We start from the raw sequence: 72,089 nt of genomic DNA on the forward strand, positions 1-72,089 counted from the left end.
TATCAACAATATTTTATCCAAAACACAAAGTGATAAGATAAAATAAAATTTTTCTATTCTAAAGACTGTAGCACTAGCCATAGTGGAAGTGGCAGGATCTTTAGAATCCTTTAAATTTGTTAAAGCTGCCCTCAAGGCATCATAAAGTTGAAAAAAATTTACAATAGCTTTATACGATAGCCAGCTTCTAAATGAAAAAAACATTTAAAATTTAAATAAATAAGGAACTATTACCGAGTGGTATTCTTAACGCGTAGAAATCGTTGCGATTTTTTCAAATCATTACACTGAGATTTTTTGAGTACCTCATATCTTTTTACACCATTAAAATAGACATAAATCTCATCTAATATTCCTAGAACATTTCGAAGTTTTTTAATTGATTGGCATAATTGAACAACGATTAAATATAATCGATGACAATAACACCAAATAAAAGCTGCCTTTGGCGCCTCTGCTCTAATCAAGGCTTGCACACCATTGATTCTTCCACTCATGTTTGAGGCGCTATCATAACTTTGCCCAACTAGATATTCAATGGGTAAATTCATCGAGCCAAGTTTGGATATTATATTATGCTTTATATCGAGACTGTGGTAATTCCCGTACAATATATGTCAATCAGTCTTTCAACAGGCTTCGGCGTCTCACTATTTTCAACATATCTTACTATCAAAGCTATTGCTTCTGATTTCGAAACATCGTATGTGCCATCAACTATGATTGAAAAGCACCTGTTAAATGTAATCTCATTTTGAATTTTTTTTATAACCATATTTTTCATGGTTTCAATGAGAATGTTTATGTTATTATATGATAATAGGTTTAAATATAATTTTGTTTTTAATCCCTTATTTTTTTTATCTTTTTTTCTTTCTTCATTTTGCTGTATATACATTTTTAGTATAGGTTCAGAATCTGCAATAAGCTTAATAAGGGCCATCATATTGCCTTCTTGTTGCCTGTTCCCCCAGAAGGCTTGGTTATGAGATATTAAATAAAATTTACTAAACATCGACCAAAATTTCCGTCAAAATATTAAATTAAATATTAAGTGGTGGGGGGGGGGTATTACATTTATAAACCAGAAAAAAATAAAATAAAAAAATTTAAAAAAAAAAGTACCCCCACTCAAATTTACTGAAGAAGTTGCTTAGGACCCCCCCCCGTTGTAGGGGCCCCTGCCAATCACTATAGTTTTCTGTAAATGATGTTTATTTTTACCCCTATCCCATAACCTGTCCCCTATCATTTTCAAAGATTTGGAAACAAATGACTCAAATCTGCTTCCCTCATGTAGCCGCCGAACTGTCCATAAATTGTTTTTAGACAGTTCCAACAAAAAATAAAAAATAACTAAAATATTGATATTTTTCATTTTTAAATAATATTTTTTTAAAATTATAAAAATTATTTATAAATTTGACATGAATGCTGAATTCTTAATTATTACAAAATATATAAGGTACCTTCCATCCTATGTTTTTTTTCCTCGAAAAGGTATCAAATAATAATCACAGCTTAATATTATAAGTTTCAGAAAATGTAGGCTACATCTGTATTTTTCTGTTTTGGCTAAGCGTCATGTTTAGAAAAGGCCTTGGATAATTTTATAATTTTTTTTTGTTTTTCGTGTATAATTATGAAAATAAAAATGGCAGAATTAAAATATTAGTAATGTTAAATTTAAACTGAAATAAATTCGGAAAAGGTGTTAAAAATATTAACATGCTTTGAAAAGTATAGAAAAAAAAAATTAATGCTATCTAATTCAAGGTTTGATCTTTAATGAGCAAACAAGAAGGGCTAAAGACAGAGGCGTCGCTAGCCTTTACAATCTCAGGGGACTCAACTAAAAAATTTTTATGGGGCTCTTTTTTAGTGGTAAGCGTGAATGGGCATGAATATTTTTATTGCCACCATGAGCGAAAAAATTAGGCCCCGCCCACCTCTAATAGAACTATAAATGTAGGTTTTTTTTTGGTATAAAATACAAGGATATGATAAATGGGATAAAGGCATGATCATACACAAAGATGGTGACATGATTTTCCAAGTAAAGACAGATAAGGGTATAGTAAGGAGTCACTTTTAAGAAAAAGAATATGTTATAATAGGTTTTTAAATCATGATATTAACTCTAAGAATTTTTTAAGGAGGGAAATGTGGACACGGATAAAAATATTGTAAACAAAAACATATTAACATCAATTTGTAGACCTATAAGAATCCCGCTTCTTAAAAGATTATGTAATTTAAAATATAAAAAAAAAATATTTAACACTAAAATGTTAATTAAGCATTAAAATATGATATATAATAATCTTATTGATTTATCATTCCAACATTCGATTATTCAATTTATTCAATTCAATTTTATTCCATATATTATTCCGATAATTCATATATTCTAATATCCAATTCGATCAATTCTTATTATTCATATTTATTCATAAAGGTGAGATGATGATAATAATTTTTAAAAATTGAACAAAGGAGTACGACAAGCAAGCTAACATGAAGAAATTAGGATTGATGAAAACAACTTACGATAAGGATAACAAGCTAACGATTGGACAAGCCTACGTACAAACTCAAGAACGACTTGTACCAGTGGCGTAACAAAAGGGCTGTGCAGGGGCTCGAAAAATTTGAATATGAAGCAAAAAAATTTTTTTTATTGTTCCTTAATAACCCCTTGACCTAAAATTAAATTTTTTTAATTGCCCTTTTAACGATTTCTTTTATAATTCTATTGAGTAAAATATAGATATAATTTTATTATGTAAAAATTAATAAGACCCTCTAAATATTTATTAAATGAATACCATTTTAATTATTAGATTAGATTAATACATATAAATTATATTTTCGCAATGTTAGCTTGCAATCAAATTCTGTGTTAAAAATATATCGATATCACTCACTAAATATTAATTTAACATTAACAGTTGAAGTTTAATTGACTTATTATTTAATATTAAATAACCCTAATTAAATAAATATAATCATTTATTAATTGAAAATTAACAAATTTAATATTGTATTTAGCAGAGTACAAAATTACCAATCAACTATATTATTGATTTTTAAATTTAATTATCTTGTCTCTTCCTAAAATTATCTTCAAGGTCCAAATCCAAATAAGTATAAGAGATTTATTTATAAAAAGTTAGTAGACATATAGTTTATAATCCTCTATAATATATAATTATTTATAAATATTAGGTAAAATGTCACTTTTACAGCCGTATTTGACAGTTATATAATGTATTACAGTTAATAGTTTTAAAATTTTACTAATAAATGCTTTTGATAATAAATTTAAAACAATTTGCATTCATTTCTTATAAATATTATTAAAATTAAACATATTATTCATCCCACAAAGGATGCAATAAATTAGAGAATTTTTCTTCTCTTTTTCTACGTGTTTTAGGAAAGCTATTTTTTTATTCTTTGAAAAACTGTTTTGAGTTAAATTTTTAATACGAATATATTTTTGATATTATTACAAACTACTATTATTTTAAGATATAATATACCAACTAGAGGTGGTGCGACAATGATATATAAAATCTTAATTACTTTCATGATATCACTCTGGTTCTTATTTTATAGTTACAAAATGTTTCATTTGTACAAGGCTTCAATATAGTTGCATAATTTCTTCTAAAGATTTTTAGTGTTTTTGTTTTATCAATTTATCTAACATAATAAATTCATATAGGTTATTATTGTGAGTGTCGTGGCTATAACTGCAAATTAACCAGCATCTATTATTCGTGTTTATCTTATTTAAGATTATTACTACAGCTGTTGAGTGCTTATAATTGCATAAACAATAATAGTCAACTGTGTAGTCGTTTATATATCATTAAAAATGGAAGATAATCTTTTAGAAATTTAATATCTCACAATAATTTTCTCGATTACTTATCTAGCTTCCATCATGTCATTTAAGAGAATTATTGATTTAATTATTACGATTGAATTTCTTGGCATATGACTCTTATTATTATTTGAATTTATTACCGTTATTATGACTATTATTCCTAAAACACGTGTGTTAGGAATCTCTCGTCGGCTTATGCTTAGTGAATTTGTGAACTTCTACCTGGGTTTCCTTTTCCAAGAAAGCGCGATCGCTAAATGTACGGTATCTTCAAAAGCGATATTGTCGTCGGGCAATTTTTGAGATAAAAATGTCCCTTAAAAGTTTATCAAGCGATTTAAAATTACATGTAAGCAGATACTTAATTTGATCGAAAAATTTAGTTTTTCTGCCTCTTATATAAAAAATTATTTCGATGCAGGAAAATACTAAAGATATCTTTAAATATTTCCTCCAAACTATCAAGTAAAGTTATGTAATTAAATGCTCTCTAAATTATTCGGATAATGAAGGTTCTTAATATTAATTAGATTCTCGGTGCCTATGTACGCTAATAAATCTTCTTTCAAAAAAAAAATATGATCCAAATATTATTTTTTTTTACTTTTAAAGATGAGTTATAAATTATATACAATGTTAACTTTCGATTTAAAGATTTCCAAAATATGGAATTGACTTTATGTTTCTTCCCTTTTTTTTAAGAACTATCTTCGAGTCTTCGTTAGGCATAGTTCAGTATCCTTCGTCTTAGTGTTGTTAAACGGCTCAATTTAGGCAAGATTTTATCCAAAATGATATTTATTATGTAGGCCTCGATAATTTCGTTAATAGATGTCCAAACCTTTCTGGTATCTATGAGCAGAATTTTCGGGCTGGCATAATGTTTTTTGGCTAAAATGTTGGGTTAAGCGTATTTAAAAATCTAGCCGTTTAACAACACTACTTCGTCTCTTTACCTTTAAATTAATTACGAATGACATACATGTCATTGCTTTAAACTTAATTCGTGGCCAATTGTAGCGTTTTAAGATTTTAATAAAAGGTTTTATATAAAAATAAAATATGAATTAACAACATATCATTCAATAAATTATATCCTAAAACTAAAATACAATTTGTTTATACATTAGAATAAAATTTATAAGTATTTTTTTATAATAAATCTTTTACAAATAGTGAATTAAAAATAAAAAAATATTTGATTAAGATTTATTTTAGTTAATATTAACAAATATTACATAAACATAAATATACAATTTATAACAATTATTTTTCCTTTAATTTAATATTAGATACGGTATTAAATCATTTAACGTGATTATACTAAAAATCTTTAACCCAAGTTAATATAATTCTATAATATTTAATCCGCAAGGAGGCGTCATCGTTTTTTTATTATTATGATTATTGGTGTGCGCAATTAGAAGGGGGAGGGTTAAGCACGGATATAACCACCACCTCCACCTCACAAAAAAATGCAGATGCCAGCTAAAATATTTTTTTTAAATATTACTTATTCCTTCATCCTATGGCAATGTTGTTAAACGCTACTTTTAAAAGTAACGGCATATCGCTACCGCTATTTTACAAAAAAAGTAGCTCGGTTATAGCTACTTAAGATTTTTTTTATAAAATATTACTTGCGTATCTCTATTTCTATAAATAAATAATCTTGACATAAAAATTTGCAATAATATCCCCAAGTCTAGAGCGAGCATCAGAAAGTTTAACCTTTGTCATATACTAAATAATCGTTCAATACTAGAACTCGAGAATGCGGAATTAAATTTAATATACAAATTTTTTATATAAGATAAACATCGAAAATATTCAATTAAGTATTTTTAGATTTAATAAAAATGTGTCTAAATAGGATTTTCAATAGTATTATTATTTTTGCCCCCCCAAAAAAATTCTATAGTAAGTTTCTTTTTTTGATCTGGCGAAGGTATCCTGGTTTGGTATGGTATTGTTACCATTAGCCTATTAAGGCTCCTTTAGAATTCAGTCAAATTATAAGACCAATTCTAGAGAATTTGTGTCTATTTTTGATTAAGGTTTTAGCCTAAATAATATTATCTGAGGCTGGAGATTTTGCTGATAGAGTGACATAAAGGTTTGGATCTCTATTTACCTCATTATTTTGGCTAACATCTTAATCTACCCAAATCGGGCCTTTTAACAACACGATACTACTTCCAAATCTATTTTTTAAAATCAAAAACAAAAATTAAATATTTCGCAGATTTTTATTGCGAGATTGTTAAAGGGTCCCATGGTGGATATCTAGCGGAATTCCACTTTATGGTACATAAAAATTTCCGATTAGATGCCTTTCTCATAATTTCTAACACATTTTTTGACTACTTCTTTAACAAGAATGAAAAAACTGAGCTAGGATTAACTTTAACATTTTTGCCAGAAAAATGTTTCCCATCTCGAGATTTTCCTAACATATACCCAAATTCTCATGGTAGCTATGATTAAAGGCTTCCAGGTTCCACGTAATATTTATTTATTGATAAAATAGTGAATTAGTCTATTTTAAAAAAATCGTTTTTCAAATCGAAAATGTTTAACAACAATAATCGAAAGTAGTGATCTGCATCGGGCCTAATTTTTCAAACCCGGCCCGGCCCGAAATTCTTTTTAAAAAAAGTTATGCCGGAGGGCCCGAACCGGATTTTTTTTAAAAAAGTTAACCGACCCGGCCCGAATTTATTTAAATGTAGAATTGCAGATCTCTACTTGAAAGCTACCTCTGAAAATAGAATAAATGGGGTGTTAGTTATCCCTTCTTAATATGCATAGGGAGTTCACGTCAAGCACGGAAAAAGTCACCGAAAAATCAGCTCGAATCCCAAAGAAGACCCAATTTTATATTATAAAAAATTAAATATGTTTCTTAAAATTATAAAAAAAAATTTCCATTCCTTAATTCACCAATTGTATTTTTTTCAAATGTAAGTTTATATACGAGTAATTAGGAATATTTTTAACATTAATCTATATTTCTATAACATTTTTCATTTTTTATTTAAGAAAAATATAATTTAGAATTATAAATTTTTTAAACGGCTTTAAAAAAAATTTATGCTTTTTTTTTCAGTTACAAAATTCTTATTTCATAATGCATAACACCGTTACTTTTCCTATTAACTTTTGAATGCCTATTTGGTCATATAAATTAAAGTCATGGAGGAAGAATTCGTTTAACTGAACAAATCACTTCAAATACCGCAAAAAAAGCGGCGATATATATATATACTAAATTAAAATTTTCTCTAAGAAACTGAGATTAGTGATTTGCATAGGGCATAATTTTTCAAGCCCGGCTTTAGCTTAGAAATTATTATTTTTTAAAAAAAATTGTCAGGATTGATCCCTATTAGATTTTTCCCGAAAAGCTCTAATCCTAAACATATGAATAATATTTTCCGTCAAGCCAGACCCGAATTTATTTTAAGTATAGAAACTAATTTCATTTTCCAATATAATTTTACCACTTTTACAACATCAAGATTTTGATGATTCTGTTATAAAAAAAAAAAAAAATGGCGCCTTGTTTCTTGCGAAAAAGTCAATTTTTTAAAAATTAGTACCATGCCTACTATTTCAGATCTTTAACCGATAAAATGAAATATGGCACAGATACAGAGTGACAGAGAACAAGATATGGTAGAATGGATCCGTTAAAGTAGAAGTCCACAGGCGTAACCAGAATTTTGTTAGAGAAGAGAAAGTACTACTGGGTAGGTTTTTGCCGTTAGCGTCCACTTTATTGCCAGTCTTTGGCTATGTTACATTTTTCTAAAAAATAAATTTAGTCCTTCAACACTTCCCTATTTTTTTTTCCCGCAAATATTATGAATTATTTTTAAGTCATTGTTTTTTTTTTTTAAATTATCAAATTTTTATTATTGCTATAAAATTGATTTCCTCTACTTTGCCTTGCGTATCATAATTTTTTTTAAAAAATTTATATTATACGTTGCTTTTAAACTTAATCTTATTCCTAAAAAAAACAGATGGGAATTGGAAAAGAATAAACAGTTCCATTTTCAAAGTGGAACGAAGGAATCATAAAGTAGATATAAGATTTGAGAGTAGTAATTACGTTACAATTAGAGATCCACATCGTGACTAAATGTCATTAGAGCCCCGGCCAGAAAAAAGGGCTGCTCAAAATTTTTGCCATAGCCCTAACCAAAATGATTTTCAAAAATTAGGCTCACCCAAGACCAAAGTAAATTCGGACCCGGGTAGCTGGGATCGGATCGGGCCTTGCATACCACCAATCACAATATCAATTACTTGTATTATATTTAAAAAAAACCCTTCTTTGCAGATCATCTTCCCCAGTCAATTTTCTACTCCAGAAATGATAGTTTTGTTCCAATTAAGGCTGTTTTGTTCAAAATATCAAAAAAAAAATTTTTATTAAGGAATTTTAACCAAAATAAATAAATAAGCTATTTTTAAATGAATAAAACATATCCGAAACATAATTCAAGAAAATATTTATAAATTTCGAAAATTTTAAAAATTGAAAAGTTTTGAAACTTTTCACATTTTTTGGAAATAGCATAAAGTAAAAAAAAAATTTTTAATTACGATAAATGTGTAAATATTTTCCAAAGTTTATAAAAAAATAAATAAATAATGTAATTGTAAAAAAAAATGAAATACTGTCACCGGTTATAATTTAATACTAATGAACAAGGAAGCGATATCAACGTATCAAAAAATAAGTAATACATATCAAAAAATAAGTAATACGTATCTAATTTAATAATAAAACATAAAAAATATTAAATTTCTCTTTAAAAAAAAAAGTAAATTTTTGTTTGGTGTCAAAAGAAAAAGACGGAAAGAAAATCAATATATTTATATGCGTAGCCTTGAAATAAAACAATTTTCTCAGCAAGAAAAGGAATGCACGTTGGCACAATCCTCCAGGGGTGCACCGGAGTTAGCTTTGAGCAATTAGAAAAAACTTTTATCATTGTCAACGTTTTGGCTATATGCGCATGATCCAGAGTTTATATAACCAATAGTGACAACTTCCGGCGATAAATATAATTACTAAAAGGAGATTATCAAAAAAATAATATACATATCAAATTTTGATTTCATTAATTAAAAAATTAAATTATAAATTTAAATTATTGTTTGTTTAGTTTTGTTGGGGAAAAGTATCCAGGCGGAAATTATTAATGTTTTCTTCCCAACAATTTTCCGGATATAAAGGGATAAACGTAGGCGAAATCCTTTTGCGACGCGTCGGGGTTAGCGTTGAGATATTTATAAATCTGGTGCGCCACGCTTCCGAGAGGGCAGTACACGCTTTTATTGTTGGCTATGTTCTGGCCTAGCGTTAGATCCTGATTTAGAAAATAGAATGCAAGTCAGTTTATCTAATATTAAATTTGTACATTCGTTTAGAAAACATTAACTTTTCGTTAAGAATAATGGACGACCATTCATTCATCAAAGAGCATTTCGACGCGACATTGAATTCAAATCAGCTGACGACATGCTATTTTAGTTTGTCGTATAATATTTGGAAGCATTTTAAAAAATTTGGTAAGGCGATAGTTAAATAGGTTTTTCGGGCATGCGCATTAGGTTTTGAATTTTAAATCATTAATTGAGCGCGTTTTATTAAATTTAAACATCTGATTTTGCCGGAAATGCATTCCGATATGTGTAGAATACCCACCCTAAAAATTTCGGACAATTTAATGAGTGAACGAAGTCAGACTGCGTGATACCAGCTGATTTGTATCGAAACATATTTAGGCGAATGAACGAGTCTGACAAGTTATTATTATATGTATCATTGATATTGCAATATTGCAATATCCCATTATTGCTACGATATCTAAAATTAACTTTGGACGTTGAATAAAAAAAAGGAAACCACTATAACTTTAACGGTGGAAGATGGGGGTAATGGGGATAGTTACAATTTTAAAGTAGCAAAAAACATGTGATATTTAACCAATCAAAATTTGATACGATTCGAGATCACTATATTTAAAAAAATAAGTCATTTTCAAAAAGCGTCCGAGGTTAGGAGTTTTAAAAGCTTTCTAAGATAAAATGTGTAAATTTATTTTTTAATTAGTGTTTGTTACAAAATTTTTGGGCTTTTTAAATCAAACTATTCGTGTGCGTAACACGATTCATAGCTAATACGTGTCATATTAGGGTGTTAGGGTATGGGCAAAGTACTCCGTTATAACTGTAAGAAGAAGGAAAAAAATACTATTCAAGTTAACGACTATAAAAGAAAAACCGGTTCATAAAATTAAAAATAGGTGTTGTCAAAAAGCCGGATTCGGGTCGATTTTTAAAACCGGGCTCGATTACGATTTTAGCCGAAATAATTGTGCGTGCGCGTGCGCCTTCAAGATTAGGAAAGTTGAAGCCCGAACTTTTTGGCCACCCGTGAGAAAAATCACCGGGCTCACGCTCTATTATTTTGGGTTATAACCTTAATCGGACCCGGTTTTAAAAATCGACCCGAATCAGGCTTTTTAAACAACACTAGTTTTTATAATAGTTATGGCATGTTAGCCCTTAATTTTTTTTTATAAAAATTAGTAGAAAACGGAAAAATGATAATATGAATTTCTATCTTTTTATTTATTTATTTTTTTTACTTTGCACATGAGAGACACTCTGAAGCCCTTGGCGTAATCCAGATTAGGGGGAATGTTGGCGTATTCGCCGGATAACATACCCGGCACGGGGTTGTAACTACTCGAGCACCAATTCTTTCCGGTGCTTTCGTTTATGATATCGGTCAAGACTTTGGGATCCAATCCTAAACTAGATACGTCACAACAAAAAACAAAATTTTAGACACAGGATCTTCTACGTATACCCCCCCCCCATCTCCTCCCATCTAGTCTCACCAAAGCCAATCACGATACATCACCCCCCCCCTCCCCCAACACTAAAAAAATAAAGAAAGAAAGGAAATCTAGATTAGCAAAAAAGGAAGAATTCAAAACAACTACCCCCCTTCCATACAATAACAAGAATGTCTTTGCGACTGCCTATATTTCGATGACGAACTCGCGTTACATTTACCATTCCCCATGGTTAGACAAAGAGACACCGAATAAAATAGTTCAATTTTAAAAAAATTTCACCTTTTCTAGCCTTTTATTTTATTTTTTAAAAATTGGGGTATTTCAGTCAGGGACACTTTGGTCCAGTACATTTCTGTCCGCGATTTCTAATAACTTGAGTCGTTAAATTAGAAAATCTTTTCTTTTAACAATGGAGTCATTTATAATAAAGTGCGGATATTATTGATCACACCGGAAACGCTGCCGTTTAAAATACACGCTGGAGCGCCGCCGAAATTTTTTTGTCAAAAATAATTTTCATATTCGAAAAATTTATGTTTCTAATGATTAATCTCTACATGTCGTTTAATTGTTTCGTAAATATCATCGGAAGAAAAATATAATTATAATCAATAGATCTACACTACATTGTACATGTCACTCGATAGCACTGATCCATATCTGGGTACCCATTTCCTCCGAATCGCAATTATTCCAATGATGATATGCCACTCAAAACGAGAAACATTTTAATTAAATGTCACGACACTAGATGTAGTGTTTGCAACGGTCCGGTCCCGTCAATTTTTTTATCAAGCCACAAAAGTTTATTTAGCATTAAATTTATTTCAATATTTTTAATTATGTCAAAATCATTTTTATTATATTATACACAATACATGCCTAATATTACAAAAGAATATGAATACAAATTTATTGAATACAATTTTAAATCAATTTGATTTACATAATTAATTAGTTTTATACGTAAATATAATATATTAAAGATAGATATTTGATTATAAATAAATTATATATAAATAAATATTTTAAGTATCTTCTAAAAAATCTAAAATTATTCCATTTTTAATCCAAGATTCAAGCGTCATCATAGATTGAACCATCTTAGGATTCATTCTATTTCGTTTTTTTTGTTATTCTATCATTAGCTTTGGAAAATATCCGTTCACATGCTACAGATGTAGTCTGTTGTGGGAGATAGTCCATAGCTAGTGATAAACATCATTTGCCAGGATATTCTGAAAAATATAGATGAAGTTATTGTGAAAGTAAGATCAATTACAACAAACATATCTCAAAGTCCTTTATTACTTCAAAAATATAGAGTATTGCTTAAAGATAATGGACAAAAAATTCCAATTGATGTTGAATCCCGCTGGAATTCAACATATTTGATGTTGGAGAAGGTCTTTTCAGTAAATTATCTATCTATATTTTTAATAGGATTATATATTTTTTATTATTAGAATTTTGAGACAATAAAAACTTTTTGTTATTCTGAATATGAAACATTTGGCAACACTTGACTAATGGAGACAAAAATAGAATAGAGGAACTAATTCCTTTATTTAAGCCATTCTATGAAACCACCTTGGATTTATCTGGATCCTCCTATCCAACCATTGGTTGAATATTTATATAATTTTTTAAATAGTTTTTCTCTTATTTAGGCATATGTCTTACGCTAATGGAAAATATACAAATACATATTGAAAATATTTTTACTTCTAATTCTTTCCCCTCTTTTATTGATGCACCTTTTACAATGAAAGTCACAAAAAAAATTAATCACTATATTCATACATTTTTAAGTATGGAGTCCTATATTGGGAGTCCCAGAATTAGAAAAGTTATTCCTAATTATTTATAGTATATTGCAAAATTTCTTTTTACTTAGGTTCACATGTTAATTTATTAAATACTCATGAAAATTTTATTCAATTTAAAGAAATATTTGAAAAATATGCAAGCAAGTGGCGTAAAGTCAAACAAAGTATATAAAAATATTTCTTTATTTTACTGATCATTATTATTTAAGGAAATATCTTTGAGGGAGAGAATAGCCAGGGATAGGCTCATGGGAACTGGGACATCAGCAGAGAAAGATGATAATGAAATCCAAAGCTATTTATCTGATATTTTATATCCAATTAATTCTAACATACTAGATTGGTGGGAAGGGAATCAATATCGATTTCCAATTCTAGCCAAAATAGCTATGGACTATCTCCCACAATAGACTACATCTGTAGCATGTGAACGGATATTTTCCAAAGCTAGTGATAAAATAACAAAAAAAAACGAAATAGAATGAATCCGAAGATGGTTCAATCTATGATGACACTTGAATCTTGGATTAAAAATGGAATAATTTTAGATTTTTTAGAAGATAATTAAAATATTTATTTATATATAATTTATTTATAATCAAATATCTATCGCAATATATATTTACGTATAAATCTAATTAATTATGTAAATCAAATTGATTTAAAATTGTATTCAATAAATTTGTATTCAATAAATTTGTATTCATATTCTTTTGTAATATTAGGCATGTATTGTGTATAATATAATAAAAATGATTTTGATATAATTAAAAATATTGAAATAAATTTAATGCTAAATAAACTTTTATGGCTTGATAAAAAAATTGATGGGACCGGACCGACCGGACCGATAGTCCCATGGTCCGGTTTCATTTGACTTAACGGTCCATCGGTCCGATCTTATTTTAGAAAAAAGGGACCGGACCGTTGCAAACATTAGGTTGATGCCTGAATTCAAGGAATAAATCAAGAGCAAATTTCAAAGTTAACCTAGCCTAATATCATCAATAGCACTTCTGGGTACGGGTTCTAGTTTTCCTCAGAAACTTTGATAACGAGTCAGTAAATGTGTAGAGGAGGAGTTCGTCGTTTCACGCATAACAGATAACTGTGCCGCCTAATTTAATATTGCGGATAAAACTTCCCATAAAACTCACCCGAAGAACAGTGTTATTCCCAACCAAAAGGGCAGTGCGCTACAAGAATTTAGCTCACATCAGGAATAATATTAATATTATTAATAATGAATTTATACAAATTATTTTAAATTTAAATCGCATGTAAATATAAATTTTGAAAGAAATAAGATTTTTCAAAAAGATATAATATAAAAATTAATTAACTATTTGTTTTAAAAAGGTCATATTTTAATTGAATGTATAAAAATTAGTTATACAAATTTTTTTTTAAAAAAAAGTTCTTTCATATTTAATCAATCTAAAGAATATAAAATTTTTGATATAATATGGACATTCCTTTTTTGACTACCGAATACTACTCCCAAGCAGAAATATCAAGAAAGAAAATAATATAATTTGGAAAGGTAGGGCCATACATTAAGGAGAGCTAAGAATTATGGGCCAAGAAGTATACCAAACCAGGTGAAGAATTATAAATACATAACCAATTAACCAGGAAATATTGGCTTAAATAATTTAGAATTAACGCATTCAACTATATGGCAAACTTCATGGAGATGATAATAGATAGAAAGACATATTTTGAAAAAAGGATCACACACCCCACCCCCTCTCACATTAAAAATGCTACTGCAAATACAGCTAATTTCAATTGTTTATCAATATTCAAGGCTAGTTATATTTGTGAAATATGATATTTCTGAATTACTCCTACAAGGGTAATATGCAGCTCACAAAGCTAAAAATAATAGCGTAGTTTTATTTTATAAGTACTATTGTTTTTTTTTAAAAAAAGCATAAACAGGTTTAATTTGTGGTTACAAAATAAATTAATCAATGTAGATGATATAAATGTAACAAACGAAAATATATTAACAAGCGTTACCCTTCTAGTTGTGGATATAGCAGAGCTATGCTAAGTATTCCTCATTTCTATTATATCGGATATTTAAAAAAATTTGGGCAAAAATTTTTATGTGGAGCTCTTTACAAAAAGTCCGATGACAGCCATTTAAACGCCATTAGGTTGAGTTTAATGATAATAAAATTTTAAAAAATTAAAATGTGAAGCTATTACGTGCGCCCCAGATTAAGGGCTTCGCTTGTCCCAATCATGCAAATTGCGAGCAACATATTGTTGCACAATTTGGCGCTTAGCCCACTGCCAACCTCTTTACCGCAATGAAACAACTTTTTCCCCATAAAAGGTGTTATTATGGCAGAAGCCCTTTTCACGTCAGCATCACTCCCACCTGCCATAAATGTCAATGTAGCGTTTACGGCACCTGGAACTCCTAATTTTTTTTTTTGAATTGATTACAAATTCCATTTTTTTTATAATAATTATTTAAAAGTATATTCATAGTAAAGATTTATTCCATTATTTTAGGTCAATTACAACACAACAAATAACTGATATAATCAAATTAATTACATTATTTATTATAAAGTAATGTTTAGAAAGAGGGGGGATTTTAAATTATCCATTTTCTACTCCAATTATTAAACTTAGCCATAAAAATGCCCTTCAAATCATAATATAAAGTTTATTCGACAAAATAATAAAATAAGTATGGAAGAGAAAAAAACAAATAAACAGCAACTTCTTTCTTATTGGTTTAGAAATTTGCACTTTCTTTCATTTTTTTAAAATCATTGACCAGTATAGCAAGTATTGGCCTGATGTAAAGTATAGTATTGTACATCTCCAAAAAAAATGTATAATGAATATTGTCTATAAGATTGCACCCAAACTGATCTACAAATTTTCACTGATCTGATATCCATATAAAATACCAGAGATTAATTTCTATCTACTATTTATCTTTAAACCATATAAAAAAATCTATACTTTCTACGCAAAAAAGCTTTAAATGATTATGCCAAAACAAGAAACGACCTTTGAAATTTTCCATTTTTCATGGCCAAGGTAATATTTGTTCTATCATTAATGAATGACTAAGTTGCTTTTTTATTCCTTAAAAGTTTATCATCCTACTTAAATTATGGGCAATGTTTAGTACTAATTGTGAGCTCATTAAAAATCTCTTTTTTTATAAAGATTTACAATTTAATTATTCTTTTATACATTATAATTACAAATAAATTATATTTTTGTTGATTTTAAATTATTAAAAAATTATGTATAAAATAATCAAAAAACATGATGTGTTGTTATGAGTCAACATAGCCATGCCTTGAATTACATTTCTACTCAATGATGCCAATTTGAGCCCCATTCAAAACAGATAGCTAACTCATGATTAGGCTACAGTTAAAAAAATATGCTTAACCAGTTTTTAAAGAAACCAATAGAGCAATGTATTAATACTTCTATCCAATGGGCTTCAAGTGACATTTTAAATTTGTTTTTTAATCATGATATTCAAGTCAGGGCAACTAATTGAATGGCAGGAATAGACCTTTTATAAAATAATATATCTTTTTAACTTACACCAGATTGTCAGTATTCATATTTAAAAAAATTAAGTTTATTAATTTTGTTATTACCTCCAGATACAGGGGCATCAATAAATGATGCTTGTTTTTCTTTCTTTAATATTTTTGATATCTTTAGAGCTGTTGAAGGTGAAATTGTGCTGCTATCTATGCATAAATGATTTTTGGTCAGATTTCTAACAAAATTTTAAAATTAACATTTTATCTAAAGTTAACTTAATTAATCCATTAGAGCCTAAATAAGCTTCTTCAACACAATCACCATCAGGTAACATAGTGATTATTTGAAGGGCTTTTTCTGCAACTTGACAAGGTGTATCAACTACGTCACATCTATTTTTATCAAAATCTTTTTTAATTTGTTTCATTACATCTTGAGAATTATCCGATAATACTAAATTATACTTATTCAATTTATCATGTTTTAAAATATTTTGAGCCATAGGATATCCCATATTTCCTATTCCAATAAACCCTATATTTTCAGTTTTATTAGAAGAATGAGCATATCTAATGGATAATAAGAATCTTTGAGCGATTTTCATTTTACAAACCTCGATCAGATGATGTTTTTTAATTCTTATTATAACTTTATGGAAATACATTTACATCATAAAATAAATGATAAGCTGATAATTAGTGACATGTGTCAGTTAAAAATAGATTTTCAATCATCTTATAAATCATATAAATAATATTTTTACAATAAGAAATATTGTAATTTGAAATTAAAATCAGTCATTCCCTCCACCTCAAAGATTATTTTAAAACATGCTGCTTAGCTATTTATTTTATCCAATACATTTATTAATCCTTCTATCCTTCTTCCTTCACGTAAGTTGGATTTAAAATCACTGCATTCTTGACTATATACTTGAGAATGACACAGAATTTATAATTTTATAGATCGGGATTTTTTTTGCTATAATTAGTATTTTTGATGAAATAGAAAATATGAGTAGATAAATGATAAATTATATTTATTAAATCTGTCTGTCACCTTATTTCTAATTTTTAATTGGACCTAGAATTTAAAAAATTAAATGTTTAGATTATTCTAATAAATTTCAAATTCATCTTTTCCATTGGAACATGGATAGTTAAACGAAATTCCATGAAATATCATGTTTTATCTATTGCACTAATATAAAAATTCACCCTTTAAAGAAAGACCTATTTTATCACAAGCTAATACGGATATTCAAAACGAGCATAATAGATATTAACTTCAAACAATGATTGCTGAAATTTACTCTATTTACAGCATAAATAATAAAGAAAAAAGCATTTTATTATTTATTTTCAAATAGTATTAATCAAAATAAAAATATAATGGAAGTTAAGGTTTTATGATATAATTCAATTACAAATAAACAATGTATATATAAAGCACAATTTTTATGAAACGGATGTTGTAGAAAAAAATAGATAGTTCTAGAGGAGATATAAATTCAATATATTTTTGGAAAAATTAGATTATATCTAAATATTTAACATTCCTGGGTTTCGTAAAATAAAGAGCCTGGACATTTCATAAATTCTAATCAGGGGTAATGAAGGGGATAAAATAAGAGGATCAACCGCAACTACAAGCTAACACTGAGTGGGTAAGGCTGATTTTAAGTCTTCTGACATGTAATCTTTTAGGGGGTAGCTTGATTTCGTTAATTCTAACGATCATAGCCTACAATTGTCTGATAATCTTTAGGATTTGTATTAGATGGGGGTTCAGATGTTAGTAACTGAGTATCGCGCCAATAATAATATCCTCCCTTAATCTAGTTCATTTGTATCTTGGACCGAAAAATAACTCAGTCTACCTAAATTTAAAACAAAATTTTAATAGAGTGACATACGAAATTTAAGGCCAAGGAAGGGAAGAAAAAGCGTTGCTTTATTTCAAACCTATCGTTTATATATATAAATAAGGAAGTGACTAATAAAGATTCTAGATCAAATTTTCTTTTTTTTTATAGTAGAACCTTATATAGAGATAGCTAATATTATTGATAGTTATATCAGAATGTAAAATAGACATAACTAACACTATCATATTTACCAAAGTAGCACACGACGTTTTTAAATCTAACATTGATTGGGGCTTACAATCCTAATTGTTGTATGATACAACTTACATTATGTATTTAAAGTGGTGTTTTCAATTACATTTATGTTTAATATTACTTTTGGACAAATGTTTCACTTAAGGCCAAAAAAAGATATATTTAGATTGTAATAATATATTAAAGGTTGTTAATTGTATAACGTGATTATAAATATTTGATTTACGAGATATATAAAGAATGATTATTTTTGATATAGAGACAGATAAAATTTATTCATTTTATTTCATTCTTGATATATACGTTAAATAAAGACGATATTTTCTATTATATTTAAATTATTCAAATTGAACGTTTCTTCCTTGTTCAATAGTAATGATTACTTGTAAAATTCGATATATATGTTAGTTTATACCTGTTATAAGAAATATAGCATGAGCCTTTAATTAATGTATACATTTTGGTATCTAAAAAAACATAAATTTATGTTGTTTAAATAAATAGTGCCATCAAGTCACCAAGCCATTGAGGAATAACTCCACTATCTCTAATTGTTAAATTATAAAAAAATACTAATTAGTGATAGGGGAGATCCACCCTTTGACTATCTCAAACTAAGTGTATAATTTACGGGGAAAAATCTAACTAATTCTCCGATCTTAAATATTATTAAAAACCTTTTTATAATTAATCCTTTTTTTTTAATTTTTAATTTCTAACAAAATGTAATTTAAAGAATTAAATAATCAAAATATAATTTTTAAGAAATAAAATTCTTTATTAAAATATCACAAGAAAAATTATATGATTATATATATAATAAGGTGCAAAGTCATATTTTAATTTTAACGAAAAATATATAAAAATTTTCTTTTTCATTATTTTATCATAGATATACAAAAAATAATTAAAAAAAGATCAATCCCTACTAATTAAACTTTTTTTGAAAGTACATGTCATTACTTTCTAATATCATTTTCCATATGATATAAATGTCAAATCAGGCAAGTCATCTTTTAGTTTTACTTTAACTATTTTTCAGGTAAATTCAAAAATTACAAAATATGATCAACGGAGATTATGCAAAGTTCTATTAATTATATATATTTTTATTTGTAACTTTTAATTTTAGTATCGAAGAAAAACATTACTTAAATAATATTAAGTTTATCATTGAAAATGGAACTTTGAAAAAGAATAGAACAGGCATTGATTGTTTATCCTATTTTGGCATGCAATCTAGATACAGCTTGAAAGATTGTTTATCATAATTTTAATGATATTTCTTTATATATGTTATAATGTAAGATGCCCTACCTATGTTTACTACAAAAAAGATGTTTCTTAAAGGAATATTACATGAATTACTATGGTTTATAAATGGGTGTACAGATTCACATATTTTAAAGGCTAAAGGTGTTAATATATGGAATGCAAATGCCTCCAAAGAATATCTGGACTCAATAGGTTTAGCTGACAGAGAAGAAGGTTTTGTATTACCTGAGTAATATATTTTAATTTCTCATATAAAAAAAATGATTTTATTATAGGTGATTTAGGACCTGTTTATGGTTTTCAGTGGAGACATTATGGTGCCAAATATTATAATAAACATAGTGATTATAGTGGGCAAGGTTTTGATCAGTTAGCTAATATTATAGAAACATTGAAAATTAATCCAGATGACAGGAGAATGATTATGTCAGCCTGGAATCCTCTGGGTTAGTTTAGAAAAATATTATTACAATTTTTAATTTATAAAATAAAATTTAATGAATGAATCATCATTTTATGTATTATTATATGTCATTGCCCTCTATAAGCAACAATTTTAGGTCAAAGCATCTACTATATAAGTATTTTTATTACTGAAATATGTATACAATATGCGCGAAAAAAAATTATTTATAAATTTTTATATTAAATTTACATTATTATACAAAATAATTATAAAAATGTTAATAAAGTATACCATATATAGCAAGAGAATAATAAAAATGTAAATATATAAAAGAAATATAAAGAAATACAGGTTATGATTGTTGTTTTATAAAATATGAAACATTATCTAAAAAAGGATATATTTCATTTGTACGCTCATATATACGAGTCAGATTATTAATGTTAATATTTAATTGATCGTATTTTTTATCTCCTCACATTCAACCCACTATTCATTTGTAAGACCTCACTCGAATGTTGGTGTCTTTTTAAAATATTTATCAGACAATAAATATTCAGATGAGTCAAGTTTGTTTTTCTCTTGAGGGCATGATGATACCCCTCCAAGTGGTTGTTTGTTCTAGGGCCATCAACTTGATACCTAAATTGATTATAAGTAAAGATAATATTTAAATGTTTTAATTACCTGGTCCATATATTTTGGGGGAATATGGCATTAACACCGAGCCATGTAAAATCCATACACTCCATAAAATTTTTGAGCAAAAAATATTCAGCAGACAGAGCATGGCATGATGCCCGTACCTCGGAAATATGTTCTTCTTTTCAATGGCAAAGTTGTCATTTGTCTAAAAACTTGATGAATGGTAGTATTATGCTAATAACTGCTAACTAAACCCAGTGCCTGACATTTACGCCAAAGAGCCTGGGAATAGTGAAAAAAAAACAGCCCAAATTTTTTTAATTATAATATACAATGTTATAAATAAACCTTTTAAGGACATATCGGGGAAAACAAAACTGAGCCCCAATAATATAGCCTCGGCCTCGTAATCAGTTTATCCAAATTGAGGATTGAATCAGATATTTTTCATCGAGCAAAATTGCAAGATAATTTGAAATAATTCAATATATGTCCCTCTATTTTTATCGGGGAGGAGGGCATATATAATCGGTTTCATAACTTCTTGATACATTATATGGACACTATACAATTGACAGTACAGTCGAGGAACAACATAAAAGGTGTTGTCCATGTAAATGCTATCACCATCACATATTTCTACAAGTTTTAGCATTTCACATGTACCAAACACCAGCATATTATTATTATTATCATAATTAATTAAAAAAATCTCCCCCTTATTTGTGGTGATGTATTCTGGTAATAATACTAGTTCATCCACAGACTGAGGCAAAGTGGGCATATTTTTTTGTAACAACTTGTCGATTGTACTTTTAATTGAAACGAATAAGGGCATTGCCTCTGGATACATTTTGATGGAGGGTGTTTCCAGGCATCTTTGATTCAAGGCCTTTTCATAAATATTATCCCTTGTCTCTAGAAGATTTTTGGCAACAATATCCTCTAGAACCTTGCGAGTTCTCAGTTTTTCAAGATGACCGATTTCATTTTGGTGTTCATGCAAACCAGATGTTGTGTAATTTCCATCAAATTTACATGAAGCCTTGCAGCCAACCTTTCTGCAACGATAGTGTATTCTATCATCTTTTTGATAAGCATATCGATATAAATAGTTTTGGAAAAAGAGAAGAGATTTTATAAATTGAGGATCTTAATAAATATAAAAATCATATTTATGAAAAGATCAGACAGAACCAGATACTTAAAAATAAATAAAGCAAATAAATAATTATTGATTTATTATTTATCTTTAAAAAACATGTAATATTTTTTTAATTATTCCAAGGTCATGCCTAAATATAATTAAAAAATAACTTAGCTATATTAAACATCAAGGGTTATTATAATATGTGACATTCTATATTTAATTTTTTTTTTAAAAAAAAATAGCCTTATAAACATATTTTTACCACCAATATTTTGATGGAAATCTATTTACACATTGGCTACTTCTAAAGGGAGATCACCATTACCTATAATAAATATAATTTAGTAATGGTCAATTTGTGTATTGAATACTTTCAATTCCAACATTTGAATTAATAACATGATAAGCACCTGAATTATTTTGATTTGAGATAAAAGTTTGAAAGGCTATGGCAAAACCAGAAGTTTGAGGGGGCTAATGTAAAATTTGTAATTTGTGGAGCTAATAAATATAAGTTAATGTTATAAATAAAAACAAATACCTTGATTTAAGGTAAAATTTTGATAGGCTATGGCATCAGAACTGGAAGTTAGAGGGGAAGTAAAATTTATAATTTGTGGAGCTAATAAATATAAATTAATGTTATAAATAAAAACATCATAAATACCTTGATTTGAAGTAACATTTTGATGGGCTATGGCATCAGAACTGGAAGTTAGAGGGACTAATGTTAAAACATTGATTCAATGATAAAATATTTATATAAAAATAATTACCATGATTAGCATTAGATGTTTGAGCAGCTACTAAGTTTTGACAGTCTAAGGAATGTTGAATGGTGATAATTAAATCGAGGCCAATCATTAATTTGGCCCTACCACCACATCTTTAGCGACACGTAAGGTAAACAGCCTTTTTCCCACTTGTATGGGTCAAATATTCATGCCCTTGGTAGCACATATAGTCCTTCTTCTTCTGTGTTTCCTGAAAACATAAATAAATATATAAAATGGTTCAATACTTTTATTTCAAGTTGTATATATTTAAGATAATTTTTAAGGTTATCTGCTACAGTTGGAATCATATCAAAATATGGCGGCCATTTTTGTGAATATTTGTGTGAGTATTAGTGTAAATATTCTCATTTTTGGATATTATGATACTTGCTATTTAGGTCTCTTACCGGATCTGTTTATGGTTTTCAGTGGAGTCACTATGGTGCCAAATATAATAAATAGTGATTATAGTGGGTTGATTGCTACCAAGGGCATGAATATTTGACCCATACAAGTGGAAAAAAGGCCGTTTACCTTACGTGACACAAAAGATGTGGAGGTAGGGCCAAATTAATGATTGGCCTCGATTTAATTGTCACCATTCAACATTCCTTAGACTGTCAAAACTTAGTAGCTGCTCAAACTTCTAATGCTAATCATTTTTATATAAATATTTTATCATTGAATCAATGTTTTAACATTAGCCTCTCTAAATTTCAGTTCTGATGCCATAGCTCATCAAAATGTTACTTCAAATCAAGGTATCTATGATGTTTTTATTTATAACATTAACTTATATTTATTAGCTCCACAAATTATAAATTTGACTTCACTTCTAATTTCCAATTCTGATGCCATAACCCATCAAAATATTACTTCAAGTCAAGGTATTTATGATGTTATTATTTATAAGATTAACTTATATTTATTAGCTTTACAGATTATAAATTTTACTTTATTTTTAATTTATTTAGGATATTAAATAATTAAATGCATTTCTAGATATACCCAAGATGGCTTTGCCTCCTTGTCATTTGATGTCCCAATTTTATGTTGCAAATGGTGAATTATCTTGTTTATTTTATCAAAGATCAGCTGATATGGTAAAAGACATTTGTATTGTTTTTTATAAAAAATAACTTATTCTTCTTAAAGGGATTAGGCGTTCCATTTAATGTGACGAGTTATTCGATACTCACCCATATGATTGCTCATATAACAAATTTGAAGGTAATTCTTGTGCTATTAATTATTATATGTTTGAATTCCTAGTGTTTTTAAAGTTACTTTTGCCAAATAACTAACAAAAGATATAGCTAGTCTATTAGGGGTGTACCGATACCACTTTTTAGAGGCCGATCCTATATTAAATTGATATCGACCAATTACCTATCCAATATCTTATCTAATTTTGTATTCTGTAAATATACATGGTTTAAATGTTTAATATACTCTTTATTAGTATAGCATCTATAATTTAACTATACCATAACATATGTCATTTAAAATATTACAATAATCAGTTATAGTTTATATTCAATTTGATTGCTATTCTAAAACTATATAAAATATTTTTATTGAAAAATCACTTATTTATATAATAATTAATAACATTAATCTATTTACATTATAAGTAATAAACAAATGTATTATGAAATTTGAAATAAATATTTAAAATTAATATATAACAATTTCTTTTTAGAAATACCAAAATTTCCAATTTCTCAGAGGTCAGTTTGCAGTGATGGGGACTGTAAATATCACTAGCTTCACTAAAAGCAGATTCTGAAGAGATTTTTGCACCCTTTTATAAACAGAATGCGAAAAAAATAACATTTTGGCTGTATGTTTATTAACTAATTATTACTATTAAAAAAATTAAACATAAAAATGGATTTCGATTTTATTTATAAAAATAAAGTTTTTTAGATGTAACTTTATCTTTGTTAAAAATGCAATTTTTTATCGGATTGGATCGAAAATTTTTTAATATTTGCCGATAACCGATATTTAAAATAGAAGAAATATCGGCCCGATCCGATATAAAATATCGGCACATCCCTAGTCTAGTTACCTAAGAATTTGGCTTGTAACTTTAACCGGTAGTTTTAACAATAAAATTAATTACAATGCCTAGCCCTCGTTCGCACATTTTATCTTGAAAGTTTGAATATGTATGGAAGGAGTCATAGGAGAGATAAATTGTGCAAAAGAGACGAAATCAATTCTTTTTTTTTTAATTTATTTTTTTTCTTAGGGCCTTTTTATCGATATTTTAAACCCTTCTTCTAAACCAACATGTCAATAAAAAGGCCAATCCGATATTCTCAATTCCGGGAAAATATGTCTTATTTATAAATGCAAATTATGGAATGTCATGTTGGTCTTACTATAAACCATAGAATAATCATTGTTTTTTATACCTGAGATTATTATTTTTTATTAATAAATCCAATATTATCCTGTCTAGCCTGGTGAATTGATTCATACTATTGGTGATGCTCACGTTTACATAAACCATATAAAGCCCCTAGAAGAACAAGTTAATTATTTTTTCCATGTAATACAAATCTCCGAGCTCAATAAAAAAAATAAAATTTATTTCACGCCAATTTTCTCGTTAAGTTTAGGAAATTAATTTATTATGACCAATTTTCGCGTTAAATAACATAGAAATTCACAAATTCGCCAATAAAATTCGTAGCGAACTTGGTTGAGCTTAGGACAGTGTATTGTTGCAAAACAATTAGATTATTTTTTCTTTTCAAAAAGCCTACCATTTTTAAAAATTTATTTATTGTATAATTTTAGATATCAAGAGAGCCTTATGCATTTCCCAAATTAAAAATCAATCGCCAAGTTGAGAATATAGACGATTTTAAATTCGAAGACTTTGAAGTGGTTGGATATAAGTGCCACTCAAAGATCGCTATGGATATGGCAGTTTAGAGGGCGCCATATATATTTTTTTTAAAAAAAACATTTTAAAAAAGATTGGTAATTCGACTCAGACAAAATAGACTAGTTTTATTACACGTGTAAATATATATCTTTTTTAAAAAATATTTTTTTAATAAATAAATATGGTGAATAATATCATAAACGATACGATATATAAATGTCATCTCAAAAAATATTCGATTAATGTGGAAAATGCTCCAAAGCCTAATGCCCCTAGTAAACCAGCTTTATATCCTGCTCTCATCCCTAAGATTCCGCCAGTGATGCCACCAGAGAGTGTTGCATTCTTCCAGTCAGTTTTCCCCCTATTTAAAAATTAAAATTATAGAACAAAATGTAGGGAATAATTTGATTGTCATAACATAAGGATCTGATGTATGATGCAATAAAATTAATCAAAAAGCACTTAAATATAATCTTATTACTGCAGAATCCTTCCAATTTCAAATCTTGTTAAAGAAAAAATTAAATATTTGACAAATTTTTATTGTGAGAATGTTAAAGTATCCTATGATGCATTGCTACCTGAATGCAAATTATGGTATAAAAGGTTTCCAAGAAATGATAACGATGCTTCACATAATTTCAAACACATTTTAGACTATTTTTCTTCTAATGAAATAACATTTTTTTTTTAAGAATAAAAATTACCTAAGAAACAGTTATTTTAAATGGCATAATATTTAAAAATGGCTGACTAAATACTTTTTCTAGAAAAATATTGACTAAGTCTCAAGATTTAGCTAATAGATGCCCAAATCCTTGTGTCATCTATGAAGAAAATCTTCAGGCTTGCATAATATTTTTTTGCATAAAATATTGAGTTAGTCATTAAAAAAATACATAAATTTTATAATTTAACAATACTGAGAAGTACTATTTATGAAAATAGATCAAGTACGTCATTGAAAAATTAACTTAATTCCAAAGGAGATTGATTTTACACTATAAATTTATAATATACTTCTTAATGATAATTTTTCCCATTTTAGTATTTTTTTTCATATTTTTATAGTAAGCTAAATTTTCAGCATTATTTTTAAAATTATAATTAAAATTTATATATCAAATTTTATAAGTGTAAAAAATTTGTATTTTTTTCATAAAATTATTAATATAATTAATTTGAATATTAGAAATTATCAATATTTTATAGTCATTAATAAATTTAAGATATTCTTAAATAACTTCTATAAAAATTTTTATAAAAAATTTATCCTGTGTACAAATTAGTGTTGTTAAACAGCTCAATTTGAGCCAATTTTTAAAAGTGGCTTACTCAATATTTTATCTAGAATAATATTACGCAAGCTTGAAGATTTTGCTCACACATGGCACAAAGGTCTAGATATCAATTAGTGAAATCTAGAAGCTTAGGCAATATTTTTTGGCTAAAATCTTGAATTAGACATTTATGAAAATCAACTCAAACTAGTATATATCTGGGTTTCTCCATTTCTTAGCAAAAATCTGGCTATATTTATATTAAACAACTATACCTGTAAGACTCAATAAGGCATTCAGTTGATGAAAACATGGCTCCCAATATTGCAAAATTTTTTGCATAGGATTTACTCCTGCTATACATATCTTTCAAAACTTCTTTAGCAGTCACATTTATACTAGTGGTATTGTAATAATTTGAATTTAAATTTGGATCTACAGCAGAGGTGAAAAGGCCAAATACTCCACCTATCACACCACCCATAACAAAACTGATAACAGTTTTGGCTGGGCACCCAGTCATCATATTTTCAATTTTTATTTCTTCAGGCGTTTTTGGTCGCATAAAATTTAAAATTGTATGTGGTAAAATAATCATATTTTGAGATTTTTCATCATTAGAATTATTTTGAGCTTCTAGCTTGTATTTGTATTTACCCTCACCGATTAGATTATACATCATTAGGTTAAATTTCTGAGTGTATTCGAAGGAATCATCCATAATGAAAAATTAAAATCAATGCTGTTTTTATGATAAAGCGAATGTTAGAAATTAAATCAATAGTGATTGACATTTACATATGGTTTGTATAATTTATGATTTTTGACAACCTGAAATAAAATTTAAGAAAGTTTTTAGGAACAACTATTTAAAATACTGCATTCATTTTGAAATTTTTTAGGAGTCAAAATGATTTTAACTATAGACTGTCTTTGATGTGTATATGATACTAAATTTGCTATTCATGCGTTATATATGCATATAAAAGGGTCCAAACATACGAGTCCGCTATAGCGCCATTTTAGTGATTGGCAATTGATTAATTTGCACTTATAAAATTATAAATAAGATATTTCTCAACGCACAACCCATAAAATGACTATAACTAGCTTCTATGATGGATTCTTATTCAAGGAATCGCCAATCTAGTTATGTGCATCATTGGATATATGTGCCTTAATTACAACAAATATCAACTCGAATCTGATAATAGGCTGCAACCAGGTATAAAAAACTTATAAATTTAAGCTAATCATCATTCTTCAATTTCCGATTTATTTAAAAAGTTTATTGATCAAAGTGATATTTAAAATTATATTTATAATATTCTTAATTTATATAATGGATAGTTTAACATTTATCTTTATTAAACTTCTTTGTTTCAATATCTCTTTGAAACGACAAAATAATTAAAAATGAATGAAATAAGTATTTTTTTTCAAATACGTAATTGACATGAGACTTTAAATAAGCAAATTAAAAAAATACGAACCGTAATAAAAATATTTTGGACGTGGAATATCAATATTTAAAAAAAAATCCTAGTCTAATAACTTCCTATTCCTTGAATATAGAAAAATTTTCAGAAAATCTGCAAAATTTCGTTTATTAAAACAATATATTAGATTTATACTAATTTGTTACAGCTGCTATTAAAAAAACTCGTAAATATAAAACATTAATAGTATTTTCGTAATTAATCAAAAGAGAATTTTATGATTTTTATTTTATACTAGGACAAGGCTGTGAACCCTAAACCAGATCTCTTGGAACCCCAATATTTTACTGAACCAAAACCCCGATCCTATTTTAGATTTAGGGTTCCAATCATTTTTTTTTAAAGATTATTTTAAAAATTATAAAGAAATTTGAACAGCATTAAATAAGATCCAAAATATTTGTAGAGTAAGAAAAACATTTTAAATATTTAAAATATAATTGTTTTTTTTTATTTTCTATGTGATTATTTTTCTAGACACCAAATCCTGAACCAACCAAAACTCGAACATGTATTGATATTCATTTTATATGTTATCAAACATTCTCAAAGAATATTGTATGAGTATAAAAATATTGAATAATATATAATAATTGAAGAGGGATGTATGCAGCGTCTACATGATAGAATTTTCACTGGATGCAAACCCCCTTCAAAAACATTTGCCTACCCCCCTAAAATTTTTTTATCATTATGTCGACCTATTTATTTATTTATACTCTTTTCAAAGAATTTATAGAGGATAACTTAAATTAATCTATCTCTACTACCAACTATCGATATTTTGTGAATATAAAGAATTTCTTTTTTAGATAATAAATTCAATTAAAACCTCCATTATTTACAATGAATTAATTATTATGGCATTATGAACTTGCTGAAATATCTAAACCTTTAAATTACATTTAAAAGGATAGTTTATTTGGAAAACAATGTGTATGATTGTTTGCAATATATAGATTTGGTCGATGAATTGTATTATAATAATACTATAATAAAAGTATTAATTTTTACAGAAATAAATTTTGTCCTATTTCATCTCAAAATTAGACAGATAACCCCCCCAAAAAATTTATGCTTCCCCCATTAAAGCAGCTTACCCCCTACCGCCTCAAAAAAGAATGCAAACTGTTCCTACCCCTCCCGCTCATGTAGACGCTGGATGTATGATTGGTTCTTTCTTTCTATCCTTCTTTTTTTCTTTCTTTTTTGCTTTCTTTCTTTTTATTTTTTTTCTGAATTGATTAATCAACTTTATACATAATTTTATATAGTATATATATATAATAAATATTAGTATATTACAATAATACAATTCTATATAAATATAATTGTCCAAGATTGGTATATTGTAAATAATATATAATTGCGATATAAAAAAAATTGCATTATTTTCTTGGCCGTTATTATATAAAAAAATATTGAGTAAGAGCATTGTTGAGTTTAAAGATATCGTGTCTTGTGTTCAGATATTTTCATCTTTCATTTTTATATCTTGGCTATTTTTCCTTTTCTCCACCCAGGTATCTCTGTTCGATTTTATCTTCTGTACTATTACTTTACGGTTTACAAATAGAAGAAAAATATAACTTTTATATAAATGCTACATCCAAAACATTTTTTTTCCTTAAGTTTTGTTCTATTTTTTTTTTTCGTGCAACTATCCGCTATTGTTTGTTATAGAGTGAGATCAAAAAATTAAATTAGAACTTAGAGAAAAATTTAAATATTTGAAGTATACAAAGGTGACGTTTAGAAAATCTTGGAATATAAAACATTCATTCATTTTTTATAAAAATAAGAGTTGAATGGTATATTGGTAATTAGTAAATATGTATTAATATAATTATAAATCTAATATTTTTATTCATAAATATATTTTAGATTGAATCGTTACATATGGATAAAAAATATGGTAAAATATATTATTTTTTTCATTACCATCAAAGAATGGATCCAACTTGGCCAAGTTTTCGTAGAGCGGCAAACAAACGTTATTCAACCAGGTAGTTTGGACTATGGGTACATCTTCGATCTTTTCCCGATCCATTTCCGGAATGGGTTGAATTTTTAATACGCGTTTTTCCAAGTCACCTTGGGTATAAAATTCGGCGGTAACTAAATCGACGGCCTAAATTTAGTTTTCATAAAATTGTAGTTTTCTTAATCGCGCAAAAAATGGCGCTTGGAATACGGCTCCCAGTACCCATGGAACCGGAACTCGTAATTCCTTTTTTTTTTAAAATTTTTCCGGAAACAAAAGTAATTTTTAAAATGTCAGGGAAACGGTAAAAGTGAAACTAATTTTTATGTAAGTTGTTTACAATGCATTTCCCCCTTACAGAGAAATCGAAACCAAAATCTCAATTTTTTTATAATTTTTTGGATCAAAATCAGTTCAAAATTCCCAACCGTGCTTATAAAAAAAATAAGCAAACAAACAAACTTTTCTCTGCGTATCCCAATGCTTGAAAGACGCGGAAAGATCGCACGCTGACATCAGCATGCTTAATAGTAACTCCAAATGATCGCTATTACGCCAGTCAAATTTATCGTTAGTAGCGAGATCGAAAAATCTGTCTCTCGTCTTAAAATGGACGTTCAAATCCGTGGCCAATATTCCGATCTTGAGATTGGATATAACATTCTTGTATTCCTCAGGAACCAAGCCCGAAAATATATTGTGACCCTCGGTGTGTAAAATCATGATTGCCATGTTAAAATGATGATATTCCATCGTAGCTTGATTTCCGTACAGCTGTTCAAGAGCAGAGTGAGTCCTTAGAATTATTAATTTTTATAAAAAAAACTATTACAAATCCCCTTTGGTGAGTTAATGGGCAAAATAAAAATGACACAGCAGATTAATTAATTTCTTTGTGATGGCTCGCATATTTCCTATGTATTCGTTAAAAGTGTATTCAAATACTAAACATCTGTGAACGCCATTTTGTCTGCATAATGGCATTTATCATTTAACATAATATTGTTTAAAGATATTTTTGCTAAATTTTACAAGATTAGACCTTACTTTAAAATGCCATTTGTTTAACACAGACCACAAAATGGCATCTATCTGATTCCTATTTAAGTACAATTTTAAATTCATTTTTAATGAATAAAATCATCAGTTCTAGACTAGAATAGTTCCTATTCATCTCATCACGGATTATAATCCCCTAACTGAAATGAGGTCTATTCTCATAAAAAAAATAATGATCAATTAACAGGTGTCACTTTACCAATTTTTTTTTTTTTTACAAATATAATATACTTAGTTTGATAGGAATTATTTAGTCCCCTGTGATCCAAGTCGTGGGAAAAACACGCGACTATAATGGCGATCCATTCCAGTTTTGTGAAAACTTTCGATATTTTTGTCGAATTCTATTTAACGATTTTTTAAAAAAATCTTAAAATAAGATAAAAACCTTCATTATTGAGTACATCGTTTGCGCTACGTTAAACGCGTGACACCAGTTGTGATACAAAACTTTTCGGTAATTTTTACGGGTAGTTAAAAACCATCTGCATAAAACCTTAAAAAAAATAGAATTACAAATGTGAAAATAAAAAAAAAGAAATAAATAAATAAGAAGAGAAATGGAAGACTCGATAATTGATTTTGAATGCTTTGATAAATTTGGAATCTATGAACATTCTGATGCCAGCTTTGATCATATCCATATCGCCTAAACTGTAATCGTCAAACATGATATCATCGATCTTATACATTTTGGCGGTCCCGATCTGAGCAGCCTAGAAAAAAAAAAGCAATAGAATGTTATAGCTTTAAACTCTTAGATTTTGTATATATTAGGGGGGGGGGGGGGTTCTGCAAATTCAATTTCCTCCGCCCGATCTTAAGCCGGCCCGTATCTGGCATGTGGTGTCGAACCCGGTTTCGGGGCGAATTGTAGGGCTATAACATATAAGTAAAGTTATCAAATGATTACCATTAGTTTTTCGACATCTTCTTCCGGTGTTCTCACGTGATACGATAAAACCTTTTTTTTTTATTTTTTAAAAAAAAAAATATATATATAATGAAAATGTTAATTTGTTTTCTTTTAGTTTCTATGACCTAAATATATTTATTTTCTTCTTTTTTTAAAAAAAAACGAAACATGTCTTAAATCTTGAATTAAAAATTTTATTTTTTAAAGCTTCGCAAATTTCTCTAATTAATAATTTTCCATCGAATTATTTTCATACTTCCCATTTTAAATAATACAACCACCCATTAGTGTCGCCAAACGGATCGTTTTGACCCGAATTTATATAAAACCGGCTAATTCAATATTTCATCCAGAATGAATATTACGCAAGCCCTGAAGATTTTGCTCATAGAAGGAAAGAAAGAAAGAAAGAAAGAAAGAAAGAAAGAAAGAAAGAAAGAAAGAAAGAAAGAAAGAAAGAAAGAAAGAAAGAAAGAAAGAAAGAAAGAAAGAAAGAAAGAAAGAAAAGGTCCAGTATATTATCGAAATATCGAGGCATAGGCAATATTTTTTTTCCGGCTAAAATATTGAGTTAGCCCTTTTTAAAAAATCGGCTCAAAACAAGCCGTTTAACAACGCTACTAAAAATATAAATTAATTATCATGCGCCTTACTTTTTTTATTCATAAAAATTCGCAACTTTTATCAATTTTAAAGCTAAAATTTTTTCAAAATTTTATAATTTCTCTAACTTTTATATTCAATTGATAAACTTTGGAAAAATAATTTAGGCCACTATTTTATTTTTACACTAAATATTTATTTCCCTTATTTCGTTAAGTTTTTTTAAATATTTTTGATGTTCACCACTTTCTTTCTTTCTTTCTAAGGACGCCTCCTAATCAGATAATCAGGTTGTAAATAATGTTTTAAAAAAAACATTATGCTTAAATATACTTCTAGTGCTACCGATTTCATCGCGTTTGTATCGGCCATTTGTAGATAAAGAATACTTTTGTCGTACACCAATCCACAGAATATGGCAAATATCTTGATAAAAAAAAATTGATAATATATATGTTGGAGTCAACAGAATAAATGCAAAAATTTAACATGATTGTTTACCCGTTATTAACCGTAAAAATAAAATATATAGATAATGTTTGTTGAACAAAATATAAAAATATAACTCAAATAATTTTCAAGTAAATGTTCGCGTTATATTGTAATAATAATATAACTTATGAGAGGTCGGCGGTTTTGCGAAAATTTTTTGGCAGAATTTTTTAGGGTCCCCTGCCAAAAAAACATTTTCGCGCCGAACCTCTTATACTTATATAAATGTTTGGGCGAATATCGCTATATTCAAAAATTATTTTTTGGCGCCAAAGCCGAGGTATAATAAAATGTTTTAAATTTGGTCAAAGAAAAGTTTCCGCGCTTATAAGTTAGGTCTTTGGTTATATTTAAAAAAAAATGAGGGCATTCGTTTATATGTTGACTAAGATATTTTTTTCGGTGAGAATCTATTTAACCAATAAAAACATCTGTTTTTTTTTTGAAAAAAAATTAGTTATTGCTATAAACAATAAAAACCTTTAATAATTCTTCGTCGTCAGAATCGAATTTTTGGTGTTCCATTTTGTCGATTGCCACAATTTGTCCTGAAGTATTTTTAAAACAAAAGAAATTCATCATTTGATAAATCAAAAATGTTTGGATATTTTTATAGGAACAACGGGTGTGACAGAAATAGGGTGCTCAGATCCTATATAAGGCAAATTGGAAAAAGGGGAGAACCATGTTAGGAAGGAGAAAAAAAAATTCCGCCAATACGGGTCTCACTCAAGATAAAATGAAGGGAAGGGTTGGGTTAAGAAAATTTGATCACGTGCCAATTAGACAAATGGGGTTATGTCATGGAGATGGAGAGGTTGGGGTGGGAATAGAAGCATGGGTGAGTTGGTAAATAGAAAAAGAAAGGGATTCGGTGAAGGCTGAATATGGCGATGTTAAAGATAGAATCAGCGATCACACCAGAGATCCGGCCCGACCAGTAAGTTGATGCATGTAAAAAAAAATTACGACATTCCAGTCTAACGCTAGTAAAAATAATCAGCATAATTTACCAGTCGCGGTAGGTTTTTTTTTTATAGCGGGGCCGTGTAAGGATCGTTAAAAAAGGAAGAAGAGGGAAATAGTTCTTATAGACCTGAATTATGTTCGATAAATTTTCCCCAAAAAATAAACTCCATTTTAAGTAGAAATTGGGTTAGGGTCAAACCCTCACTTCTAGGTTCCATTATTCACTCTTCTTACAATAAAGAAAAAGAAAAAAAAACCTCCAGAAGTTTATATTTGTGAACTAAAAACTGCGGGCTTTATACTTTCACCTGACTAGAAATCGGAAGGGCAGAATTGGATATCCGGGAGCGGAACCCGATAAGAATCTAAAACTTTCTTCGGTCCGGACCGAACCGATATTCCCGGACTGGACCGGATCACGGTCCTAAGAAAAATATTATTGTAAGTCGTCTATCAGTAATAAATCCAGAAGGATCTCGCATGACAAAAAAAAATCAAAAATTATCTTATTTGTTTCAAATTATAAAAATATCAATGACATAATAATATTAATACCTAGACTGATGGATGCATTCATTAAAAGTGTGCATCAACGAAAACAGCTGGGGACGCCATTTTGATTACCCCTATCATTATTAAATAATTTTAAACGAGAGGCCAATTTATTCCCTATGTCCGATGCAAACTTTTGATTATCGAGATAATAAGGAAGCAAGTTATCGATTTAATAGTTAAGTTTTTAAACACGAAAATAATTACTATGCAGGTTTACCAGAAATGGCGGGTCCAGCTGATTTGCATTTCAACGACGCCTATCAAATGCATTATTAGGAACGCGTGGTCAGTCTAGGTATTATTGTACGTCATTTTTAATACGCCTAAAAAAGATTTCGCGTGGCAAAAAAAATCAAAAATTATCTTATATTTGTTTCAAATTATATGTGTATATAATAAAATAAAGTAAAATAAAATGGATATCATTTTTTTTTCTAACATATATTTATATATATACCTATAAAAAACTTTTTTTGATTTAATATTTCAACACCGATGCTATTAGATATGGTTGAGTTTGATGATAAATTTATCTATTATTTTTTTAAAAAAAAATATATATATTTTATGGTGATAAGAGCTCCTTCAATATCTCTCTCCACTTTATGTTATATTTCATGCTATCTTCTTTTATCTAATTTATATACTTCTTCATATTGGCTTCTAACTTTATGGCCCTAGAATCTTTCTGAATAAAAATATGGCTTTGCTCTTTTATAGTTGACTAAAGGTAGGTGGTTAAACAACACTACCTCTTTTACGTTTACCCATCACTTCCAAACTCTCAACCTTATTTTCCTATATAGTTCATTTAGAACCTTCTCATTGTATGCCCATAACCACCTAAGTCTGTTTATACCATTATCTTAGTCTTAATGAGTACTTACCTTTAAACCTGGATTAAAATAATAATATATTTATGGGAGTGGGAATACTTTATTTCGCATTATAGGCAAATGGTAGCTCGAGCTTCTGGTGGTGACGACATTGAGTTCTAAAGAATTTCTACTTCCCTTTCTGTAAGCGGAACGGAAGAATATTTTGCTAATATTTTTATTTTAAATAAAATACAATAAAAAAAATATATATATACTTTTAAATAAGGTTAAGGAAGAATAAAAAAATAGTGTTAAAGTCTTTAAATTGAAATATCTCTAATATATATATATATATATACATACACCAATTTATTTAAATGATACGAAATTATTCTGAAGCGACATATTAGATATAGAGGGGAGAGAAGAAGGTGAGGGGGTGGGGGGGGGGACTAAACCCAGTAGGAAGGTCGATTCGAAAACAAATATATTCGAGCTAATCGATTATTCGTTTTCGGATCTTTTGAACGTATATTTCGATTAGTATAATTACGAATAGTAAATTAAACAATTGCAAGAAAAAAAGGAAGAAAATGAAGGAGAGGAGAGAAGAGAAGAAAGTAAAGGAATGGAAAGCTCTTCTCTTTCTCTTCTCTTCTCTCCTCTCCTCTCCTCTCCTCTCCTCTCTTCTCTCCTCTCCTCTCCTCTCCTCTCCTCTCCTCTCCTCTCCTCTCCTCTCCTCTCCTCTCCTCTCCTCTCCTCTCCTCTCCTCTCCTCTCCTCTCCTCTCCTCTCCTCTCCTCTCCTCTCCTCTCCTCTCCTCTCCTCTCCTCTCCTCTCCTCTCCTCTCCTCTCCTCTCCTCTCCTCTCCTCTCCTCTCCTCTCCTCTCCTCTCCTCTCCTCTCCTCTCCTCTCCTCTCCTCTTCTCTCTCCTCTCCTCTCCTCTCCTCTCCTCTCCTCTCCTCTCCTCTCCTCTCCTCTCCTCTCCTCTCCTCTCCTCTCCTCTCCTCTCCTCTCCTCTCCTCTCCTCTCCTCTCCTCTCCTCTCCTCTCCTCTCCTCTCCTCTTAAGGTTTAATTTTTTTTAAAAAAAATCGTTAAATCTTACTTGGAAAAATTCCAAATAAAAAAATATAATATTCTTATCACTCAATTTTTTTTTTCTTCCCAAAATATATACTTGTCTTTTATATAAAATGAGTTATTGTTTTTTTAAAGAAAATTATGTTTACGCCAAATTTATTTCGAACAATGAAATTCTTAAAGATAGGCCGCCAATAAAAATAAGGGAAGAGTTAAAATTCTTTTTAAAAAAAATCTTTAACAAAACGTTCTTTCTTTCTTTCTTTTTTACTTTCTTTCTTTCTTTCTTTCTTTCTTTCTTTCTTTTTTTCTTTATGTTAAAATGTGATCTTAAGCAAACAGGAGCGTTAACCAGAACGAACCCTTTACAACGAACGAACCAAAGGAGTTTTAACCGTCTTTACGCTTACAAATTACAGTTAACAACGGATAAGAATTAATTGTTAGATTTAAGCGTTACTCATTTGCATCGGCGCTATGATCGTCCTCTTCAACCATCTCGAATGTTCGGTTGACAAAATTGGGACTCTTTTTTAAAAAAAGGGAACAAGATATTATTTAAAATAAAATATTTAAAATTGTATGTTTAAAATTTCGTGTTTTAAATACGGGGAAAGACGGGACGGGGCTCAAATAATCGTAATAGTAATGATGAGCCTCCTTTTCCCCTAAAATTTTTTACTAAAATTCCAGAAAATAATTTTTTTTTTTTCCGCAGAAAAATCGCAGATTTTTTTAAAAACCGCGTTCAAAAAAAAATGATCTAAAGTTGAAAAAAAAAATGACACGTTGCCGGAAAAAAAAACACATTGACGCTAACATATATATAAGAAAGAAAGAAAGAAAGAAAGAAAGAAAGAAAGAAAGAAAGAAAGAAAGAAAGAAAGAAAGAAAGAAAGAAAGAAAGAAAGAAAGAAAGAAAGAAAGAAAGAAAGAAAGAAAGAAAGAAAGAAAGAAAGAAAGAAAGAAAGAAAGAAAGAAAGGAAAGAAAGAGAGAGAGAAAGGAAGAAAGAAAGAATTCGGAATCCGTGGGGATTCGGAATCTCTTGATCCGGAAATGTATTCTAACATGTGTAGATTGTTTACCCTTATAATAAATTTCAGTCAAATTTGAGCCATAGACATTTTTAGTAAAATTTTTTTTAATTTCAACATGAAAAATCCATATAAAAATTAATATAAATTAGTTAAGTAGTTCTAAAGTTCAGCCCAGAGGATTTAAAATATTCTGAATCCCCAGAAATTCCGAATACTCATATGACATATGGATGGATTTTCCGTAGTAGGCTCACATTGATATCCTTGGCTTGAATGACCACTTTGCATTTTTCGCATTTCAGCATCCACAAAACCCTCTTCATTATTTTCATTATTCCTCTTTCTAAATTTAGTTGTTCTTCGTACAGATCATGTAGCAACTCCAAAAATGCCTTTTTTTTAATATAGAAATAAAAAAATAATGATTCGATAAATTTTGGCGCGTAAAAAGGTTCGGGCCTGATTTGAAAAAAACCGGACCGGGCCGGGTAGCCATCTAACTTGGGCCAGTTCTAAAACGGCTCAGCCAAGTTTTTATTCTAATAAAAATGTTCTCTCTCTCTCTCTCTCTCTATCATTAAGTTGAGGCTAAACTTAGACGTTTAAGTCAATTTTTTATGGGATAATCTTGACCGCGCCATATTTACGTTGGTCAAAGTTAGGTGATTTAACATCACTAAGCCGGGTTTGGACTTTTTTTTTTAAAAAAAAAGATAAAATAAATATTTTTCTCTTTTTAGGACATTAGGATAACAAAATAATCAGTAAATTTTTTTAAAAATTTTGGACAAGGGGGTAGGTCTTAAAAAAAAATTTTAGAAAAAAATTACAGGGCTCGCGGGACCTAAGTTCCATGGCAAACAGATAAAAACTAAACTGAATTTTAAAAAAACAAAAAAACCGAAAAAAAAACAAAACTTAAATCGAAATCAGAAAACAAAAGGTTGAATTTTTTTATATATTCGCATGAATAATATTTTTTTTTAAATAAAATATTTAGGGAACATTCAGTAGTGCGCATGCGCACAAATTCAACGTTTCAAAACGCGAATAATGCATTTAAACGCGTACTTTTAAATTGGACAGCATTTTTTGTTTGTTTGTTTTAAATTTAAACGTTATAAAAATAAACGCTTCAATTTAAACATAGCCGCGTTTACGTTTTTTTTATAATTTGCGTTTTTGAAACGCTGCGTTTGAAACGTTCAATTTGTGCTCATAATAATGGCGGGGGAAGGGGGGAATTAATTAATAAATAGGCGCCTTTTTTTAAAAAAAAAGGAATCGCGCCACATTTTGAAGAGTAATATAATGTTATATGTGTCCGTATACTTGTTGAGATTTGGTGACATTAAATTCCAAATCATTTACTGATGACCAGAGTTGTTAAAGGATCTAGATACACTGTATCTAGATATAAAAATGTGGTATCTGTATCTAGATAGATTTTTGATTAAATAATCTGTATCTAGTATTTTAGACGTTGTATCTGTATCTAGATCCATTTAAAAAGTATCTTTTAACAACTCTGCTGATGACAAATAATTTTTTTTTAAATTTGACCGACGTATTCCCAAAGTGTCATGGAAGCCATCCGGCACTGTGAATTTCGGAATTTTCTTCTAATCAAAAGTTTATTGGCGAAAATTGGTTTAAATCAGTAATTTCTAACATTTAAAAAAATGACCCTCAGCAAATGATGTAAAGTTGCGAGTTACCAAATATCATATGGGATTCTCCAGATACAACAAAGCCGGGCCCGAAACTGAAATTTTTTTTAAAAAAAAATACGGGCCGGGGCGAGTTTGGGCTAGGTCTAATTTTGCAGATATCTAAATATATACACAAATTTGCTTAACACTTCATAGTTTCCTATAGAATGTTTTTTTTTTAAAAAAATGGGTTCTTGTATAAATTTTAGTAAACTTAAAAAGAGAGGACATCGGGTTCGGTTTTAAACTTCGGGACATGTCAATCATTTGTATATATATAGATAAGTACCTTGTTTCTATCGAATTCCTTTCGCGATGTCTCCAGGAGTTTAGCATTTTTGAATGTTATGGTACAAAGATTGGCATATTTTGAGAGTATCTTTTTTAAAAAAATATATACATCAATCATTTAATGTCATAAATAACGTAATCATATAGAAAAATACAAAGCGGTTAACCCCCCCCCCCTTATCCTCCTTCTTTTTTTTGTTAGTGGTTTTGGGCTCAGGTTTTGGTGGGAACTTTATACAATTTTCGGGTTCGGTTCCTATTTAGGACCTCTGATTGATATTTTTTTTAAAAATAACGATTTACTATTTCATCCTCAATATCGAAAAACTGATTTGCGTGGCCAGCTTTCGCCGCGTGTTTACGAACTTTATTTTGATAAACGTCCTTGTCAATCATGATACCCTTATTCATCACTTGTATGACGCCCACGATTTCATTGTTACCGTGAACATTATGCATCATAGGCACGAGAAGCATTGACACTATTTTAGCATTCTCACTGTCGCTTTCATGGATATATTCTGTCAGACCGTCGATTTGAGGATTGTACAAGGCATTCTTGATAGTTCATTTTGCGTATACATAAAATTATAATTAATAGTAATTCAGTATAAATACCTTGGTAGGGTTCTTTAAATTAAATATTTTCCCCGTGGAGAAACATTCTTTTATTAGGCTATCCGCATCCTCATCGAATTTTAGCTTGAAGTCGTCCTTAAATATGGTGGTCTCGTTCTGGTTGTGACTAGGTTGCGAATCGCCCATGTTGGTATCGTTACCGCTTCCGCATTCGAATTGAGCCTTCAGATAAAAATGATCGCCCGAAGATTTGAGTGCGAGATTTGCTATCAGTTCTGATGGATGAGTGGATTTGACTTCCGGTTCGAAGCCCTTTTTGAGAAGCGATGCGCCGAGCGAGATCAGTTTTTCTTTGCACAGGTATAGCCGAGCTACCTTCGCCTCCGTTAGAATGGTCGCGTTCATCAATATAGTCATGGTGAGATTGGAAATGTCCAAAATTTGGAACGTATTGAATAGCGAATTGAATAGGGTATTGTTTTTCATCATGCTACTCTCTATGGCTCGCATCGTCATAACGTCTTTAAAATTAGGTTCCCCGTTATCGGGCGGGAATGCTTTGAAGGAATTGTGCTGGAGCTTCAGTAAAGAATCTATAGATAATGTTGTCAATATGAGTTTATGTTTAGTTTCGACGTCCTCACATCTCGGTAAATCTGTTTCGCTGTAAGATTTTGGCAGAAACGGAATGTCGCGACGAATGTTGGATTCGATTCTATCCTTAAAAGGGAGAGAAAAATTTGTTGGTGAGGGGTTAGTTGCTGCTAAATTGGAAGATGGTGGCACGCCGGTGTCTATCAGTACAGGAATTTTTTCTTTATTTTTAGTACTACTTTTGACTAAATTGAGGTGGGAGGCCTTAACTTTATAAATGATTAAATCTTTGTTGGTGTCAGAGGAGGAGGAAGAATTATTATTCGTAACATTTATATAATCGGTAATGGAATCGATTGGTGCCATCCCTTGCATGTCGGAATCTTTGTCAGGGAATGGAAGATCTTTTGCGCCGGAAACAGCTGGAAGATGCGGCACTTCTCTTTGGTTACGGGGATACGATAATCCGATCTTAGATGCGTCGTTATAGGTTGACAAATTATCTTTGCGCCGATTTTTTATAAGTTCGCTCGTTTTATCGTGGCCCGTATCGCTGTTTATGGGCGGGGAGATATCATCATTTCCTTCGGGAATATCCTTATTTTTCGAATTATTATACGCGTCATTACTTGTATCTCTAAGTCTCCGCGATATGGTATTCCTCCCGTGACGAATATTTTCGCTTATCTTCATAATTTCCGCCATATTCTTGGTCTCGACCACGGCGGAATGTCTCCTGTTTCTTGAACAGGGTATCTTCTGGCAACTCGGGACACCTTTCCCATCATACGAGACCTTACGAGTAGCAAAATTCTTGCCGAGATTATTCAGGGATTCCCGCCTCCAAACATTATCTTCGTCCCTCGTAAATTCTTCCGTGACATCCTCCCTTATGCAAGGTTCCATCGATACGATACTGTATCGATGATGAGTGGCGTTACCGAAGGGCGGAATATCGCATATAGAATTTCTCCCGGAATCGCGTCTCAACACGACGGAAGAGGATCGGCGAGAAGAAGGGCCGCCGCACACGTGACAATAAGAATAATTGGAAGATGTCGAAGAGGAGGACGAAGACGACGAATTCATGGGTAAGGAATTACCCGACGAGAAGGAGGAATGGGATGAGGATCCGGACTGGGATTTACGGCTGGCCCACACGTAATCTTGGAAGTTTTTGTAACCGTGAAAATTGAGCCATTTGTTTATGAGACTGAGGTCGGCTCTCTTGAGGAAGTAGTCCTCGAACTCCTCCCAGTGGCCGTCAAGCCAGAGATACACCTCCTCGGCGCAAACGTAGGATTCCGAAAGTTTGAAAGGGTTTTCGGCGTCATCCCCTACAATTTTGTCGGCGGTGATTTCACCTTTGACTATATCGTCGAGAGTATCCTTCTCCTTGGAATTTTCGCCTTCGAGAAGCTTCTTATCCTGGACCCCTGCTACGTTAGCTTCTTCGTGACATTCTGTATCGAACATTTAAAAAAATGATAATGAATCAAAAATTTCCTCCTGATCGCGTTTAATTTTTTTTTCTTCAAAATTTGACAAATATGATTATTCTCTCGAGAACTAAAATTTTTTTTCTTCTTCTTCTTACCATAATTTTATTTTTTCCTGATTTTATTTTTCCGCTAAATAAATTTAAAAAAAAATATATATATACAAATGAAATAATATTTGATTAACAAAATTTATGCTTTCCACTCCCGGTTATATTATATTATATTTTATATTTATTTATTTAATATATTAAATATCGAAAAAAAAAATTTTTTTTTCTTTTTAAAAAGTAACTGTTTTTAAATAAACAATAAATATAATTATTAAAAAGAATTATTATTATTATTATTATTATAATCTATTTTCTCTCAAATCAATTCAAAACAAATTTTTTTTTTTGTAATTAGCTTTGAGCGAAATCGTTTATTCTTAAGTTTTGGAGGAAAAAAAAATACAGATTAATAATAAGAATAGAATATTAATAAAACTGATTTGTTATATATGATTACTTTCTTGTAATTTTTTACTTTTCAAAGCCTTTTTTTTAAAAATTTTATTTTAAAATAAATTTAAATTTTAAAAAGGGAATTAAATTATGAAAAAAAAAAAATATCAACCTCTTAACCAAATAAAATCTCATTATCTTTGCCCAGATCTAGTATTGTTAAACGGCACTTTTTGAGCCGATTTTGGCTAACTCAATATTTTAGACAGAAAAATATTGCCTAAGTCCTTAGAGATTTCGAGATCATATGCCTAGACCTTTGTTCCTTCTATGAGCAAAATCTTCAGGCTTGCCTAATATTCTTCTGGATTAGATAATGAGTTAGTCGTTTTTCAAGAATCGGCTCAAAACGAGCCGCTTAACAACACTACCCAGATCTTTGAAGAAGAAAAACAGGTTAGATAGGGACATTGACACAACTAGTATTTTTTTTACTCTCCTCTAAACAAAACAAATAAAAATTTCCTATTCCCAGAAAAAAATAAGTTTTTTTTGATAAAAGAAAAAATTATGCCTTTGTAAATGTTAATCCCTTAATTCATTAAATTTTTAACGAATTATTTATATTTTAACTATAAATAAAATGATATTATTATAATATTAATATTTTATCGTTTAAAATTTATATCCAAAATTTGAATAATGCTGAGGTTCACAAACTTAGAGATTTTAAAAATTCACTTTTATTTTTAGGCTAATTGGAGTTGGGTTATAACCATATAGATCCTGTATCTAGATATAAAATTGAGGTATCTGTATCTAGATAGATTTTTGATTAAAATATCTGTATCTAGATATTATTTTAAACGATGTATCTGTATCTAGATCCATTTAAAAAGTATCTTTCAACAACTCTGGTAATAACAGAATTGATATACCCGAACCAAAAAGTTCTATCTTCGGTCCTGGATAGAATCTAATGATAGTGACACACTTGTCATTTTTTAATTGAAATTGAATTATGAATTGGATTTCTTTTATTCCTTCGGGGAATACATATTTAAATAGAATGGAAAAATTACAAAAAAAAATGAAATTGAAATAAAATTTTCATTTTTTCTTATTCTAAAATATATATTATTCATACTAGTGAAATCACGGTCCGGTTTGGATATCCGGGCCTATTTTTCAAAAAAAATAATTTCGGGCCGGGTTAGGTCAAGTGGACGAATAATTTTTGTTCCGGATCGAGTCAGGCTTTTCGGGGCAAATAGAAAAAATATTTCGGGCCGGGTCGGGTTTGGGAAATAAGGCCCGATGTCGATCACACAATAAGAGTTATTAGGTTCTATCTCATTTTCAATACTAAATTTGGATGTGAATAAAATTTCAGGGGAACGACCTGAAAACAAAAGTATTTTTTTTTAAGTTCCTGTTTCCGTTCTCATTTCCGACGAGGGGGGGAAGCTCTTTTTCCCGTTCTGAATGCTTCGGGAACGCCTTCCCTTCCCCTTAAAAAAAACAGCAGTTTTCTATTTCGAAAATTTACATGAGTGAAAGTATTTAAAAACTCCTCAAATTTAATATTTCGAAGTTGCCCTTTACTTAAATGGACGATTCGAGAACTTGTCCCCTAAATAAAGCTTAAAAATCGACCTTCTGCCTATAAGCGATATTTATACAATGTAGGAACCAATGACATGTTATAATGCCCAAGACTGACGATGCATTCGTTAAAAGTGTACATCGACGAAAAACAGCTGGGGACGTCATTTTTGTTACCCATAATCATTTATCAAAAATTTTTAAACGAGAGGCCAATTTAAACCCTATGTCCTGACGCTAACTTTCTTAAAGAACTGCCTGATCATCCAGGAATAATACAAGTGTTATCAATTAGTTTTTAACATTAGAATAATTACTATGTAGGTTACCAAAATGGCGGATCCAGCTGATTTGCATTCAACGACGCTTTCAAATGCATTATTATGAACGCATCGACAGTCTAGTTATTAAAATGGCGGAACCAGCTGATTTGAATCTAGGTATTATTATATGTCATATGTTATTATATTATATAATAATAAGTTTAAACATTTTAAATTTTATTGTGCCGACAAAAAAGTAATAAATTGATTATTTTTTAAGTTTAAGATATTAATAAAAATATTTATTTTTTTCACAATTTAAAGGATATTTATAATTTATTGATTTTTAAAAAAAATATAGAAATTTTTTTTAAAAAATAAAATATATTAATTCTCATAAATTAAGAAATGAGTAAACAAAAAATAAAGAAAAAATATTAAAAATAAAATAATATTAATTAATTTTATATAATTTTGTATAAAGCACAAACTTAAATATAAGTTAGAAATCAGAATTTTTTTTTTAAATTTCTGTGAGTTTGCTCAATTGCCTATTGGATGAGAGATATTTTAATTAAAAACTTTGATTGGTTTATTTAACCGTAGGGTTAGGAAATTCGATATATTTAAACGACCTAAATCATTTATTATGACGCGAATTTTTTTAGGATTTTTTTAAAAAATTTATATTTAAAAAAAATATTTGTAAATAAAATATGAATTAAGGAGGTAGTCGATGACATATAATGATACCCAGACTGACGGGTGTCATTGAATGCAAATCAGATGGACCCGCCATTTTGGTAACCCGTATAGTAATTAATCACGTGTTAACAAACTTAGTATGAAATCGATAACTCGCTTCCTTATCATCTCGATGATCTGGCAATTCTTTAATAAAGTTTGCGGTCATCAGGGTCTCTCTTTTAAATTTTTTTATAACGATATGGGTAACCAAAATGGCGTCCTCAGCTGTTTTTCATTGATTTTACACCCTTTTAATGAATGCGTCGTCAGTCTAGGTATTATCATATGTCATTGGGAGTAGTAGTTATAAATTTCATTTCACTTGGTTCGGTTCCGACAAAGAAACAGGAACCAACATGGTGATCATTGAAGCCTGCCCATGAATTCTCGAAAGCCCTCATATGATTTAAAATCAATCCTTCTTTCTTTCTTTCTTTCTTTCTTTCTTTCTTTCATTTGTGTATAAGGATTTGTCCATCCCGTAATATTATAAACAGTGACGTGCTCCTCGCTAGGGATGTATAATATACGCGCTCCGCGTACCTAAAAGGAACTAGCGAAGCGAATGGTTATAATTTAATTTGACATTTTAAAAAACGATCACAATTTATGATAAAAGATAAATGCTATATAAAAATAAAATATGTATATATAATTATTACCTTATTTTTTTAATGTAATGTATTTTTAAAAAATGAACATGAAAAGGTGCATCTAGGTGTTGGCACAGCACAGCACAGCGGATTGATGTACTACGAGACCCACAAATTTCAGTTGAAATTCGCTGAAGTAATGTAAAAAGCCTTCCTGTAGGAAAACCCCAAAATTAAGCTCATTTTTGGGGGGGGGGGGGCGAGTGCCTTGAAAAAAAAAATCATTTTCTCTGGGTCCAAAAAACACTGATTGTGTCAGAAACAATGGGATGGGGGTTATTAGTAATATTAGGAATTCTAAAATCTTTTTTTCTAATTTCTGTTCTTACTAAGGAATCAGAGCTATAATAGGGATTGTTATTATATATTAATATTTTTATGATATAAATTTTTTTAATTATTGTATTTTTAATATAAAAATATTATACGAAAATTATTATTTTATTGAATCGACTAATTTATTTTAATATACATGCTAACGGCCATGTGTTTTTATTGTAGAATAATTTTTATCGTTAACCTTCGGAGTCATTTATAATTTATTTACGTGAAAAATCTATGCAAAAAAACTCAATATAAAAAACTCAATATAAAAAACTCAATATAAAAAACTCAACTCAATATAAAAAACTCAATATAAAAAACTCAATATAAAAAACTCAATATAAAAAACTCAATATAAAAAACTCAATATAAAAAACTCAATATAAAAAACTCAATATAAAAAACTCAATATAAAAAACTCAATATAAAAAACTCAACTCAATATAAAAAACTCAATATAAAAAACTCAATATAAAAAACTCAATATAAAAAACTCAATATAAAAAACTCAATATAAAAAACTCAATATAAAAAACTCAATATAAAAAACTCAATATAAAAAACTCAATATAAAAAACTCAATATAAAAAACTCAATATAAAAAACTCAATATAAAAAACTCAATATAAAAAACTCAATATAAAAAACTCAATATAAAATTATATTGAGTTCAAAAGTTCATGGCAAAGGTATTCCAAACATGAATAGAATATATTTCCGGTAAAAATCCGATTTTTAAAAATTTTAAAGTAAAAAACACGCGACGCTAACATATAGACTAGTGTTGTCAAACGGCCGTTTTGCGACGATTTTTAAAAACGGCTAACCTCAATATTATAGCCAGGAAAATTATTGCTCTAAGCGTCGAGATTTCGCGCCAAAAGATCTTCAATCCTATGTGCCATTTATGAGCAAGATGGAATATTGAATTTTAGCCGTTTTTGAAAAATCTGATCAGCTGTTATAACGACACTAGTTTCAATTGTACGATGATAATTTTTTTTTAAAAAGACGATTCATCATATCCAATGGACAATTTAATTTTTTTAAATCTTGAAGCTAAGAACGATAATTTATCATCAATCCAATATAACTTAAAAATAAAAATTTTATTTTTTAAAAATATAAATAAAAATTAAATCCCTAATGAAGAATTTTATAATTTATTTATGAATTGAAGGAATTAGAGAAATTTATATTGTAGACCATTTTAAAAAAAATTTTTTTTATTTATTGATTGATCGATAATCAGTTTTTTTTATTTATTGATTGATCGATAATCAGGTTAATTGGTCACTCGTTAAAAAAATTCGCCTATGCCATGGAAAGAAAGAAAAGAAAAGAAAAGAAAAGAAAAGAAAAGAAAAGAAAAGAAAAGAAAAGAAAAGAAAAGAAAAGAAAAGAAAAGAAAAGAAAAGAAAAGAAAGTAGACTTAATGATTCCGAATTTGTTTATGAGGAGTTAGTAGAAGTTGGTAGCAGAGATGGCGTCCTCGTATGGTTAAAAAAAATCCGCGTACCGTGTTGGGAAGATCGTAGACGATTCTAAGGGCCCCATTCTCTAAAAGCGCGTTTCTTAATTTCATATTATAAAAGTCCGTTTCGAGGTGTAATGTGCATTTTTTGGCAGAAAATTTGTTTTATAGATAACTGAGAAAGAGCTGAATATATAAATAAATAAAAAACGTCCATTGTGCGTACTTATATTTCCACTAGGGCTTAGTAATGGGTGTTTGGCGGGGAGCGTATTGTGTTTTTACGAATCATCTATACTTGTTTATTAAGATGAGCCCTGCCATTTTACTTTATCAAATATTTTTTTTAAATTTATTTATATTATGTTAGTGGCTAGTTGTTATTAAAAAGCCCGATATGGGATGATTTTTTCAAAACGGTCCGATTAGCCCCGGGTCTGAACCCCGGGGTCATTTTAGCTAAACTAATGTTATATGAGCATCGAGATTTGGCAGATAGATTGTCCAACAAGCAGTTTCTTACAAGTTATGTACAAGAATCTTTAGGCTTACATAATGTTAATTTGGTTATAATATTAATCTGACCGGTTTTCTATAATCGACCCCGGCTTTTTAACGACGCTATATAGCGGCAATGTGTTATTTTTCCGGAAATGTGTTTTTTTTTAAACTTTGGATTCATTTTTTTGAGCACATTTTTGTTTTAAAAAAAATTTTAAATTATAATTTTCCTTTCTTCCCTTTCCTTTTCTTTTCTTTCTTTCTTTCTTTCTTTCTTTCTTTCAGGAATTGTAGATAATTTTTAACCGTTAAACTTTTGAGTCATATTAATAAAATTTATATTGAAAAAATCTCTGGAAAAAAAACTCAATATAAATTTATATCGAGTTCAAATTGTTCACGGCTAAAAATGTCTGATCTGAAATTGTAGGGCAAGTAATTCCAAAACATAATGGAATTACATTTCCGATAAAATCAGATTTTTTTCAAAATTTTTAAAAAAAAACGCGTTCAAAAAGAAAGAAATAAAAAAATTTATATTTAGAAATTGACTCGAAATTAAAAAAAAAATAAATAAAGAAGATATACACGAAATAATTTAGAAAATCTAAATTAAAGTGTAACGCTATGAATTTTGAAACACGTTTAGGCCGCATTCATAGTGGGACCCGATACGACACGATTTAACAGCTGATCCATTTTTAAAATTTGTTTATGAGGTCAATTTTTTTCTCAGTTAAAATTATTATTTTCTTAGATTAATTATTAATGAATTAAATTAAAGATAAAAAAATCGATCAGCTGTTACGTGTCGGATCGGATCCCACTTTGAATGCGGCCTTATAAAATAGGAGAACTAGTAAAAAAAATAATATAGTACCGATAAATATACCAAATTATAAAGGGGAATATTTAATTATTTAAACTTTATCCCGTAGTTGTTTAAAAAAAATGTAGCTTGTAAACTGTAACTAGTTTTACCTTTTTCCGTTATTTTTTTTTAAAAAAAAAGTATTTAATTTTAATACAAAGCCTAGGACAAAAATACTAATTGTAACTGTAACTAGTTTACCTTTTTTTTATAAAATGTAACTTGTAGCTTTATAAACCGTTACTTTAAAAAAAAAAGTATCTAATTTTAATACAAATCTAGGACAAAAAAAATACTTGTAACTGTAACTAGTTTACCTTTTTTTATAGAATGTAACTTGTAGCTTTATAAACCGTTACTTTTTTTAAAAAAAAAGTATCTAATTTTAATACAAAGCTAGGACAAAAAAAATACTTGTAACTGTAACTAGTTTACATTTTTTTTTAAGAATGTAACTTGTAGCTTTATAAACCGTTACTTTTTTTTAAGAAAAAAGTATTTAATTTTAATACAAAGCCTAGGACAAAAAAAATACTTGTAACTGTAACTAGTTTACCCTTTTTTTATAGAATGTAACTTGTAGCTTTATAAACCGTTACTTTTTTTTTAAAAAAAAGTATCTAATTTTAATACAAATCTAGGACAAAAAAATACTTGTAACTGTAATTAGTTTACCCTTTTTTTATAGAATGTAACTTGTAGCTTTATAAACCGTTACTTTTTTTTAAAAAAAGTATCAGGACAAAAAAATACTTGTAACTGTAACTAGTTTACCCTTTTTTTATAGAATGTAACTTGTAGCTTTATAAACCGTTACTTTTTTTAAAAAAAGTATCTAATTTTAATACAAATCTAGGACAAAAAAATACTTGTAACTGTAACTAGTTTACCTTTTTTTTAAGAATGTAACTTGTAGCTTTATAAACCGTTACTTTTTTAAAAAAAAAGGAAGTATCTAATTTTAATACAAAGTCTTGGACAAAAAAAATACTTGTAACTGTAATTAGTTTACCCTTTTTTTTATACAATGTAACTTGTAGCTTTATAAACCGTTAATTTTTTTTAAGAAAAAAGTATCTAATTTTAATACAAATCTAGGACAAAAAAATACTTGTAACTGTAACTAGTTTACCTTTTTTTATAGAATGTAACTTGTAGCTTTATAATCCGTTACTTTTTTTAAAAAAAAGTATCTAATTTTAATACAAAGCTAGGACAAAAAAATACTTGTAACTGTAACTAGTTTACATTTTTTTTTAAGAATGTAACTTGTAGCTTTATAAACCGTTACTTTTTTTTAAGAAAAAAGTATTTAATTTTAATACAAAGCCTAGGACAAAAAAAATACATGTAACTGTAACTAGTTTACATTTTTTTTTAAGAATGTAACTTGTAGCTTTATAAACCGTTACTTTTTTTAAGAAAAAAGTATCTAATTTTAATACAAATCTAGGACAAAAAAATACTTGTAACTGTAACTAGTTTACCCTTTTTTTATAGAATGTAACTTGTAGCTTTGTAAACCGTTACCATTTTTAAAAAAAAGTATCTAATTTTAATACAAATCTAGGACAAAAAAAATACTTGTAACTGTAACTAGTTTACCCTTTTTTTTATAGAATGTAACTTGTAGCTTTATAAACCGTTACTTTTTTTTAAAAAAAAGTATCTAATTTTAATACAAATCTAGGACAAAAAAATACTTGTAACTGTAACTAGTTTACCTTTTTTTTATAGAATGTAACTTGTAGCTTTATAAACCGTTACTTTTTTTAAAAAAAAGTATCTAATTTTAATACAAGGCTAGGACAAAAATATTAATTTATAAATATCGAGATTGGAGAGGATTGTGAATATAAGAAGCCAATGGGAAGAGAACCAAACATTTTGATCGATTTTATCGATTAATGTCGGAGAAGAAAAAAAATTAAGATTAATGTCATTTTAATGGATTTCAGGGGGAAAATCTTGTAATATTTTTTTAAAAAAAAACAAAATAATAATATGTCAGCGTTAATAAATTATTTAATTTGCATAAAGTTTTAATATAAAAAACGTAAATAAATAGTTTAATAATAAAGAAATTTTAAAAAATGGATTCCAAACATTATTTTTTTTTTTGCTAAGTAGCGGGCGTAATGAGAAGCCCGGGGTCGAAACGGCCCGATTTAGCAAGATAATATGTTAATTTTTAAGCCTCCTAGAATTTGGGTAAAATAGATGTGCTAACCTATTCTGCCCCATCTATTAGCAAAATCTTCAGGGAGTTTTCGTTTATAATCTTAATCGAAATACACCACTAGTAAAGAAGATTAAAGGCGTTTCTTAATTTTTTTTTTCCTTCCCCCTTATTTTTTATAATTTTATGAGGTTAAAAATTTATAGTTTGAATATATATATTTTTTAAATTTTCTTGAATAACAACAGGAAGGAATTCTTTAGATTTTAACTCATTCAAACGATATTGTATTAAAATGGTTTTGCAAAATGATTTCTTCAGAAATCTAATGATATTGAATTCACTTTTAATCCCTGGAAGAAATTGTAATAAACTCTGTGTAGGCTAATTATCTTAAATTCTAAGCTTTATGTCCCAATGTTTAAATTTCTGTTTCAAAATCCTTGAAGTTTTAAAAAAAATTGCTAAAAAATTTGCCGATAACTTATTTGACAAGTTATTAATCTTTTTAAAAACGATTAGGTACGAAACACGGGGTTAGTGTTAGACATTTTCAGAAGCCTTTTTCGAAGGAAAGTGCCCTGAAAAAATAGAGAACTATAATTAAAAAAAAAATTGAGTAGATAAAGAGTTTAGGAAAAGGTGTTATTGGGTCATCCAAGAAAAGAGTAGATGCTTAGAAAGTTAAAATCTAAAGAGAGATCCTCCTAAATGAAAACAATCTTCCTGGCATCACTGCCCATTCCTGTACTTTGTTCATTCTTGGGACTTTTTGTTTAAAAAAAAACTATTATTTATATTGCAGGCATGACACAAATCGTCAAATTATTTCTAATATTTAAAATTTTAGATAAAATTTGCAATAGAAAATCTATTCTATTTACTAAGTGAGTTAAACTTGAGAAGCTCTAACCATTCTTCTATAGATAGGCTCTAAGACAAGAATTTTTTATCTTTAGATAGTAAAAATTTGTTGGTCTCTTGATAATTTCGGGTAACTCCCTTAAATTTAACCAAAATTTTTAAGTTCCCAATCAAATTCATACTTTAACTATACAAATATGGCTAAGAGAAGTAAGAAGTCTAGACAAATTGAGCAAGTCTAAGTTGGGCAAAATTTTTTCTAAGACATTCAGTTTAATGTAGACTTTGTCTTTTAACTAATTTCACTAATTTCAACATGTCTTTGTGAAAAAATTTTATTTTTTTTATTTAAATTAATTGTATAAACGAAAATTATATTTTTATTTTTAATTCAAGAAATATAAAAATATAAATTTAAAATAAAAGAGAAAAAATATTCAATTTAAAAAATTAAATATATAAATAAAAAAGAGGGGGGGGGGTTGGAAGGAAAGATACTGGAAGAATAGAATGTAATAAGAAATATTTGCCAAGAAAAATAAGGAAGATTTGATCTGATGGATTCGATCTTTTCCAGGGATCCATATCTCTAGCTTTCCGAATTAGATTTGAACTTTTTGCTAAATTAGGTTTTTAGAATCTTAACAGAAAACTGGGCTTAAAGATAAAAAACATTTCCGGTTGTAGGAAAAGAAAGGAATTATGGTAATACCGACATTCCCATAAAGGGAGTTAAGCAAACACAACACAAATAAATATATTAATTCATGAGTCTTCTATAGGCAAAAAAAATAGTATAGGCGTTAGCAAAGGATTTAATACCTAACATTAATGATATCAATCCATTCGTCAAGGTATAATAAATTTTTAGATTTGAATCATATTTATTTACAGATATAACTTACATGAAAGAAATTAAGCTTAAAATCAGCCATCACCCACCTTTAAAGTAATTAAATTATACTGTAGTTCTCAGGTATAGGCTTTTTCTTTGTCCCACTCCTTATAAATTAAAGCCTATAGAGGTAAGCAACATTTTTCTAAATGTTGTGCCTACAAGTACGTGCGGCTTGCCCACAAACGTGTGGAGGGCTCCTCATATTTTTATTTTTATACCCAAATTAAATTGTTCCAATTAGATGGAAATGAGGAAAACCTAGCGTAGCTCTGTTGAATCTTCAACGTTAGAGGGCAAAAGCGCTATATATCACGTATCACGTAATAAATTTTTAAAATCAACGATATTGCACTTAGCGGTTATTATTCACGCGATGTTGCATTCACTGTAATGCTTTGTCGGTAATAAATCCGCTCGTAATGCGTTTAGCGATTCTGGCTTTAGATTACCGGAAATACATTCACCCAAAAAGTATGAACTGAATATAGGGGAGGGGGGAATATAATCCAATCAAGAATTGACTAAAAAAATATAAAAAATTAATAATAAACTAGAAATTCGCACTGAATAAATAAATAAATATTTTTTTTACCTTTTCAATCCAAGTGGAACAATATGCCTCGGTAAAATGTATTTCTCTGGTTGGCGTCCAATCAAAATATATATTTCATATGTTACAAAAAAACTTTTATTTCATGTTTTTTTTTTCAAAATAAAAATTTTTGAAAGTAAATTTATTTTTGCGTTTTTGGATATACAGTCTTGTTGGAAAGAATTGTATTATTTTTTGTTAAATCATAAATTTGGTTTTCAAGCAAAGATACAAAATTTTTTTTTTTTATTAATTATCATTTTTATTAAACTTTTGGCATAGGTATTTTTTATTTAATTTTGATATGATAGAAACTTTAATAAAAATAATATATTAATGTTTTATTTACTTTGACAAAATATATGATGTGAATTTTTTTATATAAGAATTCAAAACGTTTTCATTAAGGCAATTTTTTTTTATTTGAATATGAAAATAAAAAGTTTTAAATTATTGAACTTGAAATTAATATTATTTACCTATTTATTTATATTAATTATATTATATATATTATTTTTTTGAAATATTTTGTCTCGAAATATTATTATTTCTTATTTTCTTTTAATTTTATCGATTCGATATTTCCCCCATCATTCAAGCAAGCCTTTCCTTATCCTTAAATATAGGAATTCTATATTTTTATAATTATTTTTTCCATTCCCAACACATCTTATCCTAATCTTAAAGTTATAAAAATAAAATTTTTTAAATATTTATAATATTCTAAAATAAATTTTTTAAATAAATATAAAAATATAATCAACTAATTTGGTGGAAAGAGATTTTAAAAAAATATCTATATTTGATTTGGAATGCCGCCAAGAATATCTGTATAATTAAATAAATATCAGTTCCTGATTAGATAAAAAAAAAAATTCAATTTTAGTCTTTTGCCTCTAATTGTTTTTTGAAAACTTGCTCTTTTTTTGGGTCCGGCTCAGATTTATTTTATAACATGACTAGTGTTGTTAAAACAGCTGGATTTGAGGGCGATTTTTAAAAAAAATGGTTATAACTCAATATTTTAGCCAGAAAAATATCGCCTAAACCTTAGAGATTTCGATATATAGGTTGTCCAGCGAGTAAAATCTTTAGGCTTGAGTTAAAGTCTTCTAGATAAAATATTGAGCTGGCGTTTTTGCCAGGTTTTTTTTCTTCTTCTTTTTTTCGTGTAAATTTAAAAAAAGAAATTTAAAATAAAAACAACCAATAAAAATAAATGTGTACAATTTATAAAATCATTCTCCATTATTCTACTTTTTCCAAAGATCTGCATTATTTCGTCTCAGAAAATTTTATTTTTCACCTTATACTAATCGCTCGAGTTAAGAATTTTTGACGAATTTCGGATATATTTTTTTATTAAAATATAAAGACTATTTTTCCTTGGCGATTCATTTATTTAAACTGAACATTTAAGTTTTACAGCTGAAAAAAATTGGGACTTTTTTAATTTTTTTTATCTGAGCATTTAAGAAATTATTCTTAGCATTTAAGTAATTTCCTTCTTTTTTTGTTTATCTTGAGAGTTTAGTATTTATTCTGAGTATGAGAGGAATTAAATAGAAGCCATGAAAAAAAAACATTTAGGCAACTGATTTCTATTGTGTATTAGTCAAGCTCTTAGACCCTAAAAAAAATATAATTTAGCTTCTAAGTTGAGTCTCAAGCGTGAAGATTGATTAGAATATTTCTGGATAAAAATTTGGCTACTACGCTGTTCTATAGTTGACTAAAGATAGTTAATTTAACAACACTACCACTGACACTCTTATATGTTATTCTCTAAAATACTGACATGGCCGAGATTTGATTTGAGTCCGATATATTAATAATATACGTATATAATTTACCATCAAGCATAATATTTAATGAAAATCAATTTTATCGGTAATTTATTAAATATAGATTATAACATAATGGCAAAAATTGATTGGCCTTAGTTATTCAATTGTCAAATTGAAGATTATATACAAAATTTCCTATTATATAAATATAATAATAATGCTATATTTCCATAGTTGTTTCTGTGGTGCCATTATTTATTATCTTATTTTTTTTTAAGTATATAGAACCAAAAACAAAAAAAAAAGAAGAAGAAATTTAATGGATTTGTCATATTGTATATTAAAGCTAAAGCCAACGAAAGTTATTTAGATGTGATGGTTTATTAAATTGAATTGAGATATATAAATATATATATATATATCATTATACATATCAGAAAATGATATCAAAGATTAGAAATGTCATAAAAAAAAGTAATACATCATTCAATTACTTATTATTTGAGAATAATTACAAGTCTAAAAATTTTATTTTCAATGGTATTGATTCGAGCATTTAATTTTTCTTTTTTTAATGTGGTTTATCCAATGAGAATGACGTATATAATACCTAGACTGAGCATTCATTCATTAAAATGCATTTTTTTAAGCGTCGTTAAAAGCAAATCAGCTGGACCCGCCATTTTTGGTAACACGTCTAGTAATAATTCTCGTAATGATTAATGTAACCAAGATGGCGTCTCCAGCTGATTTTCATTGATGTACACTTTTAATGAATGAACCCTCGGTCTAGGTATTATATATGTCATTGGGTTTATCTTAAAAATTGTACAGCTCGATATTTCTGTTTTTCCATACGCAAAACTCAATCCTATGAAATTTTATATTTTACTTAAGAGCAGGGGGGGGGGGGTGGGTTCGAACCGAGCCCGGAGAAGAAAACCAGGGTTTTGGGAAAATAATCTGAACCCGAACCGAATTCACGAATTTTATTTGAACCCGGGTTCAACCGGGTTCGGGTTCAACCGGGTTCGGGTTCAGTGTATTATTTAAATTAATATGAGATATTTGTATATAATCGTAAATACACAAATATTAATAATTTACTTGGCATTTTATGATATTTTCAAATTTCCAATTAAGTTGCAGTGTTAATAAATTTTAAACAACTTAATTCATCTACTCCATTTTTAAATTTTTTTTTAAAATTTATTCACAAAGATTCCTATTGGATTGTTAATAAATTTTAAACAATCAAATTCATTTATGCCATTTATTTTTAATTTTTAACTTATTATTAAAGATTATTAATTGGAGAAAAATGAAAGTGAACAAAGTCAAAGTAAAAAAAATTATAATATTGGATATTAAGAGGCTCCTAGCCTAATTAAAAAGATTGGCAGAACCTTAAGAACAAAATCAGGAGACCCAAAAGAAGGCATCTACTTAAGTCAACGCATAGGAATTCGGATTATAAAATCTAATTTCACATGCTTCATAGGTTCATTCCCCTAACCCGATTAATCTAGATTTTCTTCTTCTTCCCTAAATTATTTAAAATCCCCCCCCCCTTCTTTCTCGTAAAATCATTTGCACTAATTATATTTCCATTATTATACTTTGTATTATAAAGTCGTTGGTTGTTAAATTTTCTTAAAATTTCTAGAATCGTTAAATTATATATTTTTCTTAAATTCCGTTATGTACAACAAAAATTACTTATATTTTATTGTAATTACAGCATTTTTTAAAAAAAAATATATATGTATATTTACGCGAAATTAAATATTTTTATATATTAGATTTAATATTATTTTTAAGTTGTACATGCAAACTATTTGTATTTAAAGGAAGTTTTGTTTTAATTTTTATGTATAAAATTAGAATAAAATGAAATTTAAAGAAATACGTCTTAAATAAAATTTTTTTTAAATTTATGCATTGCTATGCTTTGTATTTTTAACTATATTTTGCCTATAAATAAAGATAAAAAAATTTCTTTTTTATATCAAATTTGTTGTCTATTTTTTTTTAAATTATGATTTTTTAAATATAAAATATTTTTTTTTAAAAAATAAAAATTCTTAAACCCAGCTGAACCGGAAACCAAACCCGAGTTCAAAATAATTTCCCGAACCCGAACCGGACCCTTGCAAAAATTTTGCCGGGTTCGCATCTCTGCTTAAGAGTAATAATACCCTGGCCAGGCCAAGAAAATCAAGTTTGGCGCTACGCCAATGGCCTTTTATTTATTTTTTTTGAGTAGCGGGTCAATAACGACTCTACCTTTTTTTTCTCATTACGCTAAATAAAGATGCCATTATTTTCTTTTAGCGTAAGTAACTAAAACTAAAATCCGTTACTTATATAGCTACTTTAAAAAAAAAAATATAAAGGTTTAGACATGTATTTTCGAAACCTCGAGGCTTAGGCAAATATTTTTCTGGCTAAAATATTGAGTCAGCCGTTTTGAAAAATCGGTTCAAAACCGTTTGACAACACTAACGTTTAGGATTCTAAATATTCGAAGGAGTGACCCGGGTAAAATTCGTCTCCATCGTAATAAATCGGTTTTTTTTACTATCCATTTTAACTTTTATCACAAAATATTTTTTCCAAGCCTTTCAGAAAATTTCTCAAGTTATAGCTCCCAATTATTCTTTTGTCCTTACCAACGACGTATAATAATACCTAGACTGACGATGCGTTCATTAAAAGCGTAACATCAATAAAAACAGCTGGGGGACGCCATTTTGATTACCCGTATCAATAATTTAAAAACGAGAGGGCCAATTTATTCCTATGTCCTGACGCGAACTTTATTAAAGAATTGCCCTGATCATGGAGATAACCAAGAAAAGCAAGTTATCAATGTAACAGTAGTTTTTAAAATGGCGGCTACAGCTGATTCGCATTCAACGACGCCTATCAAACGCATTATTATGAATGTATCGTCATTCAAGGTATTATTGTATGTCATCGATTTCCTTACCCAATAAAAGCGTATCCTTGGCATTATTTAATTTTTTCTTCCTATAAATAATTTTATTTTTCTGAAACCATTTACAAAATCTGTTTTCTCAAAATTATAATAATTACTGGATTATTAGTCATTAAATTGTTATTTTTTTCTGACGAAAAAATTGACAATACTCATATTTAAAAATTATTTAAAAAATATAATTTGTAATGTGAAAAAAATGGTAGCTAAAGTCAAAAAAAAAATCATGGCTATTCTATGGATATAAAATCAAATACAAATTATACAAAGAAATTCCAGTATTTACCAGAGTTGCTAAAGTAACGCGATACTTTAAAAAAATTATCGATAGAGAGTAACTAAGCATTGCACTATTTCGTCGTTAAATTATAATGTTGAAATTTATATTCTTAAAAAAATCTTCATTTTGTTGAAATGTAATTTATCGAAGCAATTTACATTTTTTTAAAATACCGCCAACAAGAGATAGATATGGAAAGAGAATGACAGAGGTAGATGATGACAACCAAAATAATTTGACTAGAAAAAAATGATTTTAGATTGAATTTCCTTTAATAAATTAAATTTATAATGTCCCACAAAACTCAAAATATAAGATAGATTGAAAATCAATAATTTTAGCGCAACCTAATAATTCAAACTATAAATTAATCGATTCGACAACATTCAAGGACCAGGTATTTCTCATTGATTGGGTGATGAAATCGCGATCAATTTCTATGTAATTAATAACACTTCGGGGTTGATAATCTCTTATTCTTCTTAATATTATAAAAAAAAATATGTTTCTTTTATTGCCCTTATGTTCCAATGTAATAGAGGCGAATTATTCAGTAAGGTAAAGATTGTTTACTTACTGATCTTAGCTCTATATTTGGGTCGGGGTAGGTTTGATACCGTGTTTGTTTAAACGGCTCTTTCTGAACCGGTTTTTTAAAAAAAACGGCTAACTCCATATATCCTTTAGAAATAATATTGGGCAAACTCGAGGATTTTGTTTGTAGAAGGAACAAGGGTTTGGACATCTATTTAGAAAAATCTCGAGGGAGAGGGTTCAGGCAATTCTGGATAAAATCTATGAGTTTAGCGCCGTTTAGCAACACTTAGTTCGATAATATAGAGATGATACAAATTTATTTAGAATGTAAAGTTAAAGCTCAATGACATATAATAATACCTATAAAACGATGCATTCGTAATATTGCGCATTTGATATCGTTGAATGCAAATCAGCTGGACCCGCCATTTTGGTGACACATAATAGTAATTATCCTCATGTTTAAAAACTTACCATTATATCCATAACTCGCTTCCTTTATCATCTCGATGATCAGGCAATTCTTCGATAAAGTTCGCGTCAATATGGGTAATCAAAATAGCGTCCCCAGTATTTTTTATTCATGTAACACTTTTAATGAATGCATCGTCAGAGTTATCAAAACTGTAGCATAGCCAGTTCTAGGTATCATTATATGTCATTGAGGAGTTGAACGATACTGTAGCATACCTTCCCCGGTGTTGTTAAAAAAAAGTCCGATTTGGATCTATTTTTGAAAAAACGGTCCCTATTAAGATTTAAGTCAAAATAATATTATATATATGCTCTCGAAGATTTCTGCTCATTAGATGGCCAGGGAAAGGTTTTGGAATCCTCTATTTTCCCTCCATATTCCAAGAACTTTTACACGTTATATTTTGGTGGCTAAAATCTTTAATCGGTCGTTTTTAAAAAAAATCATTGAAAACCTAAGCCTTAAAAGTGAACATAATCCTGAAGTTTGTATTTGTAAAAGTAGTCTGGAGAGAGAGAGAGAGAAGAGAAGAGAAGAGAAGAGAAGAGAAGAGAAGAGAAGAGAAGAGAAGAGAAGAGAGAGAGAAGAGAAGAGAAGAGAAGAGAAGAGAAGAGAAGAGAGAGAGAAGAGAAGAAGAAGAGAAGAGAAGAGAAGAGAAGAGTGTTAAACGGTTCGATTGGAGCCGATCTTTAAAAAAAGGGGGCTAAAAACTCCATATTTTATCCAGAAAAAAATAATAATATTTAACGACAATCCCTGAAGATTTTTGGTCTTAGAATGGCCAGACCGGTTTTGGACATCACCTATCAGTTATAACTGGCTGAAGGGGCTTAGGGCAATAATTTTTTTCCTGGTTCAAAAATATTGAGTTCGATATTTTTGAGGTCTTTTTTAAACTAAAAACAACTATCATCATTTTCATTTAATATATAAGATTTTTTTGAATTTAGTATATTTATTTAATAAAATCTTTCTCCCTTTTTTTAAGAGAGTGAGAAAATAATATCGAAGAATTTATGAAGGTTATATCTATTCATCCACTTCTAAAATAAAAAAAAAACCTAAAAAAGTAGAAAAAAAAATTAATTTTTAATAAAAAAAAATAATTAAATTAAATTAAAAAGAAAGAAAGGAAAGGAAAGGAAAATTCTTAACTTTTATAAAAGTCAAAACGTAAGTATGACCTCAACTTGTATAAATCAAGGCAAATGTCACGTTAATTTCTAAAAAACTTACCACCACTGTACTTGCAAAAACGAATCGATAATTTAATTATTAACAATTATAATGATATGGTTGTCGTCTTTCTTTCTCCCTATTTTGGATTAATTAATTAATTAATGAAATATTAATTAAGAAATTATGATATTTTTTTTGTATAATTTTATAATATTTTTATAAAAAAATTAATAATTAATTATTATATAATGAGTTATTATGAGTTGTCGAGAACATCGTCGGTCTAGGAATAGTGGCTCCATCGACATTTTTTTTTCTAAATATTTGAGTTTAGAAGTTGGATAATAACTTATTTATTCCCAATATATATAAAAATTAGATTAAAAAAATATTGATTTTTTGCCCAAAAGTTATAGCTCTGTCAAAATTGATCAATATAAACTTTTTTCTTATATTTTCTTTCTTTCTTTCTTTCTTTCTTTCTTTCTTTCTTTCTTTCTTTCTTTCTTTCTTTCTTTCTTTCTTTCTTTCTTTCTTTCTTAGTATAATAAAATAATTAAATAATTTTCTGTCTTAAAAATATTATTTAATTAAATATTTAATAGGTAAAATATATAAACACAAAATATTTTATTATAAATTATTATTATTAATGATGAAAATAAATATAATTTCTTTTAAATATAATTTTGAAAAATCCTGTAGATCTTTTTTGTAATGTTTAAATTGATTTGAAGATATGTTATTGATTTTTACGGTGCCAATATCAATTAATTAAAACCCTAATCATATATTTTTCAATAGTATATATATGTTATTGGTGTATACTTACACTAGTAATGACAATATTGTTCCCCAAAATCATATATTTACCAAATAAAAATTACAGCCAAAACCAATATACCAATATTTCAAAATTAATGGAGGAGCTTTAAAAGATAACCTCATAACGCATAAAAAGGACACCCAAGTTATTATGAGTGGAACATTTACAAATAACTAATACAATATGGGTAAAGATTTGTGTTGCGGCCAGCACACAGCGGTGCCCAAAAATAAGAATTTTTCTAAATATTTAGAAATGGCTAACCAGAACTCTCCTAATTCAACTCCATTAAGGTTACTATGTTATGGGGAACTAACTTAAACATACCTAGGTATAAAAGGACCAGAGAGGTTAGAGAGTTCTTTTGGTATCTAAGAGTTACTTACGAGAAAAGGAATTCAAGGTGGGTTAGAGAAGTCAGAAAAAAAAATTAGACTATTTTCTTAGGAGGCCGTCGAAATTTTGGTTCCTTTTGCATTGATTTTCTTATCAAAAATGATTAAAAAATAATACTAAAAAACAAAACAAATAGATATAATCTATATATAAAAGCTTTAATTACAAGTTCAGGAGAACTTAACCTCAATTATTATCCCAAATTTTTCCCCAATAAGCAAAAAAAAATACTTTTCTCGCACATACTAGTGTTCTAGAGTGAACTAACGAAGAGGACAGGAGTAGGAGAAGCCAGCCTCTTTACGGAAGTTGTGCGGCTTTACAGTAGATATCCGGTCTGTAAGTCTTAGATTTCCAAAAAAAAATCAAGAAATTCCTATTCTAGTATAAATTTACGCGATCCATTAGATGATTGCATCTATTAACAAAAGATTATTATATATAAATTATATTAATTTGATCGTTGATTATCGTAGTGCCGTTAAAAACGGCTAAGACTTGAGCCAATTCTTTAAAAAACAAAGGCCAACTCATTATTATATATCGAGATAAATATTATTACAAAGCCCACGATTTGGCCATCTATTAACGACGAAATGTAATAACTTGGGCAATGTTTTTTTAGGAGCTAAAATATTGCACTTAGCCCAGCCTTTTTAAACAACTAGATGATTTTTTGTAATGCAGCGGCATCAAAACTAAATGTATAAATTTTAAATATTCAAAAGGGTAGTTTATAATTTCAAATTATTATCCACAATAAAGTCAAATTTTTTTTTCATTTTTTAATAAGATGTTTCTCAACCTTCAAATCATATTTTGAATAAGGGGGAATCAAAATCATGTGCCAATTTGCGATTCTATTAAAAGGTGTGTACTTATAATAATTATTTTTTTTAGATATAAAAAAATCTATAAAAGATAAAAAGCTTTTATAAGAAATTCGGGAAAGATATTTAAAAAAAATTTTTTTTTTAAATATATATTTATGAATTATAATTTAATTATTAGTGGAAATGATTAATGAAATCTATTAGACACATAAAACCGGTCGAAGGTCGGATAAAATAGCGGACCGAAGGCCGCCCTAAACAGTGGTAAGTAGGGGAAGGAGTGCTTTATATTCAATTAACAATCACCTTTTAGTACCCCCAGCAACATCCCTGGGTCCATTCCAAGGGAGAGGGGGGGGGGGGGTTAACAATTGGAATGACAAAAAAAATAATAATCCAAACACGTATCTGAAATTTGTTTTAAAAAAACAACTATTAATTAATATAAAATAAATTAAGAATAAATTGGCTTTTTAATAGGGAAAAATATTTAAACATTTTATCAAGTTATTAAACGAAATTAATATTTTTATAACATAATTTCTCTTCTATGGGGGGATTTCATTTTATCTAACCAATATAACAAAATAAAACCAAAAAAAATTGCATCTTTTATATATATAATTAAAATTTAATATTTTTTTTTAAGAAACCACTTTGGCAACCGACCAATTAGTTTTTTTTAAATTTTTAATTTAAAAAAAAAACGAAAAAAAATGTTTTTTAAAGACAAAACATTATATAAAAAACGCAAAAAAAATTTAATAATAAGAAGAAATATAGAGAAATAGAAAGATGGGAATAACTTAATTAATTAATTCAGTAAAAAAAAAAAAATTTTTACGTTATACTTAATTAACTAACTTCATAATTAATCATTCTAAAAAAGAAATAGACTAGAATGTTTCGGTTTTAACGGTACATACCTAGCGGATTAATTTAATTAATTAGATATTTCTTACATTCTTATTGGTTACAATTTTTACATTCTTATTCGTTACCCTGTAATAGCTTAGAGTCAGTCAGCTAAGGATAGGTGCATCATAGTAAAAATTTAATATATATTTTTATTTGTTTGCGGGATTTAAAAACATTTTATTTAAAAATCAAATGATTTAATCATATGCAAATATTACGAAATTATTGTTTTTAAAAAACATGTTTTAACCCATCTGATCACCCGTTTATTGTTTATAATCTTTTAACCCCCCCCCCACCCACCCCTTGGACCCCTCCAAAAAAATTGGTTGCGACGAGAATCGAACCGCGCCTTGTACGTTTTCACTTGATGGCGTCTAAAAAATAATATTAAATAATTTAATCAAACGACAAATAATTTTCATCTAAAACAAGTTTTTCATTTTTTATGAATAAAATGATATAGGACACATTATATGAGGCAAGGATATTATTATTATTTATTAATTATTATTATTATTATTTTCTATATTTTGATCATTATTTTATTTAATTATAGTTTATTAGTGGTTTTTTTTAAATATTTATTCGAGATATAAAAGTAAATACGTCAAGATTTTTAGAAACGGATTAACTCTATTTTATAGCCAGAAAAATATTGGGGCTAGCCGGTAGATTTTGCTGATAGATATACCCTACAAAAATTAGAATCGAATATTTGCATTATTCGTAATCGATTTATATTTTCAAATTGAATAATTTTATTATTAGTATCCGCACAAAAAACTTTATTCGATTTGATTTATCGGATATTCGATTTGATTTAGATTTGTCGAATATTCGATTCGCCGAATGTTTGATTCGCCGAATATTTGATTACGAAAATATTAAAAGATTTTTTTATTATTAAACATATTTGAAATTTTTAGGAATTTGATCAATGTTTCTTTTTTAAAAAAAAAATCTTCAAAGATTTTACTCAAAAGATTATTTTTTTTTTTTTAAAAATGATTTATTAGGAATTTCAATAGTGATTTTATAGATGTAAAAAAAAGAAAAAATATATACTGTGAGGATTAAATTACTTACAAATAATTTTGAATATTTATGAATAAGTTTTAATATTTACAGATAGTTTTAGAATATTTACGAATAATGTAAAAAAATTATTCAACTATTCGTATTCGATTTGAATTTTCGAATCGAATAATTATTATTATCCGTATTAGTAAAATACGAATCGAATATCGAATAACGAATAATTCATTTTAGGCATATATACTCTTAGATGACATCATGTTTTGGATATCTAGCAGCCTAAATCTCAAAGCTAGTGCAATATTTTTTTCTGACCAAAATATCGAGTTAGCCGTTTTTAAAAAATCGAATCAAATCGAACCGTCAAACGACACTATAATAGTAATGATTCTTTACGCGTAAATCTGGATGGACATCAAACAAAAACGCTTTGTAAGAGGCGATCCGATTAAAGGTCCTTTATTATATTTCCGTCGAAGTGGGTTATTATTAAAAAACCTACTACAATAAAAAGAGCTTAAATGACTCACCATTTGTAAAGGATTTATTTTCCCTTAGATTTATTGCTCAATCCCTAAGTTATACAATTTCTCTCCAATCCTTACTGGGTTTCAACGATTGAGAATTCCCGGCAGATAGGAGCGGATCATGGTCAAAACATTTCTCTCGAATGATAATTAATTCCATCTACTAAGGAAGGCTATTATCACTCATTTAAAATTAGACCGCTGATTTAGAAACCCCTCCCCCCGTGCATTAAAAAAAGAAGGTGTAAATAAGATGTTTCTGTTGTAGAAGAGATTCTAAAATTTCTTGGAGTTTCCACCAATCAGATGCAGCGCTTTCTGCTGATAAAATTTTATGGTTTGAAGAAAATTACTAAATCTATATATTTTAAAATAAACCCCAAGGAAAATATATCGCTCAAAATGCGGATAAGGAAATAATCTCACTGGCCCTAATTTTGATAAACTAAAAGGGAAGCGTGCAAGATGCCTTAGATGTGCAATAATGGGCTGAAACCGGATGTTGTCATTAACCCTAAACATCAATCATCTAATTATTGATTCGGAAAATTTTCGCATAATCATTTATTGTATTATTACACATAAAACACTTATAGTTTTGTAATTCATAAATAAAAAAAATTTTTTTTGAAGTCTAAATTGCCCATCTGGTTCGAAGACTTTTGATAAGGTTTTTGGAAAAAAAATAATATTTTTCTGATGATTGACTTAATTTTTTTTTTAGCTTTATAATTTTATCTAAGAAATAGTTTAATATTTGAGCCTATCATTTTATTCCATTAATTCAAAAAAAAGAAGCATTAATATGTATATGGATAAGTAAGTAAGAAATCTTTGTTAACTTTACGATTCCTAATGAAGATACGCTCATTGGAAGTCCACCAAAAATCAAATCATCAAAAAAATATAGATAATTCGACAACATGATTTATTCGTAATGAATTATAGGGAAGGATAGAGAATATATTCTCCCAAAAAAACACGTATAAATAGCTTTTTCCCTTTCCATTTAAGTTCCAGGTTTTGCGGGTAGTTAAAAACGGTTATAACCCTTGATAGACGTCCTTACCTTTCTGGCAATCTATGATAGCAAAATCTCAGCGCCTGATCCTAATATTTATTGGCCAAAATTTTGTAACCAATTTTTATGTGTTAATTTTAATCCTTTCTACCCCTCCTTCTCATTCCTCTAATTCATTCTTTGCTACGAATGATTAATCGTTATCTTAAAAATATTATCTCCTTATTATATACATAATACAAATATATAAAAGATACATTTATCATTACATATAATTCAAAATATTTATTATCAATTATCATAATATAATAATATATAATTTCAACAGTAAACCTTGAAAAAAATTTGCTATATAAAAATACTATAATTTAATATATTTTTATAAATATATATATATAACTTTATTACCTAAAAATATTATTCAAAAAATTATCAAAAAAAAATCTTCTTTAATACGCACAAAAATCTTAAATAATTAATCATTTCCGTTGATTCGATCTCATCGCAACCTGATAACTTTATGATGATCATTAATAAAATTCATAAATCATTAATATTATAATAATTATTATTGTTATGTCTAATTCAATGCCTGAGCTGAGAAAATGGACATTCATATATTTATCATAAAAAAATGAGGGAGGAGGTTTAAAAATTGGTAATTTTTGTTAAAAGGCAAATCGGTAACTCCTCTAGACTTCCAGAAGTCATGACCCTGAAGTCCCTTCTGATGACTAAGATATAAAATGATATTATTTTATTATTATTATATGTCTAATTCAATGCTGAGCTGAGAAAGTGCACATTCATATATATATATATATATATATATATCATAAATCAAAATGAGGGAGGAGTTTTAAAAAATGATAATTTTTGTTAAAAGGCAAATGGGTAACTCCTCTAGACTTCCAGAAGTCATCACTCTGAAGCCCCTTCTGATGATTAAGATATAAAATGATATTATTTTATTATTATTATTATATGTCTAATTCAATGCTGAGCTGAGAAAGTGGACATTCATATATAAATAGGAGGAGTTTTAAAAAATGGTAATTTTTGTTAAAAAAACAAATCGGTAACTACTCTAGACTTCCAGAAGTCATCACTCTGAAACCCCCCCCCCTCTGATGACTAAGATATAATATGATTAGCTTAATCCTATCCCCTCCCTCTCCCCCCGATATTTCAATGATCGAATTATATCTCCAAGCGTTGGAGAGTGTGACGCTCCTAACCTTGATTCACCATCTTGCCCCGGCCCAAAATAAAAGAATTAAAAAACCGGAAATAGGCTTTATAATGGAAAATATTAAAAAATATAAATTTTCAATTAATCAATTGATTAATCTTAATTTAATCAATTAAATCAGTTGTTAAATATGTTAATTTAATCAATTAAATCAGTTGTTAAATCTTAATTTAATCAATTAAATCAGTTACGTCAAACAAAGAGGTCATTAAACATTCAATCCCCTCTTCATATTTTTCAAATTTTCTTTAATCGACAATTTACGAAATAATTTACAATCAAAAATTATTTTAAGAGAAAAAAAAATTCTCCATTGCAAATTTCACGGTGGCAGATGATCACATTATATTATATAGTTATTCAGTTGATAAATAATTAATGTTTATGTTATCGATTATGAAAACCATTTTTTGGAAGGGGCTAGGTTGGGGGAAAATTTTTTTTAAAACTCTAAACCAGAGGGGGGGGGGGAGAAAGAAAGAAAAGAAAGAAATTCGAATTGGCTTCTAAGATATGTCAATATAAAGCAAAAAAGATACATTGGAGCTCCTTTAAAAAAGACCGGTTGTATCTCAAAGATTATATTTTCAATTTTTCACACCACGGAAATGAACTTTAGAAAAGAGCGGGTCACATTTCGTAAAAAAAATGGAGTTTCCCAGATGTTTCATGGACATTTTTTTTCTTCCATTTAATTAAAATATCCAAACTCTCCAATTAATTGCCTATAATGCTAGGCCCCATCTATGCATAATGAATAAGTTGTCTTAAAAAAAACACACAAATCTAGAGTACCATAATGGCACGTATATACCGTTTGGCGTTAGCTATCTAAAAAAAACGCGGTTTGCGTTTTCATTACTTTTTCTTAATTCTCCGCTTTTGTAATATTATATAAGAAAATGTAATATAAATAACTTACTTATAATCCTAAAAAAAGGAATATTTAGAAAATTAAAGAAATAAGAAGGCAGACGATAATATAAATAACTTACTTATAATGCCTAAAAAAAGGAATATTTAGAAAATTAAAGAAATAAGAAGGCAGACGATAATATAAATAACTTACTTATAATCCTAAAAAATGGAATATTTAGAAATTAAAGAAATAGGAAGGCAGACGATAATATAAATAACTTACTTATAATCCTAAAAAAAAGGAAAATTTAGAAATTAAAGAAATAAGAAGGCAGACGATAATATAATTTTCAAAGACGACAAATCCTTTTTTTTTATAGAACTTATTTAAAATTTTGAATTGACGATATTAATAAAAAAGACAAACCTCAATTTAAACAAGGGATGATGCCTATAATTACTATACAATATCCATAAATTTGCATACATGTTTAAGGATAAATTTTTTATAAAAAAATTAATACCATTTTCCTGTTTGTGACGTTGTTTTTCGTAGATATAAAATATCAATTTTGATATTTAGGATATAATCAAATTCTTTTGAATTGCATAATTTATAGAGGATTAGCCGATTCTTGTCTATCATCTATTTTTTGAATTACACTCAAACTTCTAATTTTTATAAAAAATAGATTCAGTTTGTTTTAGATCTTTCATCATGTGATTACCAATGACATATGATAATACATAGACTGACGATGCCATTCATAATAATGCGTTCGAAAGCGTCGTTGAATGCAAATCAGCTGGATCCTGCATTTTGGTAACCCATATATTATTCTCATGTTTAAAACTATTATAAAATCGATAACTTGTTTCCTTATTATCTCGATGATCACGCCAATTCTTTAATAAAGTTTGCACCAGGACTTAGGAATAAATTGGTTTAAAATTTTTTAATAATAATATGGATGATCAAAATGGAGTCCCCAGCTGTATCGATGAACACTTTTAATGAATGCATCGTTTGGTAATTACCAAAAAAAAAGAAAATTACACTCATTTTCTTATTTTAATATTCCTTGTGGATCCAAATTTTTATCGGCTTTTGTAACCCCGAACAAAAAAAATTTCTGCAAAAGATTTCACTTATTTTTTTCCTATTGGTTTTTTTGGTTGTCGTCGCCCTTGGTTAATATCAATTTGAATTTATATCACATACCACTAGGGAAAGAAGAACAAAAAAAAATTGTATCAAAGATTTTCAGAAATCATTTCTTTAAACCATTCATCCAAAATACGTAATTTATATTCACAGATTCATAATTAGGATGTAAATATATTATCATTATCATTATGTTTTCTTTTCAAAGAGAAATATTTTAATCTTAATAAATTATTGTTTTATACAAAAAAAATTTTGTTTATGTATATGTTATTAACATATTATCTTGTTTTAAGAAGTGTAATAATTGCGTGTAAATGACCATCTCATTTGTTATTATTTCAAAATAGCCAAGGATCTTAGAACCTTTTCCTGATATAAAAAGGAATTAATAAGTAATTTAAACTGATAAAAATTTGTATAATAATTTTTTTTTTTTTGAATTTGATATTGATAAACAACAGTGACTAGCAGAAATGCCATTGAACTTCGAGATTTGGCAAATAGAGGTTCTAACCTTTCTTTCTTTCTTTCTTTCTTTCTTTCTTTCTTTCTTTCTTTCTTTTAAAATCTTCAGGCTTATTGAGATGGGAATGGAAGGCGGAGAGTGTATAAAGGCCATTATAATGACCCCAAAATTTTGCGCAGAGGCCATTTGATTGGCTAAAGAAATAAAACGATTTCCATTTCCCATTTGGGAACTGTAATGTGCACACTTATCATTTTGCAGACGTAGAGGTAAAGTTACTGTAAACAGGTTTTTACCCGTGAACCACATTAAATGACCAACCTCTGAGAGTTTTTGTTCATGGAAGTTGTTTGTTGCGTATCAGACTGAAAATCTTATTAGCATTGGTTAGGTCCTGGTTTTGTTTCTTTTTTTAAACATTTTAGCTGAAATTCTTTCAGGATAATCCGGTGCACAAGTTCGGTGAATTATTAGTATCTCAAGATTACTTGAAGAATTGTTCTTTTGGGTGCTAGGTTGATCTTCTTGGCTTAATTCGAGTGTTTCAAATAGGATCAACATTTTCCATAGTACGATCTGTGCCTGGTTGGCATTCATTTTGCAATCAATTCGAGACTGAGATAGACCAATTACTTGTTAGGAATTTCCTTCCAAAAAAACCTTTTTGCTCAATAATGTAATTTAAACTCAAGTCATCTTTTGCTGGAAACCATTTTGTTTCATTAACATCTGCTTATAAGGGCGAAAGTCAGAAAAAAAAAATTGCGCATTTATACATTGAGCGTCTAAACTCGATTTCGTAAATTTGAATAATAAAAATTAAATTAATTTTCTAAAATAAAACTTTGACTTAGGACACGCCCATTTAAATAACTTTCATTGTGACGTCATATATTTTTAGGTAAATAAGGTATACAGAATGCAAATAAAAATAACTTTTATCTTGTGGGGGGGGGGGGGGGTTTAATTGGAACAGTGTATAATAATGTAATTTACATTAATTATATTAAGATTATATGTAAGCAACGCCCATCTGAATAATGACTAAGTTATTGCTCCAATGCTGCTCTTATCATTTTTTAGCCGGATGTACCTTTTGCATTAATCTTTACTAGGGTAAGTGCCATATATATTCTAGGAATACGGTATAAGAGGAATAATCAGATCTTTACGTTTTAAAGCAAAAAATTCTTACTAGATACATATATAAAATTATGATTAAGATAAAGATAAAATTTATTAATAATTAATAAATTTTTGAATTTTAGACAAAATTTCTGTTTACAGCGTTAGTCTAGAAAAGAGCATTTTTCAACTTACTAACTTTTTGGACCCTGAAATTAAATGTTTTACTAAACTATTTTTAGTTATTTTTATAAGAAAAAAAATAAATATCATTGACATTGGCATTCAATAAAATTTATATTATTCAAATAAATTTTTTTGCTCATCTTGTGATTAAGTAGCTTAAAAACTTTAAATATCAGTACTTACATTTACTATTTATATATATCCTTTTTTTGTTGTTGTCTATAATTAGAAAAAAATTATTTAATATATATATATTTACTCTAAGAAATTCTTTATGAACATTTAATGAGTTTTTTATCTTGTTTTTTATATTTTAAAAGGCTTATCATATATATTAGTCACTTATAATAATAATAATAATATTTCCTGATATATTGAAAAAAATATTTTAAGAATTAATTTAT

At 28.3% G+C, this 72,089-nt stretch overlaps 4 protein-coding genes and 1 long non-coding RNA gene across 6 annotated transcripts; 1 reads left to right on the forward strand and 4 right to left on the reverse strand.

Moving 5' to 3' along the window:
* Positions 1-8,566: 8,566 nt before the first annotated feature.
* LOC135930555 (probable 3-hydroxyisobutyrate dehydrogenase, mitochondrial) lies at positions 8,567-16,800 on the reverse strand. The gene is made up of 5 exons (XM_065467371.1): positions 16,424-16,800; positions 16,259-16,383; positions 14,826-15,042; positions 10,564-10,732; positions 8,567-9,279 (listed from the first exon to the last, which is right to left on the reverse strand). The coding sequence occupies exons 1-5, from the start codon at positions 16,750-16,752 to the stop codon at positions 9,109-9,111; spliced, it is 1,011 nt and encodes a 336-aa protein (XP_065323443.1). The 5' UTR covers positions 16,753-16,800; the 3' UTR covers positions 8,567-9,108.
* A 2,665-nt stretch (positions 16,801-19,465) lies between these two features.
* On the forward strand, positions 19,466-25,612 carry LOC135929435 (thymidylate synthase-like). Its single transcript, XM_065466012.1, has 7 exons — positions 19,466-19,530; positions 19,579-19,758; positions 19,821-19,991; positions 23,525-23,625; positions 23,678-23,752; positions 24,993-25,064; positions 25,334-25,612. Exons 1-7 carry the CDS (start codon positions 19,503-19,505, stop codon positions 25,469-25,471), a joined length of 765 nt encoding a protein of 254 aa, XP_065322084.1. The 5' UTR covers positions 19,466-19,502; the 3' UTR covers positions 25,472-25,612.
* Positions 22,305-22,722, reverse strand: LOC135929437 (uncharacterized). Its single transcript, XR_010572596.1, has 3 exons — positions 22,523-22,722; positions 22,414-22,470; positions 22,305-22,368 (listed from the first exon to the last, which is right to left on the reverse strand). It is a non-coding gene; the product is annotated as an uncharacterized LOC135929437 (long non-coding RNA).
* Positions 25,547-27,420, reverse strand: LOC135929436 (mitochondrial import inner membrane translocase subunit Tim22-like). The gene is made up of 2 exons (XM_065466013.1): positions 26,983-27,420; positions 25,547-25,788 (listed from the first exon to the last, which is right to left on the reverse strand). The coding sequence occupies exons 1-2, from the start codon at positions 27,387-27,389 to the stop codon at positions 25,644-25,646; spliced, it is 552 nt and encodes a 183-aa protein (XP_065322085.1). The 5' UTR covers positions 27,390-27,420; the 3' UTR covers positions 25,547-25,643.
* Positions 27,421-29,528: 2,108 nt separating this feature from the next.
* On the reverse strand, positions 29,529-54,008 carry LOC135930373 (uncharacterized). Of its 2 annotated transcripts, none has more exons than XM_065467163.1 (17): positions 53,813-54,008; positions 40,342-42,527; positions 40,027-40,281; positions 39,722-39,811; positions 37,975-38,112; positions 37,143-37,210; positions 35,720-35,828; positions 35,242-35,317; positions 33,741-33,808; positions 33,114-33,194; positions 32,163-32,213; positions 31,819-31,965; positions 31,638-31,745; positions 31,481-31,593; positions 30,653-30,986; positions 30,148-30,337; positions 29,529-29,763 (listed from the first exon to the last, which is right to left on the reverse strand). In XM_065467163.1, the coding sequence occupies exons 2-17, from the start codon at positions 42,370-42,372 to the stop codon at positions 29,672-29,674; spliced, it is 3,951 nt and encodes a 1,316-aa protein (XP_065323235.1). In that variant the 5' UTR covers positions 42,373-42,527; positions 53,813-54,008; the 3' UTR covers positions 29,529-29,671. The 2 variants fall into 2 exon arrangements, with proteins under 2 accessions (XP_065323235.1, XP_065323234.1); XM_065467162.1 differs by having other exon boundaries at positions 33,102-33,194; positions 53,813-54,007.
* Between the last annotated feature and the right edge of the window lie 18,081 nt (positions 54,009-72,089).

This window comes from Gordionus sp. m RMFG-2023, chromosome 5 (assembly GCF_954871325.1).
Source record: "Gordionus sp. m RMFG-2023 chromosome 5, tfGorSpeb1-WG-v2, whole genome shotgun sequence".
In the NCBI taxonomy this organism is placed as follows: domain Eukaryota; kingdom Metazoa; phylum Nematomorpha; class Gordioida; order Chordodea; family Parachordodidae; genus Gordionus; species Gordionus sp. m RMFG-2023.

What these genes read in the sequence shown, in the direction of transcription:
- LOC135930555 (XM_065467371.1), bottom strand. Translation starts at nt 16,752, where the DNA reads ATGAAAATCGCTCAAAGATTCTTATTATCCATTAGATATGCTCATTCT. An exon ending in GGCTCTAATGGATTAATTAA is followed by an intron (nt 16,384 to 16,423) that starts GTTAACTTTAGA and finishes AAATTTTGTTAG; the next exon opens with AAATCTGACCAAAAATCATT. An exon ending in GAGTGTCTCTCATGTGCAAA is followed by an intron (nt 9,280 to 10,563) that starts GTAAAAAAAATA and finishes TTTCTAAATCAG; the next exon opens with GATCTAACGCTAGGCCAGAA.
- LOC135929435 (XM_065466012.1), top strand. Translation starts at nt 19,503, where the DNA reads ATGCAATCTAGATACAGCTTGAAAGATT. An exon ending in ATCAAAGATCAGCTGATATG is followed by an intron (nt 23,626 to 23,677) that starts GTAAAAGACATT and finishes TTCTTCTTAAAG; the next exon opens with GGATTAGGCGTTCCATTTAA. An exon ending in CTCATATAACAAATTTGAAG is followed by an intron (nt 23,753 to 24,992) that starts GTAATTCTTGTG and finishes TATCCTGTCTAG; the next exon opens with CCTGGTGAATTGATTCATAC.
- LOC135930373 (XM_065467162.1), bottom strand. Translation starts at nt 42,372, where the DNA reads ATGTTCGATACAGAATGTCACGAAGAAGCTAACGTAGCAGGGGTCCAG. An exon ending in TTCAAGCCAAGGATATCAAT is followed by an intron (nt 37,211 to 37,974) that starts GTGAGCCTACTA and finishes TTTTTAAAAAAG; the next exon opens with AGTCCCAATTTTGTCAACCG. An exon ending in TGCCTATAATGCGAAATAAA is followed by an intron (nt 35,318 to 35,719) that starts GTATTCCCACTC and finishes AAAAAATAATAG; the next exon opens with ATAAATTTATCATCAAACTC.
- LOC135929436 (XM_065466013.1), bottom strand. Translation starts at nt 27,389, where the DNA reads ATGATGTATAATCTAATCGGTGAGGGTAAATACAAATACAAGCTAGAA. An exon ending in TGCCTTATTGAGTCTTACAG is followed by an intron (nt 25,789 to 26,982) that starts GTATAGTTGTTT and finishes ATTTTTAAATAG; the next exon opens with GGGGAAAACTGACTGGAAGA.